The sequence below is a fragment of the Quercus robur genome, chromosome 4, assembly GCF_932294415.1.
Source record: "Quercus robur chromosome 4, dhQueRobu3.1, whole genome shotgun sequence".
In the NCBI taxonomy this organism is placed as follows: domain Eukaryota; kingdom Viridiplantae; phylum Streptophyta; class Magnoliopsida; order Fagales; family Fagaceae; genus Quercus; species Quercus robur.
The window spans coordinates 50,737,008-50,807,782 of record NC_065537.1 but is presented as its reverse complement, the minus strand read 5'-3'; the positions used below and the strand labels follow the sequence as shown (position 1 = coordinate 50,807,782).

Genomic DNA, 70,775 nt, shown 5'->3' with positions numbered 1-70,775 from the left:
TGAGAGATGAGTAATTTGTATTTCTCATGAGTTAGGGATTTTAGTATATGAAGATATGTTTTTGCCAAGAAATAGTCTTGGGCTTTTGAGCATAATGTAATTGTTTTTGCCAAAGTAATATTTGGGCTTTTGAGCATAATGTATTTGTTTTTGCCAAAATAAGATTTTGACTTTTGTAAATAGGTGCCAAGTTATTATTGGGCTTTATGAGTAGTTGCCAAAAATAATACTTGGGCTTTGTAAATATGTGCCAAGATAGTATTTGGGTTTTGTAAAATTAGTGCCAAAATAATATTTGGGCTTTGTAAAATAGGTGCCAAAATAGCATTTGGGCTTTGTAAAATAAGTGCCAAAATAATATTTGGGTTTTGTAAAATATGTGCCAAAATAGCATTTGGGCTTTGTGAAATAAGTCTCAAAATAGCATTTAGGCTTTGTAAAATAGGTGCCAAAATAGCATTTGAGCTTTGTAAAATAAGTGTCAAAATAACATTTTGACTTTGCAAAATAAGTGCCAAAATAATATTTGGATTTTGTAAGATTTTGTAAAAATATTGCCGTGTAGCAACGGGCTTTTAAGAGGTGCCGTGTAACAACGTGCTTTTAGAGGTGTTGTGTAGCAACGGGCTTTAAAGGTACCATGTAGCAACGGGCTTTATAAGAGAGTTTTGTTGATCTTTTTGGATTTTCCCACAAGGTAAATGATTTTGAGTTCTTTTGCGGAGATAGTATAATTTTGTGGCCCAATTTGGTAGTAATAGGTATTATTGTGGAAGACCTAAGTTGGATAGTATGTAGGATATAATGGGTAGTATTTGTGAGATGGCCCAAGGTAATTTATAGGGCTTGTATAGAGAGTATTTGTGGGGGCCCAATAAGATGGAGGATATTTGAGTAATATGTGGGAAATATTTATGTGGGTTCGAAATAGTTTATGGGCTTGTGTGGGTATTTTTTGGTGAGTGGGCTGATAAAATTAGGGCTCGAAAATTTGTACCTCAACATTTAGCCTCCCGAGTCACGTGTGAGCAGTTTCTGTTTGGTCACACGTGTGAGTTTAAAATTTTGGTGGCAGTTTTGAGTAGTGGGCTTTTGCAACTTTTCCCACGTTCAACACTTTCAATTATTCCCTAGGTTTCTTGCATTAAATGATGGTCTCTTACCCATGTCTTGTTACTTGCAACTTTCACGTTTACCAGTAAAAGGCTTGCCTTGGTTACTCCTTTTATTTTTGCTTGGACCGAAAAATAGAGAGATTAAGGCAGATAGAAAAAGCTTTTTCTTCTTCTTCTTATTTTTGGCCAAAGGTGAGAGAGTAACACCAACTTCAACCAAGGCAGAGAGAGTGACTGAGATTTTTGGCAAAGTAGAGATAGAAACAGAGTCTCTTCTTCCTCCTTTTCTTTGTCTTCAACTAAGGGTAAGAGAGGCAGAGAGCTGCGGCTAGGGTTTAAAGGTAAACAAAGTTTTTTTTTTTCTTTCCTTTCTTCCCTTGTTGATTTCAGCCAAGTGAGAGAACAACCCATAACTTCTTTTGCTTCCCGCGGTGGTAGTGAGTGTTTTTTTTTTTTTTTTTTTTTTTTTTTTTGCAAAAATAATATCTTTGGTTCTATGAGTTATGGATGAAAGAGAAGAATTGCTAGGTTATGGTGATGCTGGTACTACTGGGGTGGCCGTGCTAGGGAGTGAGGCTACAGTTGGGGGCGTGGCTGAGGTAGTTGTTGGGGGTGTTGATGTGGAGGTTAGGCTAGGAGAGCCCTTGTTACCACTACAAGACCCATGATATTGTTCCACTTCTCTATTTCCAGTAGTTGAGGCTCTTGAGGTCAGCTTACTTGGTGTACCAAAGAAGTGGATTTTGAGGGGCAAAGCCCCCAGTCATGAGACAACATAAGTCCTAGCTGCTTCTAGTATGATAGACTTGCAGTTCCAGTAGAAAGAGCTTCTGCTAGCCCCTATTCAATTTTTGTGTCCTTGTGGCACAACTATTGGTTGGTCTGATTGGGTGGAGCAGGAGGATGTCAATGAAGGATTCTGTAAAATCTTAAGGGATGTGAAGATTTTTGAAGCTGTGGTTGTGTCCTGTGGGTGGAACATGTATAGAGATGTGAGAGCACTTTGATTTTTGGTATGCCGCTGGAATCCTGATACCCACGCTTTCTTTTTTCCTTGGGGTGAGACTACAGTCACCCTTGAAGATGTGGAAAGGATTTGCTTGCTGCCTAGCATGGGAGATGTGAATCCGCTAGAGCTAGGGCTGCCTGATGAGGAGTCTGTGATTGCCGAAAAGCTGTTGGAGACTTTTAGAGGTACTTCTATGTCTTGGGGAGGTAATAGGGCTAGGTTCTCCTTTTGGATTTCTGAGTTTAGAGAGTCTGAGGATGTTGATATGAGAAGGGCTGCATTCTTAGCTTTGTGGATGAGCAAGTGTGTGTTTAATTTTGACCCAATATAGTTCATAAAGCCTTTTACATTTCCTTTAGCCGTAGTATTATGCAGAGGTGGATCCTTGCCTTTAGGTGCTTTGTGTTTAGGCACTCTTTACTCTAAGCTTGATAGATTACGTAGTGATGAGCTTGAAGGATCACCATACCACATTATTGAGTCTAGTATTAATGTAGTATTGTTGCAAACTTTCATATAAGAGCATTCGAAAGATTATGTTGATGTTGGTAAAGATGTTGGTGATGTACAGGCGACCAATTGGGTGGTTAGAGCTATTGGTCCTAATGGTGTGCTTCAATTTCTTGGCTTTGAAGATGGTCTTCCTTTGCTTATGAAGTGGATGGGGTTAAAGGTTTGGAATCTCCCTTCAATCACACTGCTAGATGATGGGGCTCACTTTGCTTGGAAGCCCTATTCTTATGTTGCTGCTAGGTTTTGCTGCCCAAACCCTTTTCCAAATGCCAGACCCAAATCTCAAGAGTTTGGACTGAATGATCATGAGAAGATTCCTAATTTCTTGCTTATTACATCCCCTTCATATATGCCATACTAGAGTGGTGCCGGGTTTAATTTGACACAATATAATCCCCATAAAGTTTTAAGGCAATTCAGGTTTGATTAAGATGTCCTGGACATCAATGCCATAGGATGTCCTTTGAGTGATTCAATGAAGCCATTGGTTTATAGTACAACATTGGAGTATTGGGCTAGCAAGTTGGAGAGGGTCTTGGTTCCAAGTAGGCACCGTGAGGGGTATGCTACCTCAAACATGAAGTTGTATTGGAGGAAGGTGATAAGCACCTTTGTTGATTATGTAAGTAGCCGAGAGGTTGAGCAAGTAGTGATAAGTCCTCCTTTAAGGGAGCTTTCTACCAATGCTTGGCTTATTCCAAATACAAGAGTAGCTTCGGTTTCTTCTTGTGTTTCCTCTCTTGACGTCCTTTGTTCTCTAGGTTCAACTGATGAAGATATAGAGATGGTTGGCGAGAGTCCTACTGTTGCTGTCACTGTTGGAGAGACTGCTGCTGAGATGCTTCAAGAACATGCTAGCAAGGATCTTGATGTCACTGTTACTGCTGGAGAGGTTGTTGTTGGTGTGCCCAGCCAAAGACATGTTGTTTCTTCGACTGTTCATGACGTTCACCAAAGCAAAGAACCTCTAGGTAAGATTTTGTAAAAATATTGCTGTGTAGCAACGGGCTTTTAAGAGGTGCCGTGTAGCAACGGGCTTTTAAGAGGTGCCGTGTAGCAACGGGTTTTAGAGGTGCCATGTAGTAACGAGCTTTTACACTGCCATGTAGCAACGGGTTTTGGAGGTGCCGTGTAGCAACAAGCTTTATAAGAGAGTTTTGTTGGGTTTTTTGGATTTTCCCACAAGATAAATGATTTTGAGTTCTTTTGTAGAGATAGTATAATTTTGTGGCCCAATTTGGTAGTAATAGGTATTTTTATGGAAGGCCTAAGTTGGATAATATGTAGGATATAATGGGTAGTATTTGTGAGAGGGCCCAAGGTAATTTATGGGGCTTGTATAGAGAGTATTTGTGAGAGCCCAATAAGATGGAGGATATTTGAGTAATATGTGGGAAATATTTATGTGGGTTCAAAATAGTTTATGGGCTTGTGTGGGTATTTTTTGGTGAGTGAGCTAATAAAATTAGATCTCGAAAATTTGTACCTCAACAAAGATTTACATTGTAAATTAAACAAATATGGATAACATTGTACACATTTGTAAAAGTGTATAATGTTGTACATATATTTTTAGTTTACAATATAAAATTATAAATCTTATATTAATAGTAAAATATAAACAAATAATTTTCCTTTTCTTTTTCTTTGTCACATAAATTTATGTCTTTTACAAAGTGGTCCAATTCATCACCGATGTTATTCCTAGAAAGTTTTTTTTTTTTTTTTGGTTTAATCAATTTGATATTTTGTTATTCTTACAAGTTAGAATGCCCCAATCAGGTGAAAAAAAAAAAAATAAATAAAAACTACAGAAGTCAAGAGTCAAAATGAAAAAGTGGGGGAGGATAGAAAATGGAAAGTGGATGGAAAAGTGAGAAGATGGAAAAAATTTTAATTTCCATTATTTGTGTTTATTTGGAAAGGTGGAAAAGTAGAGAGATGAAAAACTTTTTTATTTGGTTAAGAAAAAATAAGATGGTAGAAAATGTGGTTGGTATAAATTTAATCTCACATCCTTATTTCATTATATATGAAATAATTTTTTAAAATAAATTATTACTTATTCTATCAATTAAATATTTAATAAAAATTAAAATATTATAAAATTTTTCTCATTATTATTATAAATTTTTTATAAACCAATAAACAAAAAAGGAGCGCACAAAGATTGATACTGAACAAACCCGAAAGATAGAAAAAAAAATTAAAAAAAAAAAAAAAAAAAGAAGAAGAAGAAAGAGAGAAAATTGGAAAAGAACAAACCACAAAGAAAGAAAAAAATTAAAAGGAAAAAAAAAAAAGAAGAGAAAAGAAAAAAAAAAAAAAAGATGTTGAAACATAACTCTTTTAACATTTCAAGACTGGGGGAAAAAAAAGTAACTAAGGGCTATATCAAATCAATTATGTTTTCCATAGAGAATATTTTGGTGGGCCTAAAGAGAAAATGCTTGGACCTCACCAATAATTTTCCATCCTTCCTCTCCTTACCAAACAATGTTAATTCCTATTTTCTATCATTTATTTTCCATCTTTCATATTCCACCTTCACCAAACACAGCAACTCTAGCAAACTACCCGATATAACTTCACATCACAAAGAATAGCATCAGTGGCTCAAAAAGTAGAGTGAGGAATTTCACACAAACTACAAAACACTTTGTTTTAATCAGAGTTACAAAAATCTTCTCGAAAGTCAATTTTATCCTTTATATGTGCCATCTAATTTGTCTTACAAAATTAGATGAGACATATAAAGGGTAGAATTGAATTTCGAGTAGATTTTTGTAACTTTGTTTAAAATAGTGTTTTGTAGTTTGTGTGGAACTTCTTGCTGGGCTTTGTGGAGCCTAGTTATGTTTGATCTGGTTGACGACCCGACCTGATCTGAATAATGTTGCATGGTTTTTAATGGGAGATTTTCTAAGGCTTAATCCATGGAGCGAAGGCAGGATATAGAAAACGCAGCTTTGGTGATTAGGGTTTTGTTGTTGTAGTTTTTGAGAGATTGAAAAACTGTATTGCCGCACTTTTGTATTTTTCCCTGATAATACTGAAATTTCTACAATTCCATGGATGTAGGCAAATTGCCGAACCACGTAAATACTATATTGTGCATGTGATTATTTTTCTTTGGCATGTGTTTTCTCTAATGTAAGGTTGAATTTAATCAACTATCTTATTGGCTTTATTCCGTGCCAAATTTGCTTGTATTTCAGCATTTAGTAACCCTGTATTTAGATGGGTTTTGTTGTAAGGGTAGTGAGTGAGATAGAGTATTGATTTATCAAGAGTGTGCAAGAAAACAGAGACTCGCGGCTTGTTCTCGTGGGTGGCTCACGGCTGTAAGCCGCCAGATGCAGCACACGTGCCAAGCATGCCAGAAGGTGAACAGTCATGTTAGCTGGAGCACTGCAGGACAAAACAAGACAACTGGCCATACGGTTATCTCGCGACTGGGTCTCGCGACTCAGTCAAGCAGCGAGGCCAAGCTACGAGCCACCCCTGTTTTGAAAAAAAAACCTGACGTTTCACATTCTCCTTTCACCCCAGTATAAATACCCCTTATACCCACAAATGAAAGAGAGCTTCTAGAGAGAATGTTGAGAGAGAAACCCTAAAGAAAAACAAGATTGATTTACCTACAATCTATACATTAGAATCTCTTCAAATTCCTCAACTCTTTTCCTCTCCATTGTCAAATCCTTGAGAGGCATTTTACCAAAACTTTGTTCTCACCAAATTCATCACTATGAGAGGGCTGTTTGGTGTTCTGGGAAGCAGTTAGGAAGGAACCAATCTATATTGGTTGATGCTATGGTCTAGTAGCGGAATCCGGGAAGCTAGAAAAGAAAAAGGTTCGGCGCAACCTCGTTGGAGCAAGAAGCTTGGAGGGCTTAGGTGCACTGGGTAGATTAGGCTTGGAGGGTCTATTGCTGTCCATGTATCCCAACTACATTTTCTAGTGGATTGTTTACCGCTTGGAGGGCGGCGGAGAGGTTTTACGCCGAGGGCTTCGGTTTCCTCTTCGATAACACATCGTGTGTTGTCTTTGTGTTTGCATCTTCCTTCCCTTTATCTTTGCCTTTTATTGTCTGCTGTGGGTTGTGATTTTAATTTGGTTTAGATAGTTTTTCCAATTCTATATTATAGCTTATGTTCATTTTCCATACACTAGTTATTTGACATAAAGCTTGAATTGGTGAATTTGTAAATTGAGAGTCTAAACGTTCAAGGGTGTTTATATACTTATTTGAACTTTCATCTAATTTTTGTTTCTCACAGGTTTGGGAATTTCAGGTTAATTCCTTACACTTCTCACTCTACTCTTTGAGCATTTGATGGTGTCCTTTGTGATATGACTTGGCTTACCTGTATCTTCTATGTTGTATCTGATAGTTTGCTAGAGTTGTTGTATTTGGTTGGAGGTGGAATATGAAAGATGGAAAATAAATGATAGAAAATAGGAATTAGCATTGTTTGGTAAGGAAGGGAAGGATGAAAAATATTTGGTGGGGCTAGACATTTTCTCTTCAAGCCCACCAAAATATTTTCTCTGGAAGACACAATTGATTTGATGCAGCCCTTAGTTACTTTTTTCCCCGGTCTTGTAATGTTGAAAAAGTTATGTTTCAACATTTGATATTTTTTTATTCTTTTCTCTTTTTTGTGACTTTTTTTTTCTTTGTAGTTTGTTCTTTTCCAGTTTTCTCTCTTTCTTTTGTTTATTTTTTTTTATTTTTTTTTCCATCTTTTGTGTTTGTTTAGTATCAATCTTTGTGCTCTCCTTTTTTGTTTATTGGTTTATAAAATAATAATAATAATAATAGAGAAAAAAATTATAAAATTTTAATTTTTATAAAATATTTAATTGATAGAATAAATAATATTTTATTAAAAAAATCATTTCATATATAATGATGTGAGAGTAAATTTATTCCAACTATATTTTATATCATTCCATTGCAGAGCATTTTTTTTTTTTTTTTCCTTTTCTTAGGTTCACTTCTTAAATTTCAGCTACATGTCCAATTAAAAAAATTAAGTAAATGGCGTTAAGCTTTTGGAAGGACATGGTGGAATGGCAGCACTAAGTAGGTTTTGTGAGTCGTTCATCTGATCCAAGATTGGTAGTGTCAAAACTTTTATCTAATGAGCTTAATTTCCCAGTCAATGACACAATAGGGGCTATTAAACAACAACGAATAGTAACATAAATAAATAGCAATGAAATGAAATGAACACAGTCGAAGGATTATGGACAGTACTGAAATGAAACGAACACAGTGGAAGGATGAACAGGTACCTCTTAACAGCAGAAATTTATTAGATAGTCTAAGAGTATACTCATGGGCGGAGCCAGGAATTTTTGTTTGGGAGGGACCAAGTTGCAACTCTAATATATTTATCAAGACAACCTTCACATAAGCATATACACACACCAAACAACAACAAAAAGAGTCTAGTAATTTCAATCAAAATTATATTTGGTGGTGATCTTTCATAGAATAAAATTCATTTTTACTATTTTTATAATGAAATTCTTAAAAAATTTCATATTCGATACAAATTATCAAATTTTATACTAAAGTAAGTAAAAAATCTTTCAATTGAACTAATGAAATTTTCAAAAACATGAATGATCTAAAACTTGGAGGAATAAGTTAAGCTTCAAATATATTTGAATCTATGTTGCTCTAACTTATTATATAGTAACTAAAGAGACATTTCATGTGCAGTTTTAGTGACATAATTTTTTTAATGAGTCAATGACTTATTAATTGCCACATAACTGGTTGAAAAAGATATAGATTCAAATATGTTTGGTGTCAAACTTTATCAAATATTTAACAGATATAAGAGTATATTTTACAATAAAAAATAAAATTGTGAAAAATAATGTTATGTCTCTATAATTATTAGACCATTTTTTTTAAGAGCATCATCGAACTAAATCAAATATTTGGGAGGACCAACTCTTATTTTTGTAGACTAAATTTTGAAAACATTAAAATAATTATATATATATATATATATTTTTTTTTTTAAATTTCAAAATTTTGGACATAGCTATGTCCCTGAGTATACTCCCTCTTTCTCACACGAAGGTGTCCTGTGGTGGGTGGGACTCACTCTTATGTGAGAGAAAGGGAGTATACTCCCGGATTATCCAATAATAACCCCATTATATTTGAAGCTATATTGCTCTAACTCATTATGTAGTAACTAAAGAGACATTTCATGTGCAGTTTTAGTGACATTATTTTTTTAATGAGTCAATGACTTATTAATTGCCACATAACTGGTTGAAAAAGATATAGATTCAAATATGTTTGGTGTCAAACTTTATCAAATATTTAACAAATATAAGAGCATATTTTACAATAAAAAATAAAATTGTAAAAAATAATGTTATGTCTCTATAATTATTAGACCATTTTTTTTAAGAGCATCATCGAACTAAATCAAATATTTGGGAGGACCAACTCTTATTTTTGTAGACTAACTTTTGAAAACATTAAAATAATTATATATATATATATATATATATTTAAAAAAATTTCAAAATTTTGGGGGGGCCATGGCCCCTCACCCTTACACATAGCTACGCTCCTGAGTATACTCCCTCTTTCTCACACAAAGGTGTCCCGTTGTGGGTGGGACTCACCCTTATGTGAGAGAGAGGGAGTATACTCCCGGATTATCCAATAATAACTCCATTACCAAGTAATAACCCCTTTGCACTGAGCAATGAACAGTAAAAAGTGGAAAAAGGCTTGAATAGTGAAACGAAACGAATGAGGAATGATTTTGGGAGAATGAATTACTAAAATGCATCCTCCATATTCCCAAAAAAAAAAAAAAAAAAAAAACCCTTAGCCAAATACAGTGCCGTATTACAAAGTCAGATTCCAATTAAAAAGACCACGTTACCACCTGAATTTTTTTCAAAACCCTGCCATTGATTCTCTTTCTCCTGTTCTCTCTCTTTCTCTAACCCAAACTCTCTCTCTCTCTCTCTCTCTCTCCAGGTGTTCTCTTTGTGGTAATTTTCTTTTTGAAAATATCCACAAGCACTGATGGCCCTTATGATCTCGCCTCCAAAATTTACTCAACGTATTGAGAAAGAAAATAGCAATTTGTGGGTAGGTTCAGATGAAGCCGAAATTTGAAGTTACTATGCTTATTTGTTATTCAACTGAACTTAGTGTTGATGTTCTAAACATGTTATTTCATGACTGTTTTCATTTCTTTTTAGTGAATTTATTCATTTCATTTACTAAAAGTTTGGGCTTTAATTATTCCCAAATGACTGGATGAAAAACTGTTCTCTTTCATTGTATTTGTTTTCGATACGATCAGATTTTTTTGGAAATTTGTAATGGCAAAGCTATTTAATATTTGTGTTTTTGAAACTGTTTCTCCAGACTTGCATACGTTGTTCAATTTCAGCCTTGCATAGCCTTGTATTGCTACTATTTTGTTGTGGTTTATTACCGTTAGTTGTTTAATTTCAGACTTGCATTTTAATGATTACATGTACGTGTGACTCTTCTTGTTGGATTTTGAATCTAAAGATTGAATTTTAATACTATGTTCTGCAAAATCTATATTCGCTATGTAATTTTAAAGGACTAAGATTGTATTTTTGCATTGTTGCTTTAATTGAATATGTGAGTTATGCAAAGACAGAGATACAGCTACCCCCAAGGGGCTAGGAGTCTAGCCATGAAGTGCCATGTAATGGCAAGAAAATCTTAAATCTTGCAAATTATTACGAAATATTGTCTTACTCTTTTTCTACTCACCATGAACTCTGCCAAATCACATAAACATGCTCATGAATTCACAATGTTCAAAACCAGAATATGGGGACATCCAATCCTATGCACAAGCACTTGTCTGATCTGACAGCTCCAAAGAAAACCAATAAATAGTGTTTTTTCTAAATGCTTCAGTAAATATTGCACCATCTATATATTCAAAAGATTTATTCCAAGTGACATCTAAATATCCATGTACGTGGCATTATTCATAATACAAAAATGACAGATAAACTGATTTGATGTTCTCGATAGTGAAAAATATTAAAGAACAATAAATAATATGTACAACTATAGTATACGTAGTCTGGTGGTTGGTAGAAACTGCCAAGTCTAGCTAGGTCTTCTCAAATAATGCGAGTATTATCCAAGAAAGCACAATATAAGGTGTAGGGAAATTAAGCACCATTGACCCAAAGTCCTTGGCGTCTTTGTTAAGTTTAGCTGTTTAGGTCTTCCTAAATAATGCAAAATTTGTATATTACTAGTGGTGGATGCAAAATTCTCTCTCTATCTTGCCAGTGGTAATTTGATATGTGGTAATTTGATATGGTCATTCGTGTAATTTGATATACACTGGTGAGCCCTGTGGAAACCGATTGAATAACATTTACCTTTGTAAAAGCTTCACTACATATTTGTCCATATGGCCAATTTGAGCTGCTTCCTGCACTATTTATTATGAACTTGATCTGAACTTCATGGACTCAATACATACTAAATTTGCCAGTTACAAAGTCATGGAATTTGCCAACACTAACACATTGATCGTAACAAAATTTAATGTTATTTTGTTTTTTGATTTTTTTTCTACTCTAAAGGTTCTTTAATATCATCATGTACCTGTGCTATTTGAGCTTGAGCTCATTGGCTTTTTCCTGATCTCTTTGCAACTTCAAAATATATCCTCATCTAATGGCATTTACCCATCAAATAATGTAAAGCTAGTAGAATCAATGGTATAGGCTAGTCATTACTATGAAACATTTTCAAATAGCGTGTTAGATATGAAATAAGAAAGCACAATTGACACTCCAAGAATCTTGTAGTTCAACTAGTTGCCACATTTTAGTGTTTTCAATATAGACATCCAAGGTTAAAATCTCTCATACCCTTAACTATCAAAAATAAAAATAAAAATTTGACTCCAAAGTCTTTGGCCTCTTCTTCGGTTCAGGTTTTTCTTAAACAATGCAAAGCTCATAAACCAATGGTATGGGTCAGTCATCACTAAATATTTTCCAAGAAAGTACTAGATACAAAATTGGGAAAACACCATTGATGCTGAAGTTGTTAGCCTCTCTTGAGTTTGGGCAAAACTAAAGGCGAAAGAATACATATAATAGGGTTAAGTCAATTAAACTATTTATTGACCAAGAGAAAATGGATCATCTTCTTCCACCTTTTTATTTTATATTAGCAAAATAAAAAGAAGATACCATGATTGTGGGTTGAAAGACACCATTGATGCAAAGTCTTAGCCCGGGCCCGGGTCTCCTCAAATAATGTAAACTTTGGAAAAAAAAGCATGAGATACGATCTAGGAAAGGGCCATTATATCAGGAGACACTAGTGGATGTAACTTTTAACAAGTCCTTGGCTTCTTTGTTAAGTTTAGCTGTTTAGGTCTTCCTAAATAATGCAAAACTCGTATATTACTAGTGGTGGATGCAACTTTTTTGCCTGTTGAATGAAGACTATCTTTCCAAAAAAACAAACAAGTGTGTAATTAATTAAGAGATAGAGAGGAAAATGATAGAATGTTTAGAGTCCTTGAAATACTAACACATCATCTCATCAAGGACTTACTCTTGGAAACGCGCTTTGCATTATTATTACAATATACTAGTCGCTAACCCGTGCGATGCACGGGAAAACTATTAGAAAATAATAAAGTATGTATATATTAAAAGACAATTTAAATTCATGTGTGCTTGCAAGGGATATATTAAAAGCCTTATCTTTGAGACAAAGCACTGATGTAAACAAACTAACCTTACATAAATCAAATTTAAAAAAAAAAAAAAAAAAAAAAAAAAAAAAAACATAAAACTGATGTCACGGGAAATTCAACCACATAGTAGTAATATATAAATCTCTTAAAACCTAAACCTAAACCTAAACTTAAACTTAAGGACTAAATATTTATGCGCCTTCTCTTGCTTTCCTGATGTATTTGGTTACAAACATAAAATTGATATCACGGGAAATTCAGCCACATAGTAGTAATATATAAATCTCTTAAAACCTAAACCTAAACTAAACCTAAACGTAAGGACTAAATATATAAACAAACTAACCTTACAAAAGCTGAACTTTATAAGCTAAAATCTATACCGTGCATTGTAGATCTTGAATGCTTTAGGGCTTCCTACGTCTGGAGAGAGAGAGTTTGCAGAAACCGTGGCTTTATATTTCTTAACTTGAGGGGGGTAAGGTTGCTAGGGTTTTGTAGATCTTGAATGCTTTAGGGCTTCCTACGTCTGGAGAGAGAGAGTTTGCAGAAACCGTGACTTTATATTTCTTAACTTGAGGGGGGTAAGGTCCTAGGGTTTTGTAGATCTTGAATGCTTTAGGGCTTCCTACGTCTGGAGAGAGAGAGAGAGTTTACAGAAACCGTGACTTTATATTTCTTAACTTGAGAGAGGGATAAGGTTGCTAGGGTTTTAAGAAGTTATAATTTTTATTTATTTTTTATTTTTTAAATATTGTGCTGACGTGGAAAATTGTGGTGCCAGCAAAGGCTTCAGTTTTATATATATATATATATATATATATAGATTAGCACTATTTATGCTTAAGAGCCCGTTTGGATTGAAGATGAGAAAGGGGGAGTAGAAGGGAGTAGAATAGGGTTAGCAAGAAATTAGCCTAATTTTTTGTTAACTCTACTCTACTCTCCTCCATTCCCTCTCCCTCACCATCACCCTCAATCCAAACACACCATCAATCTCTAGCATCTTCTTGATTTCAAGTATTCTCATATAATGCAATGCTCATAATACCAAGGGCATAGGTTAGTCATCACTAAACATTATCTATGAAGAAAGTATTGAATACATTGACAAAGTCTTTAGCTTCTTATTGAGGAGAAATTATTAGGTCTATTAGGAGGGCTACTGACATAGTCCTCTCTGATCTCTCAACTGATAAAATGTTATTATTTATGCAAATATGACATCATCTGGTAATGTCTCTATATGTTATATTAAATGCTCAATTAATGGCTTTTCATGATATTATCTTCCCAACAGAAACAAATAACGGAAGTAAGTGAATAATGATCACTACAAAGAACATGCTTTGCATTAATTCTTAGACTAACTGCAATACTATAACGTGGACCGTTTAATACAAGTATATATGTAACATGCTTGTGGCTATTTTAACTAAAGACCACTTTGTTTGGAGAAAACTTTGTCTTATTTTTGTCACGGAAATTCAAGAAAAGAAAAATTAGATGAGTTGAGATGTTTTGGCTTTTTAGTGGTGTTAATTTTTGTTCAATTAAATTTTAATGGGTGTTTTGGTTGATGGGAGCAGATAGAATAGCTCTTTTACAACTCAAAGCTTTCATGATCAAATACATAGATGATAATAATTTTACATCTTGAAACACAAGCAAAAACACTATGAAATGATATTGAAATCAACCTAAAGTCAAATCTCTTTCATAAAAGTGTATCCACAAGGCCATTGGTTGTTTTTTATTCCCTCAATGAAAGTATTCATTCATTAAAAGAAAAGAAAATATCTTCTTGCATCTTCTCTATTTAGTAGAAAAGTTTGCCATTGTAGTGGGTGGAAAGATACCACGGTGTGGATTTTTAGAGTTTGTTTGACATCAACTTTTTGTATTAGTTTTTAATTTTTAGATTTTATGTACAACTTTTTAAAATCTCATTTTTTTTCTCATATTTTCTCACTTTTTCAAAAAATTTTAAGGTACAAGTATATTTTAACACACTTTCAACAAAAAATTTTCAACAAAAAATTGGATAAATCGTTCCCAAACGGACACTTAGTCTTGGTCATCATGTTTCTCACATAAAAAAGAAAGAAAAAAGGAAAAAGAAAGTCTTGGTCATCACAAATATGATATGAGAAAGCTCCTTTGTATAGGGATGAAGCTAGGTGGGGTCCAAAGGGGCCAGACAGAAAGAGAAAAAGTATATTCTCCACAATTTTATATTTGGCCCCCTTTTACAAAAATATTGGCCTCTTTTTCTTATAATTTTACATTTATTTCATTATAATAATGTAGTAAGAAACAACGGCATTTTGTGCCTTGTAGTGTATTACATACATAACAATATTGTTGTGTCTTTGTCTTTGTTATTAGTTTGTTAAAAGGAAATGGATATTTGATTAATTGGAATTTTATAATTTTCTTTTCTTACACTTTGCCTTCCTAACTCAAAATTCTAGCTCTATCCCTGCCTACCTTTGTATTAGTAGTGGATGCAGCTTTTATGCTTGTTGAATGGATTAGACAAAAGCAAGATAGAGAGGAAAATGTGAATGAAATAGATGAAAACAAAAATAAATAAATAAATAAGTGTCTTATTTTTCTTCTATTTTTTTTTCTCTCACGAATCTAGGAATTTGGTAAATTTTTGTAAAAGAGTGCAACAATATTACGAGATGAAACAAAAGTCAAATTTCATCGTGTGAAACTATATTAGTAAGGTTTACTTACCTCAATCAAAGTATTTACTCATCAAAAGAAAATAAATTATCTTCTTGCACCTTTTTCATTTAGAAAACATCGTCATCATAGCGAAGCCTTAGTCCAGGTCATCTCAAATAATGGATGAATATTATTTTACACCTTGGGACTCAACAGACAAAGAGAGTGATTGCTGTGAGTGGGAAGGTGTCAAGTGCAACATCACTACTGGCTGTGTAATCGATTGACGCCAATCACTACGAAGCATTTTGCAAAGAACGTATTACATTCATATTACGAAAACACCATTGACACCAAAGTTTTTGGCATCCTCTTGAGTTTAGGACTTTAGGTATTCTCAAATAATGCAAAGCTCATAATACCAATATTATGAGCTAGTCATCATTACAAAATATTTTCTACGTAAGCACTATTGATGCCAAAGTCTCTAGCCTCTTCTTTGAGTATGTTGTCTTCTTGAATCAAATCTCATAATATCAGTGTTATTAACTAGTTTTCATTTTAAAATACTTTTTAAGAAGGCACTAAATACGAGTTGACTTGGTGAAGCACAATTGATGCCAAATCTTAGGCCTTTTGTTGAGTCTAAATCATCTCTGATAATGCAAATGCAGCAAAACTCATAAAATGGTATGGGCTAGGCATCCCTACCAAACATTTTCCAAGAATCTGCCAAAGATGAATTGGGAAAGTACCATTAAGGCCTAAATCTTTGGCCTCTTCTTGATTTTAGGTCTATTCAAATAATGTAAACAGAATAATACAAGAGGTATGGGTTAGTCATCAAAATAATATTTTCTAAGAAAGTACTAGATTAAAAATTTAGAATGCACCATTGACGGCAAAGTCTTTGGCTTTGTGTTAAGTTTAGGTCTTTTTGTGTAGGTCCAAATTCCCAAATTATAATAGAAAGAAAAGTGCTGTGAAAATAAATCGTTTACACAAGATTAAAGAAAGGAGAAAAAAATTAGACAAAGAATTATGTGGTTTGACAATTTGCCTACATGAATAGACCACAATAGAGAAAATTCCCACTATAAAATAAGGAGATTACAATAGTAGTATGCATGCACTCTCACAATTCCAAAACCCCAAATACACCCTTAGTTCTCTCTCACAAAGAATAAAGAACACCATATTTTATTTGCACTAGAGCTTGCAGCACCACTCTTTCTCACACACATAAACATAGTCACATAACCATATATTCATATTAGGCTAGGCTGGTTTGCTAGCCATTTTAAATGTTGAAAATCTATGTTTTATTTACTTTTGAGGGAGATGCACAATGTGAGTGACCCATGCATGGAAAAAATTATGTTATGAGAAATTGAGAATGTGTTATGGTGCGTTGCTCTTATAGAATATGGGTCTTTTAGGTGGGACCATCAAATATGAGAGGAGTGTTCCTTGAGACTGTCATATAAAATAATTTTTTCATATTTTATTCTCTCAAATTGAATTATAATTATTTAACAACATTTTGGACAAAAAAAAAAAAAAAACTTCTCATGGTGGTGGGTGGAAAGATACGGTAGTGCGAAGTGTTCAACTGTCATGGTCTAGGCTATCTCTCAAATATTGCAAAGTTTATAATATTAGTGATATAGATTAGTATTTACAATGAAACACTTTTTTAAGAAGGTATTGGATATGAGTTAAGAAAGGGCAATTGACACCAAGTCTTCAACTATCACAATCTATCTTATCTCAAATAATGCACAATTTGTTCTTCAAAATAAATAAAAAATAAAAAATAATGCAAAATTTATAATACTAGTGATATGATAAGTGCTACATCTGCAACATTTTCACAACAAATTATAACAAATTCTAGATAGTACGTTGTGACAGTTGATTCTAATTTGAACTCACTACTAAAATTACATTCTTAAACTATCCAATATTTAAGATTTATTGTGAAAATATTTTAAACATAGATTAGTATTTAGTGTGAAACATTTTTCAAAAGGCACATGATTCAAGTTAAGAAAGGACAATTGACGCCAAGTCTTTGGCCTTATATTTTATTTTATTTTTTTGATAGGGAGTCTTTGGCCTTTTGTTGGCTCTAGGTCTCCTCAAATAATGCAAAGCATATAATATTATGGCCCTAATATTTATGGTATGAAGTATGAACTAGTCATCACTATGAAATAAAGAAATATTTCATAGGAACGTACTAGATACGAAATAGGAAAACCATCATTAATAGCTAGCAAAGTCAATTTGATGCTCTTTGGTAACACTATATATGTAAGGTGCTGGTGGCTTATTTAAACTCAAGATCATTTGGAATCATAATAACTGAGAGTTGGACAAAAACTTTGTCAGACTTATTGTGATTGAAAATCAGAAAAAGAAAAAGTAATGGAGTTGCTGGGACATTTTTGTTGGTGGCTTGTGGTGTTAGTTTTGGTTCATTTTGGTATGAATGGGTGCTTTGGTTGCTGGGAGGAAGAGAGAATTGCTCTCTTGCAATACAAAGCTTCCACGATCAACTACACTTTTGAATATCATTTTACACCTTGGGACTTAGCCGACAAAGAGAGTGATTGTTGTGAGTGGGAAAAAGTCAAGTGTGACATCACTACTGGCCGTGTAATCAAACTTTCTCTTAATAATACGATTTATTGGAATGGAGAAAGTGGGAGAGGTTGGTACTTCAATGCCTCTCTATTTCTTCCCTTTGAAGAGCTCCACCACCTCGATTTGAGTTATAATTACATTTCTGGATGGGTCCCAAATGAAGGTACCAAGTTTATAATTTGTTGATATGCTAATTTTTTTTCTTTCTATTACATCATTTGAGTTAGGAATCATTTTATATTTTTTTGTGGGAATATATAGTTGTGGACACACAAATTGAAGCATATAAATCTAAATCACAGGTTTTGAAAGATTCTCTTCGTTGAGCAAGTTGAAGGTGCTTTACTTGGATGGTAATTATTTCAATAACAGTATTCTTTCATCCTTGAGTGGAATTGCTTCCCTCAAGGAACTACATTTGGGGGACAACAATTTGAATGGTGAAGGTAAGCCTTTCGGGTAAAATTCTCATTAATTTGCAAAGGAAGAGTGCTTAATTCTTGAGTGTGTAAACATTTTGGACCAATCCCCATCCAAGGTAAGCCTTTCGGGTAAAATTCTCATCCAATGTAAGATGAATGAGTGCTTAATTCTTGAGTGTGTAAACATTTTGGTTTCCCTCCTCCAATTAATCTATTTGACCAAAGTAAATTGTTTGGAATTATTTTTTTCTTTTTTACCTTTTCTTTAAAAATAAATGTAGACCACAAATTAGTTGCATGTTAAGATTCATTTTGTACTGTTTTGTGGGAATATAAAGTCACAGACATGCAAATTGAATAATCTAAATTGCAGGTTTTGATAGATTCTCTTTGTTGAGCAAGTTGGAGGTGCTTCACTTGGATGTTAATAATTTCAATCACAGCATTCTGCAATCCTTAAGTGGTATTATGTCGCTCAAGGAACTAGATTTGAGTAACAACAATTTGAATGGAACAATTCATATCAAAGGTAAAACTCTCATTAATTTGCAAAGGAAGATTATTGAGCATGTAACATTTCTTATTTCCCACCTATCAATCATTGATATTTATGCAACTAAATTTCACCCTTTTTCTATTTTAAATGAAAATTATTTATGCTACTGAAGTTCCTTTTTTCCTCATAATTTTTTATGTAATTTTTATTATTATAGAATTTAAAGCATTTAGCAACTTGGAGGAGCTCTACTTGTCTAATAACAAGATCACTGACTTCGTGACAACAAGAGGTATAATAGTTTGTACAAATATATGTTCATGGATTAAAATTAAATACTTCTTTTGTATGGTATGTCAAATGAAATTATCATGTCGATGTTTTTGAGATATTTTATTTTGCCCTATAGATTCAAACATCTTAACTAAGCTGCAACACCTAGACTTGAGTCTGAATGATTTCAGTGCCCGAGTTCTTGAGTCATTAACTGCCTTCCCATCATTGAAGATATTAGATCTCTCATATAACAATATGGTGGGATCATTTACTACTAAAGGTAAGTTATGCCATTGACATCAATGTGATGTTGTTTTGCGTTTTTATTTTCATCACTGGCATAATAGTAAAAAAGCTCTATAAAAACCTTATTCTAAATATTGATAATCAAATTTCTTGAAATTCAATGAGACTAAACTTATTGTCTTTCACAAGTATCATAATTTATTTTCATCTTGTTAAATTTTGTATTCAAAATGTTAAAAACAAAGACTACGCAGTGGAGATTTTAATATCAGTTTTTTTAGAATACTTTTCTTGGCCTAAACCAATAATCACATAGGAGCTTCAAGGTTGTTCTACATTGTCCAAAGCTAGCAATTCAAACTTGTTCTATATTTCAACTTTAGTAACCACGAATAAAGTTTTTCTCCAGCGGTGTTGCACAGGACTAGAGTAATGCAAACAAAATCCAAACTCTAAGAGCCTCACAACAATATTACAATAGATTCATATTCTAAACTATATTAATCTAAAAAAATACATTTTCTATTATTCTAATGGCTTGTAAATAATTGAAGTTCATTCGTAAAAAATTATAATACTTAATTAGTATTATAAATTGATCATAAAAATAATTTCTTATCAAATAAAAAAAAATGGTTTTGATATGATTTGTGTAAAAAGGAATTTACCTAAATCGGAAATAATTGTAGCAACAACAAAAAAGAAATGATTTAGACAAAAAGGGGAAAAAAGGTTTAATGACACTAATCTTAAAATAAGACTGAGATCTTCAAGAAAAAACATTATCTCTAGTTGAAATAAATTAATTTCATAATTTGAATTAAATTCTAAAATATGAAAGTATATAGACTGCCACTTTACATGGTAGTCTATAAAATTATTATTAGATAAAATAAAATTACTTTCTTTCAAAGAATCTTAGTTGTGGAAGTGGTCTTCGCTACTTTAACACTTTTGTGTGGTATCCTAATAATTTTGAGCAATTAGTACTAATTTAAGATTTTTGCTTTTGTTTTAGAGTTAAGCAAACTAAACAACCTTGAGCAGTTGAAGTTGGATAATTCATCGATTGATAAAAGTCTTCTTCAAAAAATTGGAGTTTTGACTTCTCTTAAGGTATTGGCAGTGAAAGACTGTGGATTGAATGGCAACCTACCTGACCTAGGTAGGTTTTTTTTTTTTTTTTTTCACAATGATATTGCTTTGAATAATTACAATGGTAGAACATAATAACTAATTATCACATTATACAGGTTGGTGTGAACTTAAGAAAATCCAAGAGATATACCTCAGCGGCAATAATTTTGAAGGGAGACTACCTTCATGTATGGCAAACTTGACATCACTCCAAGTATTGGATCTCTCTTATAATCACTTCAATGAGAACATTGCCCAGTCTCCACTATCAAGTTTGTCGTCACTTGTGTATCTTTCTTTCTCAGATAACAAGTTCTTGATCCCGTCCACATTTTCCTTCCTTTTCAACCTCTCAAATCTTAAGATCCTAGTCGGTGATAACAATATATTAGCTTTGGAAACTGATTCTCTTACTTGGATTCCAACCTTTCAATTAAAGGTTTTCAGTTTGTCTAAATGTTCATTTAACATTCACAATAGCACAACTCCCAGATTTCTTCAATACCAATATGATTTGCGAGTAATTAATCTCTCTCACAACAAGTTGGTTGGGCAGTTCTCTAACTGGTTATTAGAGAACAATACAAGATTGGAGGCTTTTGATCTAAAAAATAACTCTTTCAGAGGGCCTTTCATAGTACCATATGATATTCATCCCAACATTTTTATCATAGATATTTCAGATAATTACTTACATGGTCCAATTCCCACAAACCTTGGTTTAATTTTTCCAAATTTGAAATTTTTAAATATGTCTAGAAATGAATTTGAAGGCAATATTCCTACTTCTTTTGGGAATTTGGTTTTCTTAACCGGTCTAGACTTGTCTGAGAATCATTTTCCAGGAACAATACCAATGCATTTCATAATGGGTTGCTACCGACTAGAATTTCTCATATTATCAAACAATAGCTTCAATGGCCAAATATTTCCTACCAATTTTAATTTGACTAATCTACATTATTTATATTTGGACAACAATCATTTCTCAGGCATACTTCCAACATGGATTGGGAACATTTCATCTTTAGAGGACATTTTCATGGCAAAAAATCATCTTGAAGGTCCTATTCCAATCGAGTTATGCAAACTCGTTCATCTCACATTTCTTGACCTTTCTGACAACAATCTGTTTGGCTATATTCCATCTTGCTTCAATTCCTCAAGTATCAACTTTTTTCAATTAAATAAAAATTTCTTGAGTGGTCCAATTCCAAGTGCTTTCCAGAACAACTCCAATCTATTTGCACTGAATCTTCGAGATAACCTTCTAACTGGCAACATTCCCAATTGGATTGGCAGCCTCTCATCATTGAGAATTCTCCTCTTGAAAGGAAATCATTTAGGAGATCAAATTCCAGTTCAATTATGCCTTTTGCAACACTTAAACATTTTGGATCTTTCCTACAATAAATTTTCAGGTCCTATACCTCATTGCTTGAGTAACATTACTTTTGATGCATCCACCCAGGATAATTCCTTCGGAGGTTTGTATTCAAGGGAAACTTATTCAAGTAGTTTGTCACTATATTCAACAATTATTGAAGCTCTATACTATGGCATATTTATGTTTGATCCATCTGTGAATGTTGAAGAAGAAGTACAGTTTGCAACAAAAAGTAGAACTTACACCTACAAGGGTTACATCCTCGAGTACATGTTTGGAATTGACCTCTCGTGCAACAATCTAGAAGGTAATATCCCACCGGAACTCGGTAGGATAAACAGCAGCATTCGTGCATTGAACTTGTCACACAACAATCTATCCGGATCAATCCCTGTAACATTCTCAAATCTAAAGCAAATAGAAAGTCTGGATCTTTCCTACAACAATTTGAAGGGTAAAATTCAACCTCAATTGACTGAAATGACCTCTCTAGCAGTCTTTAGTGTGGCACACAACAACTTATCAGGTGCAACACCCGACAGAAAAAATCAATTCATTACTTTTGATGAAAACAGTTATAAGGGGAACCCTCTCTTGTGTGGACCTCCATTACAGAATGGTTGCACTAGAATCAGACCACCGTTTACAACTCCAGTGGATAATGAGGGGGAAGAAGGTGATAGTTTGATGGACATGGGTGTCTTCTACATAAGCTTTTCGGTGATTTACATAACAGTCTTGTTGGGAATTGTTGCAGTACTCTACATAAATCCATATTGGCGTAGGGCGTGGTTTAACCTCATTGACGTGTGTATTGACACTTGCTATTGTTTTGTTGTGATTCATTACCGTAAGTTGTTCAATTTCAAGAGTGCATAGCCTTGCATTGCTACTGTTTTGTGGTGTTTCATCACCATAAGTTGTTCAATTTTAGGTTTGCATAGCCTTGCATTTTAATGATTATATGTATGTGTGCCTCTTCTTGCTGGATTTTGATTCCAAAGATTGAATCTTAATTAATATTATGTTGTGCAAAATTTGTATTTGATGTGTAATTTTAATGGATTAAGATTGTGTTTTTTTATTGTTTGCTTTAGTTGAATAAGCGAGTTGTGCAAAAATAGAGAAATGAACCTTCCCCGAGGGGCTAGGAGACTAGCCATGAAGTGGTAGGTAATGGCAAGGAAATCGTAAATCTTGCAAATTCTTTCAAAAAAATTTGTTAACTCTCTTTTTCTTGGAAAAATTTTGGCTCCAAACAAATGGAAACAATTCCACTCAATGTCTTTTTATTAAACTAGCTTGTAACTCCATGCATATGCATGGATATACTTAAAAGATACACATTAAGGTGCATAGTATAATTTTTACATATATAATTTAAATATTATTGATAGTCATTCTCATATATATATATATATATATATTTTTTTTTTTTAACTCTTAAAAAAGTCTTTTAAGAATATTATTAGGTAGAAAATGTAAATTGTTCATTTTTTAAAAATATTTTTATGTTTATTAATTCTAGACTTTTTGGTTTTTGTACACAATAACTCACTTGAATGGATATTTATGATATGGTCCCACATTTAATTCCAAAATTAAGAAATAAAACTCTCTCGAAAAATAAATAATTTAGAAAACATGATGCAAAATTGGACTTCAATTGAAGAATCTAATTGGATTTTCTCTAAACTTTACCTTTATATATATATATATATATATATATAGATGACTTATAAATTTGAATTGTTTTTAGTTATAAAAAAAAACAAAAGTCTCACAAATATAAAATCATTCAAACTCTTTCTTCCTCTAATTTTATATATAGTGTTAGATATATGATTATGTTTTTTATGATTTATTTATATTAGACTCCTCATTTTCTACTCTAAATTAACTCATTTGGCACAAAAATAAAAAAAAATAAAAAAATAAAAAAAATAATAAAAAATTTCAATTAGATGGGACATGTGCCATAAAATTAAACTCTAATTAAAACCCAATTTTTACACTAAACTAACTAACTTGGTTCAAAAAAAATTTAAAATTTTAATTAGATGGTACACGTGGTGCAAAATTAGACTCTAATTGAATTCCAATTTGAAATCTAATTGAATTTTTTCTCAGTTTTACCTATATGTTTTTATGATTTACTTATATTGGACTCCTCGTTTTTTATACTAAATTAACTCATTTGTTACAAAAATTTAAAAACTTAAATTAGATGGAACACATGTCACAAAATTAAACTCTAATTGAAATCTAATTTTTACATTGAATTAACTCACTTGGCACAAAAATTTAAAAACTTAGATTAGATGAGATACGTGGCGCAAAATTAGACTTTGATTGAATTTCAATTTGAAATCTAATTGGATTTTCTCTCACCTTTACCTATTATTATTATTATTATTATTATAAATATATATATATATATATAACTCTAATTGAAATCCAATTTTTACACTAAACTAACTCACTTGGTTCAAAAAAAATTTTAAATTTTGATTAGATGAGACATGTGATGCAAAATTAAACTCTAATTGAATTCCAATTTGAAATCTAATTGGATTTTTTTTTTTCAGTTTTACTTATATATATATATATATATATATAGATGACTTATAAACTTGAATTGTTTTTAGTTCTACAAAAAAAGGGGGGGGGGGGGTCATAAATATAAAATCATTAAAAAATTATGTTTTTATAGTTTACTTATATTGGACTCCTCATTTTTTACACTAAATTAACTTATTTGGTACAAAAATTAAAAAACTTAGATTATATGGAACACATGTTGCAAAATTAAACTCTAATTGAAACCCAATTTTTACATTTAATTAACTCACTTGGTACAAAAATTTAAAAACTTAGATTAGATGAGACACATAGTGCAAAATTAGACTCTAATTGAATTTCAATTTTAAATCTAATTGGATTTTCTCTCAATTTTACTTATTATTATTATATATAGATGTGAATATTGAGTCTTTGACAAATCCTACGATAGATTACATTTTCTTCCTATATCCTTCATTCTTGCAAAATTTTCAGAAAATTAAAAATCAATAGCTATATTATTAACGAATAATTAAATTTCAAGTTTTTGTAATATAAAATTATGTATAAAATATAAGTTTATGGATCAAATAATAAATAACATTCAATTGGCATAAAATTGGACTTGTTTTAAGAATATAAAAAACATACTATTCAACGATTATATTTTTAAAATATGTAATCATGTTAATTTTTTTAGTAGGTGTTGTAGCCGTTACATCCAAACATGTTTGGATTCAAACCTTGTTGCCATGAACTCTACCGAATTGCATTTAACATGCTCATGAATTCACAATATTCAAAACCAGAATAAGGGCACATCCAATCCTATTGCATAAACAAGCACTTGTCAAACCTGATAGCGTGAGAAAAAACCAATTGAATAATGTTTAACTTTCTAAAAGCTTATATAACCATCTATATAGCCAACTCTAAAATTTATTCCATGTGACGTTAGTCATAACATAATACAAAAATGACAGATAAACTGACTTGATGTTCTTGGCAATGGAAAATATTAAAGAAAAATAAATAATATGTACAATAACAACTTTGATATGTTGGATGCAAGTGATCAAATTTGGTCACCCCAAATAATACCTACCATTGTGATTTATAAGGAAAAAATTACATACCCTAGCTTAACAAACCACCCCACGCTCTCCAAAAAAAGAAAAAGACTCGGACAAAAACTACCCAGAGTCACTCCTACAAAACATATAGAGTGGGTGGGTCTTTAAACAATTGATGCTTTTCCTTCAGTTGCCTTTATCCTTTTTTGCTAAGCTTGACTTTCTATGAATTAGCAAAGAAATAAAGTGTTTTTTCGTATACATTTACCTAGATGCTCCAGCAGTAGCACGCTTTTCATATTCCCCTTGCTCTTCTTTGGCAACCTCTTCAATCAATTCACATCACCTAGGGGTCAAATTCCTACACTAATCAAGCATTTTAATCTACTATGAAAATGAGAGGTTGCAAACACATTTTGTAGTCCACACACTCGATTGAACCGAACCATAAAAATACGTCTGGAGGGTGAAAAACCCTGCAATAACAATGCTAAGAACAAGGAAACCTACGATGGAATGCTGACATTGAGGTGCACATCTTGATCACCAAATGAATAAGAGTTCCTCGTCTTGATCCTTGGAAAAAAACAATGAAGTCTTAGGGAAAACACACAATTTTGAGCAAAAAAGTTTTTACTCAAGATTTTTAGAATCTTTACAGAAAATAAAATAATTTTTTTTATAAGTAATAAAAATTAATGATATTACACCTAATTACTTGCTTAACTAGGGTAAAATCATCAAGTCCTACATTGAAATGATGATCAACAACAAATTGCATATCTGACACGAACCTTGACCACATTGGGCCTAACAGATCCAAGCCCATGGGCTGGCAATAGGTGAGCCCAGGGCCTAGAATGATTCCAGATACTTGTTACCCACGTAGAGTCTCAAAGGAAATCAGAAACCTAGTGCAAAGAGCATTCCAGAAGATACACGCGTTAATGGAAAATCCTCTCTACAAGGAAATGTCTTGTCCATCACGTTTGGGATTACTCAAGAGGATTCCTATAAGGAAAAGACTTCTACATCAAGGAGGAGAGGCCAACCTACTACTATAAAAGCCCCAATACCCTCACAAATCAAGGTACGCATAATTTCCCCTTCTCTAACACTCTAGATTTGAGAATAATTCTAACTTGACCTTCGGAGGGTATGGCCGACACCACACCGGTGCCCTCTGCGAGATTACTTCTTTCTTCTTGCAGGTTGTTAGTTTAAGCAAGCGTGAATCGTGTAGCTCACTGGTGATTTTACGGCATCATTAGTTGGCGCCATTTGTGGGAACGCGAAGAGTTTAGCCAGACTATCACCTCCTGGACATAAGAGTCACATGGTACTCACTCGCTCGATGGCTACCACCAACAACGTTTAAGAAGACGAGCCGCCAAGATCTACTGCATTAGAGAGACAGGTCCAGACTCTCATAGCAGCAGTAGAACAACTCACAAAGCAGAACCATGATCTGGAGGAGCAGCTACACCAAAAGGATGCAGGACCTAACGTTCTGGAGGAAAACCAAGAAGGTAATAGTGCCGAACGAAGGGACCAGGAGAAGCCAGAGGGCAGTAACGCCCCAAGCAGACCAGAGCGGCAAAACATAAGCCTTCCATCTCTCATGAATTTTGCCCCTCCGTCTATTATCGCAGAGATGCAGGCGATGAAGGAGCAGATGGAGGTCATGATGAATGCCCTCAAGGGACGAGTATCCACTGATCTTGATGACCTAGTAAACAGAACTGACTCACCATTCACTACGTCCGTCAACTCATTCCCCCTACCATCGAAATTCCGCATGCCTCAGATTGAAAGCTACGACGGGGTCAAGGACCCCCTCGATCATCTAGAGACTTTCAAGACCCTAATGCACCTTCAAGGGGTACCAAACGAGATCATGTGTAGGGCATTCCCGACGACACTGAAGGGCCCTGCGAGGGTTTGGTTTAATAGATTGACACCAAGCTCCATCAATACTTTCAAGGAGTTGAGCGCCCAGTTCACCTCGCACTTCATAGGCGGACATCGGTACAAAAGGTCCACCGCGTGCTTAATGAGCATCAAGCAGCGAGAAGACGAGACACTGCGGGCCTACATAACTCATTTCAACAAGGAAGCCCTTTCAATTAACGAAGCTGACAATAAGATACTCGTAGCTGCATTTACTAGCGGGCTACGGAAGGGTAAGTTTTTGTTTTCTTTATACAAGAATGACCCGAAGACCATGACAGACGTGCTCTACAGAGCTACCAAATACATGAATGCAGAAGATGCATTGCTAGCCCGCGAAGAGAAGCCTAAGAAGAGGGAGAGACAGGAGGACACGCGACAAGACAGAGGGCGAAAGGTTGCTAGAATCGGAGATCAACGAGATGAAAAGCGCCCTAGACCCCCCACTGGAAGGTTCACCAATTTCACTCTATTAACCGCCTTGATCGATAAAGGAGCACTGACGTTCCCTGGTAAATTAAAGGGAGATCCCAACAAAAGGCCAAGGGACAAGTATTGTCACTTTCACCGAGACCACGGGCATGACACAGCCAACTGCTACGGCCTAAAACAGCAGATTGAGGCCCTTATCAGACAAGGGAAGCTACATAGGTTCGTCAGTAGGGAAAGAACCGATCCGCCGCAGGAACAGGCCCCACGACGGGAGAACGAGCACCCTAGACCACCTATAGGGGACATAAGAATGATCGTAGGGGGTACAACCGTAGCCGAATCTTCCAAAAAAGCCCACAAAACCTACCTCAAGATGGTCCATAGCGTCCAACTTACAAGATCCATACCCAAGATGCCGCGAATAGATAACCCTGTTATCGGATTTTCAGAGGATGACGCTCAGAAACTTCATCATCCTCATGACGACGCACAGAGACTTCATCATCCTCATGACCACGCACTTGTGGTCAGCTTGCAAATAGGGGATTATAACATGCATCGGGTCCTCGTCGACAACGGCAGCTCAGTAGACATCCTGTACTATCCAGCATTCCAGCAAATGAGAATTGACAAGGAACGGTTGACGCCAACGAATGCCCCACTCATGGGATTTTGGGGAAAGAAGGTGTTCCCTTTGGGCGCAATAACACTAGTTGTGACGGCAGGTGACTATCCTCAGCAGATCACTAAAGAGGTAACTTTTCTCGTGGTCGGCTGCTCGTCCGCCTACAATGCCATCCTCGGGTGACCCACTCTCAATTCCTGGAAGGTGGTAACTTCAACATACCACCTAATGATTAAATTCCCGACGGAGTATAGGGTGGGAGAACTGTGGGGAAATCAAATAGCAACGCGGGAATGCTATATTGCCATGTTAGAAATGAAGGATCAACAGCAAACAATGTGTATCGGAAAGTAGCGAGCATTAGCAGAGCCAGTTGAAGAGCTAGAAGAGGTGAGACTTAATGACACGAGGCCTGAACAGACGATTAATATTTGCACACTAGCCAGTTGGCCAGTACGCCAAACGATCACGACTTTCCTCAGAGATAACCAAGACATGTTCACCTGGAGTCATGAAGACATGCCAGGAATCGACCCCTCAGTCATGGTCCACAAGTTAAATGTGTCGCCCTCATTCCCTCCAATTCGGCAAAAGAAACGAGTTTTCGCCCAGGAGCGGGACAAGGCCATAGCCGAGGAGACTCGAAAATTACTAGAGGCAGGTTTCGTCCGGGAAGTATACTACCCCGACTGGTTGGCAAACGTTGTTATGGTTAAAAGGGCCAACGGAAATTGAAGGATGTGTGTAGATTTCATGGACCTCAACAAGGCTTGCCCTAAAGACAGCTACCCGCTCCCACAAATAGATACCTTGGTGGATTCAACTGCAAGACACCAGCTCCCAAGCTTTATGGACGCTTTCTCCGGCTACAACCAGATCAGGATGGACTAATCTGATCAAGAGAAGACCTCCTTCGTCACAAGCCAGGAATTATTCTGCTACAAGGTGATGCCTTTCGGACTCAAAAATGCTAGGGCAACATACCAAAGGCTAATGAACAAGATGTTTGCACATCAGATCGGCAGGAACGTACAGGTTTATGTTGACGACATGTTGGTAAAAAACCTGCATGAAATTGATCACCTAGACGACCTCAAGGAGACATTCGATACGCTCCGATCATTCAACATGAAGCTAAATCCAAACAAGTGCGCATTCGGAGTGACAGCTGGGAAGTTCTTGGGTTTCATGGTGTCCCAAAGAGGAATAGAGGTCAATCCAGAGAAGGTGCGAGCCATAATGGAGTTGGAACCACCAAGGACGGTTAAGAAGGTCCAAAGTTTAAACGGAAAGATCGCAACCCTAAACAGGTTCGTCTCAAGGGCGACGGATAGGTGTTTACCATTCTTCCGCATTCTAAGGAAATCATTTGAGTGGATGGATGAATGCCAGACGACATTCAACGACTTGAAGGCATATCTCTCATCTCCACCGTTGCTCTGTCCATCCATGCCGGGCAAAGAACTCTACTTATATTTAGCCGTTTCACAAGCTGCAGCAAGCGCAGCTTTGGTGAGAGAGGAGGATGGATCCTAGAAACCAGTCTACTTTACCAGCCGAGCACTCTGAGGAGCAGAAGAAAGGTACCTTCAGATGGAGAAGTTGGCTTTCGCGTTGGTAATCGCCGCGCGAAGACTTAAGCTATACTTCCAAGCGCATACAATCGTTATCTTAACGGATAAGCCATTGAGAAAAGCCATAAGTAGCCCAGAAGTAGCAGGAAGAATGGCTTTGTGGGTAGTACAGCTGAGTGAGTTTGACATCCAATACCGCCCGCGGACAGCCATAAAAGGGCAGGTGGTAGTTGACTTCGTCGCCGAGTTCACTCTCGGGGAAGGCCAGGTGGAGGAAGAGAAAGAACAATGGAATATCTATACAGACGGATCTTCAAATAGATGAGCCGGGGGAGCCGGCGTAATGATCCAAACTCCACAGGGGGACAAGATCCAATGTATGATCCGACTGGATTTCCCCACAACCAACAACGAGGTAGAGTATGAAGCCTTGGTGGTAGGGCTAGACCTTGCAAAGTCCGCGGGAGCAGAAAACATAGTCGTACACTGCGATTCACAGGTGGTAACGAGTCAGATCAATGGTGACTACGCGTGCAAGAACGATAGAATGAAGAGATGTTTAGAAGAAGTAAAATACCGAATCAGCGACCTCGAAGTCGAATTCATTCAGATCCCAAGGGAAGAAAACGAATGCGCCGACCATCTAGCAAAAGCTGCGTCAGCCGAATTTATGCTGGTTCCCGAACAGGTGTTATCATTCGTTCAAATCTCCTCACTTATCGATGATGGAACAAATATGCAGGTGGTAAACTTTGAATGCAACTGGACTATGCCATTGATATCCTACCTAAAAACTGGGGTGTTACCGGACGAGAAGGGCGCCGCAAGAAAGTTGAAGGTCCAGGCATCACGGTTCATACTGATAAAGGACGTCTTATATAAAAGAGGTTTCTCTCGATCGTACCTGAGGTGTTTAGACCAAGAGGAAGCAGATTATGTGATGAGAGAAGTACACGAGGGTATCTGCGGAAACCACTCGGGTGCGCGATTACTAGTACACAAGTTGATCCATGCAGGATACTATTGTTCTACAATGATGAAGGATGCGCAAGCCTATGTCCAGTCCTGCGACAAATTCCAGAGATTCAGCAATTTCATCAAGCAGCCGTCTGAAGAACTGACACCTATGACGGCACCCTAGCTGTTCGCACAATGGGGACTTGATATCATGGGCCCATTCCCGACAGCGATTCGACAGCTAAAATTCATAGTAGTTGGCATAGACTACTTCAATAAGTGGGTAGAGGTGGAAGCCTTAGCCATCATCACGGAGAAGAACATCCGAAGTTTTTTCTAGAGGAATATCATATGCAAGTACGGGATACCCAGAGTACTGGTCTCTGACAACGGTAAGCAATTCGACAACAGCGCGTTCAGAGACTTCTGCTCAGAGCTAGGGATCAAGAATCACTACTCGCCACCCGCACACCCACAAGCAAACGGGCAAGTCGAAGTCACTAACCGGTCTTTGCTCAAGATAATCAAGACCCAGCTCGAGGGGGTAAGGGGTATCTGGCCGGACGAACTATCAAGCGTCCTATGGGCATACCAGACTACGACAAGAACACCCACTGGAGAAACACCATTTCGACTTGCATATGGAACCGAAGCTGTCATTCCCGCAGAAGTGGGGCTCACAAGCTACCGGGTGGAGAGCTACGACGAAGATAAGAACAAAAAAGCCATACGCCTCCAGCTCAACCTAGTAGACGAAGTTAGAGCGGCAGCAGAGCAAAGGTTGGCGCGTTATCAGAATCTCATGGCAAAATACTACAACACCAAAGTGAGGCATAGGGACTTCTAGGTCGGTGATCTTGTACTACGGAAAGTAATGGGTGCCGCTAGAGATCCTTCCCAAGGAAAACTCGGCCCCAACTGGGAAGGACCCTACAGGATCGCATCATGGCAAAGGAAGGAGACCTACCACCTCGAGACAATGGACGAACAAAAGCTGCAGCACCCTTGGAACACGGAGCATCTACGGAAATACTACCAATAAAGAGAATATGAACAAATCCCCAATTTCCAAGTTTATTTAATCTTTAGCTACAATTTACTAGTTTTTCTTTAACTATTCTTGCTACAATCTTTTTGTGCCTTTTTAAGCCCAAGGGGGCAGGTACTTTTTTCTACAAACGCATTTTCTTTAAAGAAGAATATTCAGATACAGCTTTGATTTTCCACATGGATTTTTATTATGAATAGATAGGCTACACAATGTCCACAAAGTAGACAGATATATAACAAGTCCACAGAGTGGACGAATCGTCCAAATAGAACGAGAATTTTGAAGTCCGACATGGACAAACCCACAAAGTGGACGGATCACCCAAAGGGCGAAAATAATTTACAATGTCCACAAAGTGGACGGATCACCCAAAGGGTGACTAATTTAAAAAGACCACAAAGTGGATGGATCACCCATAGGGTGAATTATTTAAAAAGTCCACAAAGTGGACGGATCACCCATATGGTGAAAATGTTTAGTCCACAAAGTGGACGGATCATCAATATGGTGAAAATATTTATAGAAGTCCACAAAGTGGACGGATCACCCATAGGGTGAAAACATCTACAAAGTCCATAAAGTGGACGGATCACCCATATGGTGAAAATACTTATAGTAGTCCACAAAGTGGACGGATCACCCATGTGGTGAAAATATTTACAAAGACCACAAAGTGGATGGATCACTGATAATATGAAAATAGTTAATCCACAAAGTGGACGGATCACACAGTAGGTAGAAATACCTGCCAAGACCACAAAAGTGGACGAATCACACGTGGGTTGGAAATATTTACAAGTTTGAAAAAATGGACGGTAAAAACAAAATCCACCAAACAGACGAGTAGTCCCAGACAAATGGCATTTAAAATGCAATAAATTCGAATTGGACGGACACCAGCTCGTCAACTGCCCGGATTGCCCCGTTAGGTGAAAATTTCCAAGTCCACAATAAAGGACGGGATAAGATTACCTAAACCATTCAAGTAGGACGGATCGTCCTGAAACAAGAACTACACAAATCCATAAAAATGGCCAGTTCTATAATGAACAACTTGGAGAGGACGGATATTTATGCATCATTCAAAAAATAATAAAGATAGATATATAGCAAGCATAAAATTTTAAGATAATGCAATAATGATGGATAAAACCCTCAAAGGGTAATTGTTTAATACACAAAATAAAGGACGGATCGTTCTCAAATAAAATAATAATAATAATAATAATAATAATAATAATAATAATAATAATCTACATTTTTGGGTCGACATCTTGGACATTTTTGGTTGGAACTGATTCTTCATCACCCTGAACTACATCCTCACCAAAGAGGTCGTCCGTGTTCTCTGAAGCGACGGGCAAAGCAGACGTCTGATCTTGGTCGTTGACATTTATCATTGACACGTCCAGTTCAAGGTAGGCTCTTTGAACTTGACGGAGTGCGTCATCAAAACCTTGAAGGAACGAGCCCCCTAACTCGCCTAATAAGGTGTCGGAATCACGGTATTCTCGGACCGCTACCTCCTTAGCCTAACGGAGCGTTTCCTTCAAGTCTTGGATTTCCTTTTCTTTGAACTTCAGGGCCTTCCCCGCCTCATCCGTCTTCTGCTCAAGTTCTTTCCTTGCCTGCTCTAAAAGGTCAAACTTCTTCTCCATAGTGGACTTCCACTTGTGAAGTTGACCAAGCTCATCCTTCGTTTGCTCTGCCTTTGCTCGCACACGTTCTAGAGCCACCTCCTGGTTAAGACACCAATCCATTAAGCCCTTCATCATGACCAAGGACTGGAACAAGCAAGTTAAAAAGTGTTAGACAAAAAACTAAGTAGACAGACTTAAGTCGACGGAAAAAGATTACCTGAGCAACAACAAAGAGACCCGTCTCCCCCATTGCCTCCGTTGAGTGATTGCCCAGATCCTTGTAGTCCTCCGACGAGATAATAGATGAAAGCTTCTCCAAGGCAAATTTGGAGTCGTCACGGAGGAGAGGAGGAGGTTTCTCTTGGTTTGTGGACGGAGCCTTCATTAGGCCCTTGCCGGACCCGTGCTTTACTGGGGTGACGATCTTCACACCCTCAGCCATCAACCCTACGACGGGTTCCAGAGAGACCTTTGGCTGCTTATGTGGACGGTCAAATTTGGACGATGGTTTCCTCTTTGTCGACGGAGCCGTCCCCTTAGGAACCACCTTGCCAGACTCCTTTTTCTTGATGGCCTGAGATTTTATCAGCGCCCTCCTCTTAGCATCGTCCATCTCTGTAAAACAGAACGGATGAAGTTATTTACATATAGTTGGAGTCATTTATTCGAAGTAAAGGTTGACGGACTTACGTCTGTGAATTCTTTCGTCGTATCTGATGGCTTCAGGGGTAGGTTTAGGACCGTCATAATACCAATGGATGGTGTTCGGATTTACCAACTTCGCCCAAGTCCTTTCTTCCGGCTTGGTCTTTTGAAAAATCCTCTCGAGAAAGCTAAACTCCTCAATACTAACTTGTGGGTGCCGTCTACCTGCAGAGAAAATGGACGATTAAAAGAACAATTATAACTGACGGATATGAAAAGAATTACAAATTAGGACGGGTGCATACGAGATGAATGTTACACTCCCCAAGTTGTGTCAACGGGCATATACTTTGTCTCCCCTGGACGGCTCATCCATTCGTTACCCTCTAGGAAGAAGTAACGACTCTTCCAGTCTCTATTTGAGTCAGGAGTTTCAAAAATGACCTTCAACAAGGGGCTCCTACTGGCAAAACTATACATTCCTCTTGATCTATCTATTTCATCTGGACGGTAGCAATGAAGGAATTCACGCACTGTCAGCCTCCTAGCGCCGTCTGTCATAGCACCATAGAGAATCTCCATTGCTATGAAGACCCTTCAGGTGTTTGGGGATATCTGGGTGACGGACAAACCCAAATATTTTAAAAGTTCTCTATGTAGGGTACTTAGCAGAAACCGAATTCCTGCCTTTAGCGTCCGCTCACTCTAACACCTTCTACCCCGTCGTAATAACATTTCTCTGATACATAGGGTAGACGGATTGGAATGTAGTTCGGAATTTGGAAGTTAGCCCTAAATGTGCTGAAGTGTTTCTCCTTAATGACGGAAGTGAATTTATGCACTGTCCACTCTGGTAGCATGATGAACTCTCTAAGTCCATCAGCATCGATGACGGATCCCAATGCTTGATCCTCGCCGTCATCAGAAGCATCTTCTGGCTCAACCATCTCCGTATCCTCATTTGTTGAGGATGAGGAAGAGGCGGACAGACTCCTCTCTTCGCTGGGACTGTCTGGGTCTCTATGACCGGACGGGTATACTTCCTCGTATTCCGTCCCGTCACGAACCACTAACTGATTACTTGACGCACTAGACATTGCCTACAATTGATGATAAAACCTAAGACTGACGGATCTAAGAGTATTGACGGGTGTGTAGGTCTAGCTAAATATAATTACAAATGCAAGACTTGTAAGTAAAAATAGCAATACTCACCGTTCTCTGAAGTAACTGAAGGTCGACGGTTATGTAGTCGACGGGTATGGACGTATGACAGGAGTGCTCTGACAAGGTTGATGGTGGCGCTCTGACAATATGTTTTAGCTGTAAAGTTTAGAAATGAGGATGGAGAAGAGTGTTATATACATACCTAAAGTGCACGGAAGACAAAGCGACGCTTCGATCCGATACAAAATCCAATCGAAAAGCGACACGTGGCATGCTCATAAATACTTGACAACTTGTCATCAAATAGTCGCAATTCGTGTCCTCCTGGAGAACCGTCAACTTCAGGGATCTTAAGCCGGCGTCCTAAATATTCTTGGACTGTCAACCCCAAATAACATCAAACCGTTGCCCTAAGGGTTCGTCCATCTAAGTCATGACGGACCCATAAGGTGAAGGGGGCAACTGAAGGGGTAAAAATTAGTATGACGAACCTTGACCACATTGGGCCTGACAAATCCAAGCCCATGGGCCGGCAATAGGTGAGCCTAGGGCCTAGAATGATTCTAGATACTTGTTACCCACGTAGAGTCTCAAAGGAAATCAGAAACCTAGTGCAAAGAGCATTCCGGAAGATACGTGCGTTAATGGAAAATCCTCTCTACAAGGAAATGTCTTGTCCATCACGTTTGTGATTACTCAAGAGGATTCTTATAAGGAAAAGACTTCTACATCAAGGAGGAGAGGCCAACCTACTATTATAAAAACCCCAATACCCTCACAAATCAAGGTACGCATAATTTCCCCTTCTCTAGCACTCTAGAGTTGAGAATAATTCTAACTTGACCTTCGGAGGGTATTTGGCCGACACCACACCAATGCCCTCTGCGAGATCACTTCTTTCTTCTTGCAGGTTGTTAGTTTATGCAAGTGTGGATCATGTAGCTCATTGGTGATTTTACAGCATCATCATAAATAAAAAATTAAGGACATAATAATTCTACTTTTTTTGTCATTTCAACCCAATACACATTGTAAAAAACACAAATACTACATTTTTTGTCCTTTTAATTTTTCATCCTTTAATTATGGGTAATAATAATTTCACTTTCACTTTTATTTTTAAATATAGAGATTTCATTTTCGCCTTTTAAAGAGTGTATATCAAGCCATCAATTGATGTATGATATAGCCGCGGTAAAATAAGTATAATGGAATATTTTCCTAAGAGAATCTATATATATTCTGTACTATTTAATCCGGCAACGATTCCTAGGAAACGACGACTCAAATCGGAAATATTCGAATTCTTGTCTTCTTTTTTTTTAATATATATATATATATATAGCAAAACCGACACAGAACTGGACTTCTACCTAGACTTGTGGGATAACATGTCTTCATAGAACCTGGTTTAGTACACATCTGTAACAAATTGTGGGGAAAGAAACAAAGACAAGAAGAAGAAGATATCTGGGAAGCAAAGGATTAGCTTAAACAAATAGTCACAGGATAAGGAACAGTTTGAATGAACGGGAGGCTCAGCCTACCACCAAAAGAAAGAACAGTATGAACAAACTGATATGAAGTAGTAGATGAAAAATGCAACATATGGGAGTGGAAGTGCTATCAGAAAATAGATGTAAAACAAAATAATGTTTGTTAGAGATAACATACTTCAAAGTAATGAATAGCCACAAAATAATGGATAACTATGGCGGTATCACCGGCCAACTTGATTGAAAATTAAAACAATACAATGTAACTTACAAACACTTACGATCGAGCTCAAATGGCTCTGATACCAAATGGGGGTAAGCTACTTAATTACAGAGGTATATATATATATATATATTTATTTTTTACAAAATAAAAATTTTACTCTATTTTAATTTAAGCGCGTATATGTGTGTGAACAAAAGCTCCTTCTTGGTGGGAATTGCGCCATCATGCCTTCTCAAACCACATAATTACAACATTTGAGAGGTATATTATGAAAAAGGTGATGTATATTTTGATATTAAATAACTCCTTTTATATATATATATATATATATATATTAAAAGGTTTTTTTTTTTTTTTTTTTTTGAGAAAGTATATATTAAAAGTTGTTTGGTCACTGGTGACCAATTTTAGATATTCTCAAAATTACATTTGGGATGCGCGGTAGTATTTGGACTCTTGTCTTACTTCTCTTTGGTCTTGGAAAAGTTAAATACTCAGCCTCGGACCAAAACCTAGACAAAACTTAGGATAATGTCATGCAAACTCTTTTGATAGGCCACAAACTAAATGACCCATTGTGATAGAAATTAATTAATTAATTAGTCAAGTTATTAATTAATCAATTTATCATGCAAACACATGGTAGTACAAACAAATCACCAATAAACTAAAATTGCAGCGGAAATTAAAAGACACGGTGATTTGTTTATGAATGGGGAAAAACCTGACGGCAAAAACCCCACTGGGTGATTTTTAGGTCACCACTCCCGAAACTTCACTATTATCACAACAAGCGATTACAAGCAAGGAATCCCAAGTACCTTACCAACCTACAGTTGAACCCTTACCCCAATACCCAATCGGACTTGTTCTATAGTGACAGTTCCCCTTTCTAATGCACGGCTCCCAAGTACGTGACTAACCAATTGCGTGGATCCCAGTACGCGACTTCAATCACCAATCTGAAAAGATTGTTGGCTGCAAAGTTCTTCAGTTCATCCACACGATGAAGATCAAGAACATGCTTGGTCACAAAACCCTATGGTGCAAATACACAGCAACTTCTCTAAGAAAGAGATGAACTAGGTCAAGAACTTTGTCTCCGGTCACAATTTGTTTGAACAGAGTTTGCTCAATGCTTGTGCAACTTGTGTACCGTTTGACAGCTCTTAAAACAATCATTTTATATGTTTAGGGTTAGAAGAAAAGAAGGCCCATAGACAGATTCACGGATCCCAAGAAAATCAGAGTTGAAATCTGAAATTCGTAAACCTTGACAGATAGGAGGTGTCGAGAAGGTATCGACCAGCTGTCGAGCTTTAATGATTTTGCACTCCTTGCTTGATTTCTTGAATAGACTTGAAGGCTTCAACACTAGATCTTGAAACGTGGTTTCTTGAAGTAGTTTAACACATCCTAAGTCTACCCAAATATAAGTAAAGTGCGTTTTGTTAAAGGATAAGCCAATTATATAAAATCATGACATATGTTCTATAACATGAGAAACACATATGTCCTAACATCTTTAATACCCATTTCTGTCAGTACCATGCTCTTCCAACTCACCATCTTCTCCTACATAAACTGATGATGCTAGAAAATCAATAGTGAGCTACACGGTCAACACATGCTCGCAATGACACCAGCACAACACAAAAAGAGAGGACCTAACAGAGAGCACCGGTGTGGTGTAGGCCTAATACCCTTCAAAGGTCAAGTTAGAACTTCTCATAACTCTAGAGTGTTAGAGAGGGGTAAATTATGCGTACTTTGGTTGGTGATGGTATTGGGGTTTTTATAGTAGTAAAGTGTTGACTTCTCCTTATTGGATTAGAAGTCTTTTCCTTTTAGGAGTCTCTTTGGGCGTATTTTAAGGGATTCTTTCCTTATAGGAATCCCTTTGGGTATTACTAAGCATGGAGAGCAAGTTATTTCCTTATATACACGATACGTGGGTGGCAAGCAACCCTTTATCAGGGTCGTCAGCTTACATTGCCCCTTCAGCCTTAACGCCGTCAGCTTCATGGAGGCGTCAGCCTTTGAGTGCCTTGTAAAGTGTTTCTTAACTTCCTCTTCGTCGATGAGTATTAATGAAAGTTGACGGGTGCAAAAGAGGTCGTCTGCGCACGTCGTTGCCATAAACCGTCGACTTGTTCTTACTGTGAGTACCTTCTATTTTCTTCCACATCAGTTGCCCCCTACTCCATAATCTCATCGTTTTAGACTAATGGGTTGTGGAGTTTGGTTAATTACTTTTTTGGGTCCAGAGAAGCTGGAAGATTATTTGGAGAATTCCTCGAGCCGCGATACATTTAATGCCCTAGACATGTGTCGCGCTTCCGTTGGCCCCGTTTTTTACGAAGGCGTCGCTTCGTCTCCCGCGCATTTTTCTCTCTATATATATAGTGCATCCTCCTCATTCTCTCCATTTCATCTTTGCTGATTTTCGAGAGAGAAAGCCCGTCGCCTTTGATTCCGTCAATTCATCCTTTACTTCCGTCACTTTATCCGTCGTCAGTCTTAAGGCCTTTCTTTAGAAAGTTAACTTACCAGTAAATTTCTATTTCCTTCTTTTTCATGTTATTTACTTATAGCTGAATAATTCCCTAGTGAGGACGTCAACTTAGGTACTTAGATTGGATCTGTCACTTATAGGTAGTCAGATGTCAAGTAACACGTCGAGTGAGGAGTCGTTAGTCCGCGAAGGAATAGGCTACGACGAGACCTTTGGTTCGGGTGATGAGTCTGGGGACTCCTTACCTTCGTCAGAGAGAGAGACGTTGGCCCAATCTCCCGACGGCGAGGATGAGAGTTATGCTGAGGGGAGTGAGGAGATAGAAAGAGTTGACAAAGTAGGAAAAGTGGGAAGTGGGAGTGACGGTGATGATGGTGGTGACAAGGAGGATGGTGACGGTGACGGTGACGAGGAAGATGGTGACGGTGATGAGGAGTCTTGTGAAGGGACCTCAGTAGATCCTGGAGATAACCGTCCCTTCATTCTCCCCAAGGAATGGGCCGTCAATAAGTTTTTACCTTTGATGAGTGACAAAGTTTTTAAGGAGTTGCGTACCCAGTACCAAATCCCAGAACATATCCTGATCCGTCTCCCTAGGGAGAATGAAAGATGCTACTCGAGGAGGACAGCTGACCTCAGCATGTATGACGCCATGTTTGTCGTGGGGCTTAGATTGCCGCTGACGGCATTGCACCGTTAGCTGGCCAATTTTTTGGGTCTGTCCATCAGCCAGATTGCTCCTAATGCTTGGAAGACTTTTATAGGTGCTGAAATATTATGGGGACGTCTGAGTGGGGGAAACCATCAGCTTACATTGGACGAGTTCTTTTACTGCTACACACCCCACCATATTGCTTCTTCCAAAGGGACGTATCACTTTACTGTCAGGGAAAAGGACTTAAAATTAGTGTTTGATATGCCAGATTCCAATAGAAACTGGAAAAGTAGGTATTTTTTTGTTGAAGGGACAGATTGGGTGTACCGTCAGGAAGAATGGGTGACGATGCCTCGTGGTTACTTCGACAACACGTGGGCTTTTGTCAGAGATTCAGGTTGAACCCGTCAGCTGCTCTTTTCTTTGTTTTATTGTAGCGCTTCTAATACCGTCCATTTTTCTTGATTTCAACTAGTGCGCGTCCCCATATATCTGACGAGCAAGAGGAGTTCATCCAACAGGTCCTCGAAATTCCCCTAGAACAGAGAAAGTGCAGGGACTTAATCACCCTTGACACTCTACATTTGTATTGCGAGGGTCCTGAGCCGGCGCCAGAAGCTCGGAAATTAGGCGAATACTCCCGTCGCTGTAAGTAAACCTTTCACGTAACTCGTCAGTCTAATTTTACTGTCTGCTTTTCCTGACGCACGTCTATCATTTTTGTAGAAATGGATGTTGCTAAGCAAAGAATAAGGGCGGCTGTAGCCCGTAAGAAAAAGGAGGTGAAATTGGCAAAGGGGACAGGGGAGGGAACCTCGTCAGCCCCCAAGGCCGTTAGTAAGGTTTCAAAAAGGAAACCTGACGGAGATGATGACCGTCCATCAAAAAGGACTATCGTCATTCCCGGTGACGCCTCTCCGAAGAGGAAGTCACCCCTTAAGCCAAGCCATGGCGCGGGCAAAGGGGTAATGACTTCCTCTGGTCCCGTCATCGAGGGCCCATGTTGCCTCATGACCCACAAGGACTATGTCGTCGAGGAAGTGGGGTCCTTTGTAAAGCCGACAGATATAGGGCCCTGTGATTTGTTAGGGACGGAGGACTTAGGGGCGTCAGCTCTTTTTAAGCTTACTAGGGTATGTTCGCTCTCTCAGGTTAAGTTGGTTTTATTTCTTTTTGATTCATTTGATTGACGCTTGTGCTTTTTTCAGGCCTTGGTTTGAGTTAAGACCCTTCAGGATCGTTGTGTTGCAAAGGAGGGGGTCGTCGACCGTGTTAGGAAGCACAATGCCACTTTGATGAATGAATAAGGGCAATACAAGAAGGCCATCCGCACGTTCAATCAGGAGGTGAAGGAGTTGAAAGGGAAATTGGAGGAGGCAGACCGTCAGAAGCAGAAGCTTCAAGAGGAGGTGATAGCCTTGCGCGAAAAGGTGGAAATGGCTGGGACTGACGTTGTCTAGAAGTTTAAGACGTCGTAATTGTTCATTGACTCCTGTGCTGACTACTACGGCACTAGGTTTGACAATTGCCTTAAACAGGTTGGGTCAGCTTTCCCAGAGCTGGACTTGTCGGAGATTACAATGGATGCGCCTGAGCCAATGACGCTTGTTGGGAATGTTGTCACTGACGATGATGACAGTACCCCTAAGTTGCAGCTTCCCCCCAAGGATGACGACGACATCGTTCTAGCCCAGCCTGCTGTCAATCCTACTCCTGCTCCCGTTTCCAAGATTCCAGTGGTAGCCGTAGACGCTGACGACCTTCAACCCCAGAAAGACGGTGGAAACCTTGCTAACGTCCCTAATGCATGATTTTGTTTTATGTATATTCCATTTATTTTGAGAACAATGTTTAAGTGCCCCTTTGCTTTTGGGCTTTTGTTTGTAAACAAATTATTTTGTGTATGGTATGTTATTTCTGTTTCTTCCTGCTTTTGACTTGTTGGTATGTTGTATGTTGGGGGCCGAGAATAATTACGTCGGCCAGTAGTATCTGTCAGCTTTACGGGTTTATTTGCTTAGTCGTTGTATCTTATTTATGAAAAACTCGTCGGTTTCCTGACTTTTATAGGCCTGATGAACACACCACCTAACGCATGATTTTGTTTTATGTATATTCCATTTATTTTGAGAACAATGTTTAAGTGCCCCTTTGCTTTTGGGCCTTTGTTTGTAAACAACTTATTTTGTGTATAGTATGTTAGTTATGTTTCTTCCTGCTTTTGACTTGTTGGTATGTTATATGTTAGGGGCCGAGAATAATTACGTCGACCTGTAGTATCCATCAGCTTTACGGGTTTATCTGCTTACTCGTTGTATCTTATTTATGAAAAACTCGTCGGTTTCCTGACTTTTATAGGCCTGATGAACACGCCACCTACAAGTCTGTCGGCAATGGATAATGACCCCTTTTTATTTCTGTTTATTTGTGGAGCCGTCAGCTTTATTGCTTTGGCCGTGTTACGGACTTAACGGGTTTGTTCCCTCCGTTGGCTTTATAGCCTCGTCCATTTATGGAGTTATCCTGTCATTTTTTGTAAGGCCATCGGCTTTATAGCCCTGTCCATTTATGGACTTCACGAACCCGTCACTTTTTGGTAGGGCCGTCAGCTTTATAGCCTTGCCCATTTATGGACTTCACAAACCCGTCACTTTTTTGTAGGACCGTCGGCTTCATAGCCTCGTCCATGTTATAGACTTAATGAACTTGTCACTTTTTTGTAGGACCGTCGGCTTTATAGCCTCGTCCCTGTTATAGACTTAGTGAACTTGTCACTTTTCTGTAGGACCGTCGACTTTATAGCCTTGTCCCTATTATAGACTTAGTGAACTTGTCACTTTTTGTAGGACCGTCGGCTTTATAGCCTCGTCCCTGTTATAGACTTAGTGAACTTGTCACTTTTTTGTAGGATCGTCGGTTTTATAGCCTTGTCCCTGTTATAAACTTAGTGAACTTTGTCACTTTTTATGATCTCATTCATTTGATGAGGTTGTCAGCTTTATAGCCTTGTTTATACTATGGACTTTAAGTCGTCCACTTTTTGTGTACTATGAATTTGTGAATAAAAACTTCAGCTATTTTTGAATAAACTCCTCTTATTGCCATGCATTCGTAGAAAAAAGTAGTTCTTTAAAAAGAAAACAAAAACCTGCCCTTTGGGCTTTGAAAAAGTTATTGTAGCAAAAACTAAAGTAAATAAAGAAACTGAGGAGTATAGCTAAAATTAAACTAGAAATAAAGGGGTGTTGCTCTTCATGTCATCCTTTTTACTAGTAGTACTTCTACAAGTGCTCGATGTTCCATGAGTGTGGTAGCTTCTGTCCGTCTATCGTCTCCAGGTGGTAAGTGTCCTTCCTCTGCCATGACGTGATTCAGAAAGGTCCTTCTCAGTTAGGGCCGAGTTTCCCTTGGGTGGGGTCTCTAGCAACACCCATGACTTTCCTTAGGACGAGATCTCCAACCTTGAAGTCTCTATGTCGGACCTGGAAATTGTAGTGCTTCGCCATGCGATCCTGGTACCGTACGAGCCTTTATTCTGCTGTCGCCCTGACTTCGTCTACCAAATCGAGTTGTAGACGTATGGCCTCGTTGTTCCTGCTTGCATCATGGTTGTGTACCCTGTAGCTTGTAAGTCCAACCTTGGCTGGGATGACTGCCTCATTTCCGTACGTTAGTCGGAATGGTGTCTCTCCTGTGGGTGTTCTCGCCGTCGTTCTGTATACCCATAGTATGCTCGGAAATTCTTCAAGCCATATGCCCTTTGCCCCCTCGAGCCGAGTCTTGATAATCTTAAGTAAGGATCGGTTCGTAACTTCGACCTGTCCATTAGCTTGGGGGTGGGCAGGGGAGGAGTAGTGGTTCCTTATCCCTGACTGCGAGCAAAAGTCCCGGAAGGAGTCGTTGTCGAATTGCTTCCCATTATCCAAGACTAAGACCCTAGGAATGCCAAATATGCATATGATGCATCTCCAGACGAAACCCCGTACGTTCTTCTCTGTAATGGTGGCCAAAGCTTCAGCTTCCACCCACTTTGTAAAGTAGTCAATGCCTACTACTAGGAACTTCAGCTGTCGTACTACTGTAGGGAATGGATCCATAATGTCTAACCCTCACTGAGCAAACGGCCATGGGGCTGTCATTGGAGTCAGTTCTTCGGTTGGTTGTCTAATAATATTGCTGAACCTCTAGCATTTGTCGCATGTCTTGACATAAGCCTCGACGTCCTTCTGCATGGTAGGCCAATAGTATCCTGCTTGCACAAGCTTGTGTACTAGTGATCTTGACCCCGAATGGTTTCCGCAAATCCCTTCGTGTATCTTTCTTATGACGTAGTCTGCCTCTTCATTACCTAAGCACCTTAGATATGGATGGGAGAAGCCTCTTTTATACAGGACATCTTTTATCAAGACGAACCTTGCTGCCTGGACCTTTAACTTTCTTGCGGCCTCCTTCTTGTCTGGCAAAACGCCATTCTTCAAGTATGAAGCTATTGGTGTTGTCCAGTTGCTTTCACAACCTATCTCTTGTACGTCGTCGGAATCTATCAGTGGAGAAAGTTGAACGAAAGAGAGTACATTACCATGGGTGATCATGTGTTCTGCTGAAGCGGCCTTGGCAAGGCGATCGGCTTGCTCATTTTCTCCTCTAGGGATTTGGATGATTTTTGCCTTTAGGTCGTCTACTCTTCTTTTTACTTGATCCAGGTATCTTTTCATCCTTTCGCCCTTGCACTCGTAGTACCCATTTACTTGGTTAGTAACGACCTGAGAGTCACAGTAAACGACTACGCTCGTGGCTCTTGCTGCTTTGGCGAGGTCGAGGCCCGCTACTAGTACTTCGTATTCCACTTCATTATTAGTAGTGGGGAAGTCGAGACGGACCATGCATTCAACTGTATCTCCTTCAGGTGACAGTAGTACGACGCCGGCCCCCCTAGCCTACCTATTAGATGATCCATCTGTATGTACGCTCCATTGAGGAGATTCTTTTGCCCCCTTGTCCTTGTCATGAGTGAATTCTGCTATGAAGTCTGCGACGACCTGCCCTTTGATGGCGGTTCGCGGGCGGTATTAGATATCTAACTCACTTAATTCTATAGCCCAAAGTGCTAACCGTCCAGTAGCGTCAGGGTTGCTCATTGCTTGCTGTAGGGGCTTGTCGATCAGGATGACTACCGTATGGGCTTGAAAGTACGGCTTGAGTTTGCGAGCTGTTTTAACTAACATAAAGGTGAGTTTCTCCATGGGCTGGTATCTTTCTTCGGCTCTGCGAAGCACACGGTTGGCGTAATATACGGGCTTCTGCACTCTTTCTTCCTCCCTGATCAAGGCTGTGCTGACAACGGCAGGGGAGACGGCTAGATAGAGGAGAAGCTCTTCACCCGGTTGTGATGGGCTTAGTAGTGGCGGGGCAGAAAGGTAGGCTTTCAACTCCTCGAATGCCTACTGACACTCGGCAGTCCACTCGAAAGACTTCTTAAGCGTGCGGAAGAAGGCTAAACACTTGTCCGTTGCCCTCGACACAAACCTATTCAGCGCTGCTATTTTTCCATTGAGGCTTTGCACTTCCTTCACATTTCTTAGGGGTGCCATCTCCATTATGGCCCGAATCTTATCCGGGTTAGCTTTTATGCCCCTTTGAGACACCATGAACCCTAAGAATTTTCCCGCCGTCACTCCGAAGGCACATTTTCCTGGGTTGAGCTTCATATTGTAAGCACGAAGGGTGTTGAATGTCTCTCTGAGGTCTTCCAAGTGATCTTCTTCCCTTCGGCTTTTCACCAACATGTCGTCCACGTACACTTGGTCATTTCTCCCAATTTGTTGCGCGAACATTTTGTTCATGAGCCTCTGGTATGTCGCGCCCGCATTCTTCAGGCCAAAGGGCATCACTTTATAGCGAAAGAGGCCTTGACTAGTTACAAATGAAGTTTTCTCCTGATCGGCTTCGTGCATTTGGATTTGGTTGTAACCCGAGAAAGCGTCCATAAAACTTAACAACTGATGCCTGGCTGTAGAGTCTACTAGTACGTCGACCCGTGGGAGGGGGTAGTTGTCCTTGGGGTAGGCTTTGTTAAGGTCGGTGAAGTCCACACACATCCTCCACTCCCCGCTAGCTTTCTTGACCATTACTACGTTCGCCAGCCAGTCGGGGTAGTAAACCTCCCTGATGAAGCTCGCTTCTTGTAGTTTGCGGACCTTTTTTGCTATGGCTCGGTCTCGCTCCGGGGCGAACACTTGCTTCTTCTGTTGGATGGGCGGAAAGGAAGGTGACACATTTAGCCTATGTACCATGACTAAAGGATCTATCCCGGGCATGTCCTCGTGGCTCCAGGCAAATACGTCTCGATTGCTTCTGAGAAAAGCCGTGAGTGCTTGGCGGACTACGGGACTAGCAAGGGTTCCAATCTTGGTTGTTCGTTCAAGGTTCGAGTCGTCAAGAAACACCTCTTTAAGTTTTTCTACGGGCTCCATTGTCATTCGGTGTTCTTCTATGCTCATGGCTTGGAGGTGGTCATCCATTTCCATCATGGCCACGTAGCATTCGCGTGCGGCCACTTGATTCCCCCATAGCTCTCCCATTCCGTAATCGATAGGAAACTTAATCATTAGGTGGTAGGTTGAGGTTACAGCCTTCCACAAATTGATGGTGGGTCGTCCGAGGATAGCATTGTAGGTGGATGAGCAGTCGACCACTAGGAATGTCACATCCTTGGTAATCTGCTCTGGGTAGTCACCTACCACTACGGATAATGTGACTGCGCTTAAGGGGAGCACCCTTGTACCTTCAAAACCAACAAGTGGAGCGTTCGTCGGGATCAATTGTTCTCTGCCGATCCCCATTTGCTGGAACACTGGATAATATAGGATATTTGCCAAGCTACCATTGTCGACCAACACCCTGTGCATGTTGTAATCCCCTACTTGTATGTTGATGACCAGCGCGTCGTCGTGTGGGTGGTGAAGACGTCATGCATCTTCCTCCGAGAATCCGATTATGGGGCTTTCTCTCCGTGCTATCTTCGATACAGAGCCTATCAACTGAACATTCTGGACCATCCTAAGGTAAGTTTTACAGGCCTTTTTGGACGACCTAGTGGTTGACGTTCCCCCTACGATCATTCTTATGTCCCCTATGGGGGGTCTTGGTCGTTCATTATCCTGGGTTCTGCTCTTGAGGGGGTAGATTCACTCTCTCCTTCCTGACGAATTTTTGCAACTTCCCTTGTTTAATAAGGGCTTTAATCTGCTGTTTCAAGTCGTAACAATCGGCCGTGTCATGACTGTGGTCTTGGTGAAATCGGTAATACTTGTCCCTCGAGCGCCTTTCAGCTTTCCGGGGTAAGTTAAGGCCTTTTCGTCTTTGATCTGCATCAGAACTTGATCTATCAGGGCAGTTAACGGGGTGAAGCTCGTGAACCTTCCCCCTTGGGGCTTGGGGCGCCTTTCATTACTTCGGTCTCCTGTTCTTGCCTTCTTGCGCCCTTGGTCTTGTCGTGTGTCTTCCTGCCTTTCCCTTTCCATGGGGTTTTCCTCCCGGGCCAACTATGCGTCTCCAACATTCATGTACTTGGTGGCCCTGTAAAGTACTTCTGACATGGTCTTCGGGTCATTCTTGTATAGGGAGAATAAAAACTTACCCTTCCGCAGCCCGTTTGTGAAGGCTGCTACAAGTATCTTATAGTCGGCTTCATCGATCGAGAGCGCTTCCTTATTGAAGCGAGATATATAGGATCTTAGCATCTCGTCTTCTCGCTGTTTGATACTCATCAAGCAAGCCGTAGACTTCTTATACCTATGTCCCCCAATGAAGTACATAAATTGAGCGCTTAACTCCTTAAAAGTGTTGATGGAGTTGGGCGTTAATCGGCTGAACCAGATTCTTGCTGCACCCTTCAGCATCGTAGGAAAGACCTTACACATAATTTCATCTACTACTCCTTGAAGGTGCATCAAGGTCTTGAAGGTCTCTAGGTGATCTAAAGGGTCCTTGACCCCGTCGTAGCTATCTATCTGCGGCATGTGAAACTTGTGCGGTAGGGGGAAAGAGTTGATGGAGGCAGTGAACGGGGAATCAGTACGGTTAACAAGATCATCAAGATCGTTGGACACTCGTCCCTTGAGAGCGTTCATCATTACCTCCATTTGTTCCTTTATCGCCTGTATCTCTGCGACAAAAAGGGGTGGAGTTGCATCCGTGAGGGATGGGAGGCTTATATTTTGCCGCTCCAGTCTGCTCGGGGTGTTACTGCCCTCCGGTCCTTCTCGGTCTCGTCGCTCAGCACTGGTATCTTCCAGGTCTTCTTCTGGAATATCATGTCCTATCTTCCAACGTAGTTGCTCTTCCAAAACCTGGTTTTGCTTAGTGGTGCGTTCAACGGCCGCTGTTAGAATCTGCACTTGTTTCTCTAGAGCAGTCGGTCGCAGCTCGTCTTCCTGAACATTGTTAGTGGTCGCCATTGATCGAGTAAGTACCATGCAACTCTTTGTCAGGGAAGCGTTAGCTGTGACTTACAACACTACTTACAGATTTCCCACAAACAACGCCAACTGATGATGCTAGAAAATCAACAGTGAGCTACACAGTCAACACGTGCTCGCAATGACACCTGCACAACACAAAAAGAGAGGACCTAACAGAGAGCACCGGTGTGGTGTCGGCCTAATACCCTCCGAAGGTCAAGTTAGAACTTCTCACAACTTTAGAGTGCTAGAGAGGGGTAAATTATGCGTACCTTGGTTGGTGAGGGTATTGGGGTTTTTATAGTAGTAGAGTGTTGACTTCTCCATATTCGATTAGAAGTCTTTTCCTTTAAGGAGTCTCTTTGGGCGTATTTTATGGGATCTTTTCCTTATATGAATCCCTTTGGGTATTAGTAAGCGTGGAGAGCAAGTTATTTCCTTATATACACGATACACGGGTGGCAAGCAACCCTTTATCAGGGTCGTCAGCTTACACTGCCCCTTCAGCCTTAACGCCGTCAGCTTCATGGAAGCGTCAGCCTTTGAGTGCCTTGTAAAGTGTTTCTTAACTTCCTCTTCATCGATGAGTATTAATGAAAGCTGACAGGTGCAAAAGAGGCCGTTAGCACACGTTGTCGCCATAAACTGTCGGCTTGTTCTTACTGTGAGTACCTTCTATTTTCTTCCACATCATAAACCAAAGTCCAAACCACCTCCAAATTCACCAAGCCTCACATTCTTTCACACCTGTCTCTCCAAATTTAGCTCAAACTTTCCACGTTGTTATTCAAGATTTACATGTCCATAAGCTCATTCAAACTTCTTTGAACTTTTCATACACTATTTTTTAGTTCTATTTTGAATTTTTATGGCAACATAAGTTTTGTAGTGCATTAAATAAGTACTAAGTATAGTATTACACATATATACTCAAGGAATAGTCAGTTGCTTAAAGAGCTAAAAATAAATATAGTATTCCATTATGGCGGCTGCCATGGCTAGAGATGAACTTGTAAGGTCCATGAGCAGCAAGAGGATGAGTTTCCGGTCATCTAGCAGCAAGAGAAGCTGGGCCTCGTCAAGCATGCGTGAGGCTTGGACAGTGCAAGGTGATGTGTTTCAGAAGAGTGGGAGGGAAGATGATGAAGAGGAGCTAATGTGGGCGGCATTAGAGCGGCTTCCAACGTATGATAGGTTGAGGAAGGGAATGTTGAAGCAAGTTTTGGATCATGGGAGGGTTGCTTACAGTGGCGGAGCCACTTGATGACCAAGGGGGGCCTGGGCCCCCCAAAATTTTTGAAAAAATTGATTAATTTATTTGAAAATATCTTAAATAATTTGATAATTTTCAAATAACCTTATTATTTTGGCTCCTTATACCTAATAATATACATACGTATTTAAGAAAGTCTAAAAGTAAATATAATTTTCATTTAAATAAAATACAATCTATAAATACATGTGTAAACAAATTACAATAATTAAACATTCATTATCTTTAAAATGAACATATAAGTATTTTAACAATTATCTCAATAAATAAAAGGGAAAAAAATTTAGTTACGAAGTATTGTATATTACTATTTTACATTTCATACACACAAAAAAAAAAAAAAAAATATATATATATATATATATGGCCCTCCAAAGATAAATTGCTGGCTCCGCCACTAGTTGGTTATGAAGAGATTGATGTTACCAATCTTGGAGTGCAGGATAAGAAACATCTCACTGAGAGTGTACTTAAGGTTGCTGAAGAAGATAACGAGAAGCTCCTTCGTAGGCTAAGGGACAGGACTGACAGGTAAGATTCATTTTAGTGTATGGTATTGTTTTAGTATGTACCTTTCTTAATTGGTTTTATCCAAGTTCTATTATTAATTTTGATTTTATATCATTGTTTACTTTCAGGGTGGGAATTGACATTAGATTGAAGTCCGGTTTGAGCATTTATCAATTGAAGGAGATGCATATGTTGGAACGAGGGCTCTCCCAACTCTGCTGAATTCAACTTTGAATTCAATCGAGGTATTTGTCTCTACATATATATATATATATATATATATATTTCCAATTATATGTATGCTTTTTATTTTTATTTTTTATTATATGTATGCTTTCTACCACAACAGGAATTTCATAACAGAGTTTTATATTTTTTCATAGTCCAATTTTACTGCTTCTGTCATCTCTTTATAACTTAGCTTGGAAATCTAGTGTAAATCCACAGGGGATTTTGGTATGTGGTAGGGTAGTCAAAGTTTCAAAGGCTTATAATAGTTTCTTGAATTTTAAGAAAAAATAGTACCTCTCTCTCTCTCTCTCTCATGTTAATTGGTTTCTAAGACTGATTTCATAGCCTGGTTTGCAAAATGACAAAAGATAATCCCGCTCTTTTTTTTCTTTTTCTTTTTCAAGTATGTCAGAATGAAAATTCCAAGTAGATTTTAATTTTAGATTTTTTATGTACATATTGACAGTGATAGTCTGAGACTGAGATATAAATTCAGTCAAGTTGTCAATGCATCACTGAGAAAGTAAAAAAATTTTGTCATCGAAGCATCATAGTAGAAATGTTACTTCTATTTGTTTTACAGATTGGTATATGTACTGATAAATGTTTTGTTGTGATCATTTAGGCGGTTCTTGGGTTAATCAAGCTTTTGCCATTGAAGAAAAGGGCTGTCAAGATTCTATGTGACGTGAGTGGAATAGTGAAGCCATCAAGGTATTGGATTGTTGTAAAACTTATGATGTAGTTTGTCTCCCTGACCTATTTGATGAAACAATATGTAACAGAAAGACCTTTTTTTTTTTTTTTTGAGAATTAGAATTAACTATTTAGTTTTCCTTCTCATGTGCAGTGCCAAGGCTATTTTATATACATTATTTACCTTTTGAATTTCTTGTATATGTTTTGTTGATTAATTTGGTGGTTTTTCTCCAGAATGACACTGCTTCTGGGACCTCCGGGATCAGGGAAAACATCATTGCTGCAGACACTTGCTAGGAATAGGGACAAGGATCTCAAGGTGTGTGTCATTTCCTGCTCTCTCTCACTAGGACAATGTCTATGGCTTTGTTGTATGAAAGAAAAAATAATAAAATAAAAATTCTATGGTTTTGCTAAATTCTGTTTGAATAGTGCAATGAGCAGGTAATGCTGGAAATTTTAGTTTATAAAATGTTCATGAAGTCTTGTTTGATTGTTCTTTATGTCTGCTTTCTTTGACGTATTCCTTAAAATGTTTCTTAATATGAAATATGATAGATTTGCCAGCTATTTCACAATGACTTCCAAAAATAATTGCTGAATTCTTGGTACTTCTAGTAATGATGACCACTCTTATGTTGTGCTATTCTAACTTTTTCATTAACAACTTCTACGAAACAGGAATCAGGGAGAGTCAGTTACTGTGGTCATGAATTATCAGAATTTGTTCCTCAGAGAACTTGTGCATACATTAGCCAACATGATCTTCATCATGGGGAAATGACAGTCAGAGAGACGTTGGACTTTTCAGGACGTTGTTTGGGAGTTGGAGCAGCTTATGAACTGTTGGCAGAATTGTCAAGATGAGAAAAAGAAGCAGGAATAAAACCAGATTCTGAAATGGATGCATTCATGAAAGCCACAGCAATGGCAGGCCAAGAAACAAGTCTTGTTACGGACTATGTTCTCAAGGTATGTTGACATTATGTCTTGATGGTAATTGACCTTGTATTTATTAGGCAAATTTTTTTGTCTAACTTTTCAAAGTATGCATAACAGACTCTTGGATTGGATATTTGTGCTGACATTATGGTGGGTGATGAGATGACAAGAGGCATATCCGGCGGACAAAAGAAGCGTGTAACTACAGGTATGTAAAAATAGGAAAAAAGGACTACATATTCAGTGGCGGTGTTTTTTTTAGTACAATTTTTGGACTTTACTGAAGTCTAATAGGAATGATTATACCGAATCCAGGAGAGATGCTGGTTGGACCAGCAAAAGCTCTTTTCATGGATGAAATATCAACTGGTCTGGACAGTTCAACTACTTTCCAGATAGTCAAGTTCATGAGGCAGATGGTTCATATAATGGATGTGACAATGATAATTTCTCTTCTGCAACCTGCGCCTGAAACCTTTGATCTTTTTGATGACATTATTTTACTTTCAGAGGGTCAGATTGTCTACCAAGGTCCACATGAGAATGTACTTGAATTTTTTGAAAATGTGGGCTTCAAGTGCCCTGAAAGGAAATGAGTTGCAGACTTTTTGCAAGAGGTTACTTCCAAAAAGGATCAGGAGCAGTATTGGTGCAAAAAGAATGAACCTTACCGATATACCAGTGTTCCTGAATTTGTAGGTCACTTTCATAATTTTCACATTAGCCACAAACTTTCTGAAGAGCTTGGAATTCCATATGATAGATCTAAAGCCCATCCTGCAGCATTAGTAAAAGAGAAGTATGGAATTTCCAATTGGGAACTCTTCATGGCATGCTTTGCAAGAGAGTGGCTATTGATGAAGTGCAACTCTTTTATATATATATTCAAGACAACCCAGATTACCATAATGTCAATTATTGCCATGACAGTGTTCTTAAGAACTAAAATGACAGTGAAAACACCTAATTCCCTCTCCTTGTTTAGATGACATTGCACCATGGATATTATGGGGCTACTACATTTCTCCCATGATGTATGGACAGAATGCCATAGCCATCAATGAATTTCTTGACAAAAGATGGAGTGCAGTAAGATCTTCAAGCAAACTTGCAAACAGTCATTTTGTTCCTTTAAAATACTTTCATTTAATTGTCTTCACTTTTGCCTTTTTACAGCCCAATCCTGACCCAAGTATTCCTGAACCCATCGTTGGAAAGGCTCTTCTCAGGAACAGGGGCATGTTTAAGGAAGACCATTGGTACTGGATTTGTGTTGGGGCACTCCTTGGGTTTTCTGTGCTTTTTAACGTCTGTTTTATCATAGCACTCACTTTTCTAAATCGTAAGCAATCATTTACCATACTAATCTCCAGTTCAGTTACAAAAAAAGATTTTTGAGGTGACATTGCTTTGAAAATCAAACGCAGCTTTAGGTGATTCTAAATCCGTTATTGTTGAGGAGGATGACGATAAAAAGAGTGGAAAGCAGTCCTCTGATGGACAGCTTCAGATGAGGGGCATAGAAATGAGTAAATCTTCAACCGCTCCATTATTTCAAGGTTCCATAATTTGCAGTTCTATCTCTTTATGAAATCATCTATATAGTTGCTCTAAGGAAATAAATGGTGCCTGCTGTTAATAGTGATAACATGTGAATGAGTACAGGCGTTGATGCAATGAAGAACACTCCAGACAACTCAATTCGTACTGCGGCAGAGAATGCACCTACTAGAAGAGGAATGGTGTTGTCATTCCAGCCCCTGTCACTTGTATTTAATCATGTAAATTACTATGTTGATATGCCAGCTGTAAGTCCTATTTCTCATTTATCTCTTTCCATTTTGCAGAATCGCTTTACAGTTGGAAGAAAATGAAAAAAAAAGAGAAACTGATTCCATAAATAGTCAATATAAAAGGTTAATTTACCCAATAGACTGATCATTTATACCTTTTAATCATTCTTCGTAGAGTGCATCATAAGTGGACTGCTAGACTATTAATTGAATGATAGTGATATCTTGAATGTCTAGAAGGTGCTCATCAACTTAAGTTGTCAAGATATTTCAAATGCTACATAAGATCAAACGACTCTATAGTGAGGTTGTCCTAATAATTTGGCTCATAATATTTTGTGTCACATGAAGCTAACATCTTGAAATACTTTCCAATTCAAAAGTTTAAACCTTTGAGTTTTTGAAATCTATATGCTGAACACTAGTTTCTTCATCAGGAAATGAAGAGCGAAGGAATTGAAGAAAGTCGTCTCCAACTGTTACGAGATGTTAGTGGTGCTTTCAGGCCTGGTATTTTAACAGCATTGGTTGATGTAAGTGGTGCTGGAAAGACCACATTGATGGATGTTCTAGCAGGAAGAAAAACTGGCGTGTACATTGAAGGAAGTATCAGCATATCTGGTTACCTGAAGAACCAAGCAACTTTTGCTCGGGTTAGCGGTTATTGTGAGCAGAATGATATCCATTCACTCAATGTTACTATCTATGAATCTCTTGTGTACTCTGCCTGGCTGCGTCTTGCTAAGGAAGTTAAGCAAGAAACTTGAAAGGCATGTTTTTTTGTCCAAAATCTAATTTAATTTTCCAAGCAAGTCATTTCTATATGAGCTTATTCAATTTTATCTTTCAATTTAATAGGTTATTTATCCTTCCTAAGAAAAAAGACAAACTTGTGCCTCAGGCCATATATTTATGGGTCATGTAGGTAGAAAAAAACTTCACAAAATCATTAATTGTACAACTTGGAGCCATTTTCATGATTCATTTTTGCCATTTAGATTTATTTCAACTTTCTTTTTCTAAATTCAGCTTACAATATTTTGGTGTCAGGACAAGAACAAAATTGGAGTTTCTTAACCCATCCAAACTTTGTTTCTTGACATGAATAACTGTCTATTAATAGTATATATGTAACTCATAATATGTAGCTCCCAATTTTCCATTTATCATATATGTCTAGGAACTAAAAGTTTTTCCAATGGTATTACTGAACATAGTTTCATTTTTTGTGCTATAGATGTTTGTTGAGGAAGTCATGGACTTAGTTGAGCTAAATCCATTGAGGAATTCTATAGTTGGTCTTCCAGGAGTAGATGGCCTGTCAACTGAGCAGAGAAAGAGACTCACAATAGCTGTAGAATTGGTTGCTAATCCCTCCATCATATTCATGGATGAGCCGACATCAGGCCTTGATGCTAGAGCTGCAGCAATTGTAATGCGTACAGTGAGAAACACAGTGGACACAGGGAGAACTGTTGTCTGCACAATTCACCAGCCAAGCATAGACATTTTTGAAGCTTTCGATGAGGTATATGGGATGGATCAATATCGTCATTTTTGCATTTGAGACCTGTGTGTCTGACTGTCCTATAGCCACATAACACTTCTAAATATATCAAATTGTCCACAGCTGCTGCTGATGAAGAGAGGTGGACAAGTCATTTTTGCTGGACCCCTCGGTTGCCATTCTCACAAGCTCGTAGAATACTTTGAGGTGAATAGCACATTTTTTTCTCAATGCTTGGAGAATCAATAGCAATTTATAGCAGTAACTCTGAAGTTTTTATCACAAACTAATGTGTATGGCCACTGCAGGATATCAATGCGGTAACTCTTAGGTATTTTAGTCACAAACTAATATATGACAATTGCAGGCTATCCCAAATGTTTTTAAGATCAAAGATGGATATAATCCTACAACATGGATGCTAGAAATCAGTTCTCCAGCAGTTGAGGGTCAACTTGATGTGGATTTTGCAGAAATTTATGCCAATTCTGAACTGTTCAAGTAAGGAGAACATAAGATATTCTCAAAAAATTCCAGCCCATTATTCCTCTTACAATTTTCAAATTCTTTTTCAACTATACTAAGATTTTCTACATTGATGTCTTCTACAGGAGGAATCAAGAACTCATCAAAGAGCTAAGCACACCGGCACCAGGATCAAACAAACTTTACTTCCCAACCAAATATTCCCAATCATTTGTGATTCAATGTAAAGCTTGCTTTTGGAAGCAATATTGGTCTTACTGGAGAAACCCACGATATAATGCCATTCAGTTCCTCATGACAATAGTCATTGGTGTTATATTTGGACTAATTTTCTGGAAAAAAGGAGATAAGACGTAAGTCTTATGAGTCTGATTTTCCTATCTTTATCCAGATAATTTTATTCAACTACCAGGGTATGGTTATGACTCTTACAGTAAATTGTAGTCCACTTGCACAGGATCATTAACCCATAGGGTATGATCAGTTAAACAACGCATTTATATTATCTAATTTTAAGCATGCACTTAGGAAAGATTATGGTCAAAGAAAGTTATTAACTTGAGCTTAGCTAGTCATGTTGTAGAATTCTGCATAGTTACACAAGCAATAAAAAATATATATATACTTCTTTTTAGTTGGAAAATCATACCATTGACCTGTTAGAGTCTTAAAACAAATGTAACTATAATTAAGTATACTATTTCTGTGCTTGTTTAATGGTGAAATTATCATGTCAACAGGCAGAGGGAACAAGACCTGCTGAATTTGATGGGGGTTATGCATGTTGCTATTCTTTTCCTTGGAAGCACCAACACTGCTGCAGTGCAGTCTGTTGTGGCAATCGAAAGGACAGTTTTCTACTGCGAAAGAGCAGCGGGAATGTATTCAGCCTTGCCTTATGCACTTTCTCAGGTAAAGAAAATAATTGAGAGAAAAAAAAAATAATAAAAGAATAATACTGTGACTTGCAACAAAAATAATTCGCATTTATATCTTATGCCCTGCAGGTGGCTGTAGAGATAATTTATGTTGCTATCCAAACTTTTGCCTACACTCTTATCCTTTACTCAATGATTGGATTCCATTGGCGACTTGAAAAGTTCTTGTGGTTTTACATATTTATCTTGATGTGCTTTATGTACTTCACATTGTATGGGATGATGGTTATAGCTCTGACTCCTGGCCCCCAAATTGCTGCCATTGTTATGTCCTTCTTCCTAAGCTTCTGGAACCTCTTCTCTGGTTTTCTCATCCCAAGGCCGGTAAGTAATATCTAAACAATAACACAGAATATAGTATGATATATCCTCCTAAGGAGTATAGTACACAGAAGCATTTTCTAAAGTGATTTAAACGTGCATGTGAGTGTCGGTCAGATAAATTTTGCCCCCTCGGGGGTCAAATCCTGGCTTCACTTATGTCACAATTAATAGAGTGTAGAAAACCTTAATGAACTGAAGTTTCCATCAGGGGCTGAATGATGATTTGCATATCTTGATAGGGAGTTGGGAAACCTTGTCGGAGTCAAATGAATACATTTTTTTTTTATTATTCCAATAGCTTCAACAATACATTATTGATCAAGATAAAGCATGCATTGAAATTGCCTAAAGCATTTTCAAATGGAGAGGATCTTAATACTTCTATGAATCGTTTTTAGCATTGAACATTTATATAAACAAAAGCAGCTTATTCAAAAGCAATGGGAAATCATGTCTTATGCATACATTCCACGTGGTAGGAAAAAGTATGGTTTGGTAATATTTATGTGATTGTGCTACCAATATAGGAAAGGATCCCATCCCATGTAAATCCCCAAATTCAATTTTTTAGCTAGTTGAGAGATATGTGACTAAAAAATCTCCAAGAAAACCATACAAATCAAATAAATAATGTGTCACAAATCTGACTACAAAATTAGAGGGAATGAGAGGATTTAAATGAAAGAGATGTTCTCCCAATGCAAAATTCACCATTCAAGATTATAATACAAATTTGCATAAAAGAAAGTAGATTATGATACAATTTTCAAGTCCATTACATTAAAATAAAATTGAATTTCTAAATTCTAATGATTGACATGTGCAGATAATTCCAATATGGTGGAGGTGGTATTACTGGTGTTCTCTAGTGTCTTGGACACTCAATGGGCTTGTGATCAAGTGGGTGAACAGACTACTCCAATTGAGGTACCTGGATAAGGTTATCTGACAGTGAAATATTACCTAAAGTCCCGTTTTGGCTTTGAATATGACTTCCTTGGAGCTGTTGTTGTGGCCCATATTGGCTTTGTCCTCCTTTTCTTCTTTGTCTTTGTCTATGGCATCAAGTTCCTCAACTTCCAAAGGAGATAATAAAGGACTCAAGCTTTGACAATGATAAGATTTTGCCTGACCAACTGATCTAGCTAAAAGATATGATTGGCATTGTATTTTATTTTTACCAACTTTGTAGATCAACACCCAACAAACGACTCGTTATTTTAATCTTCATTTTCAATAATTTTTTTCACAAATTCAAGTCCTTGTATATAGAAGTTTGTGTGTGTTAAATTGAGTTGTGGTCATAAGAAGTAAGAATTCACTGCTTATTGCACAGTTATTTAAAATTAACATTCAAAAGTTTGGTTTTGTTATCAAAATCTAATCCGTCAAATTTTTTTTTTTTTTTTTCGATGATGAATTTTCTGTAAAGTCTAATAATCTGTACAAAGTCAATGCAAAACACATTTTTATCCAGGCAAGAAATATCACTTTAAGAATATATTGATAAAATAAAAAGTCAACACCTTAACAGTAACCACTATAGATTTTGTCCAAAACTCCAAATAAGAGAAATCATTTTGGTAACTAAAAGAACTTGGGTTAAAACAACAGGGAAGGAAAAAAGAAAAGCAACACTAGTACATCTCAATCTATTAATTCTCTATAATCAATTATAAATCTCTAGCGCGAGAGAGAGAGGAATTCTCTTAATCACCATTCAAAGTCTTTGTTTAAAGTCAGTGTTGGCCTGCCCTGAATCCAACAGCAATTCATCGGTTCCTGTACATTATGAATGTTTTTGGTAGAATAATCATCAACTATGGAATGATACTTGCCAGTAATGAGAGAGTAGTATATGTTTTTCTTGTCTTGGACAATTGGCAAGTAAATCTGGTTACCCAGTCCTCTTGGCACAACAGGTTCTAAGAATGACCCTCCAAGACTGATATATAGGATTCTATTTCCCAAACTTCTCACAATACGAGAGACAATCTTGCGAGGTTTCATCATGTTTTTATTTACTTGTAACTTAGGTAGTTCAAAAACATGAATTGGTGTCTTAGTGTCACCCTCCTCAACCATGAATATTGCTAAAAGCTTCCCTTCATCACTTTCCACCAAGTAACTTCGATGAACTGAATCAAGCTTTTCTTGAATAGGGGGAATTTTATCATTATGATAAATAATCCAATTACTTGGGTTGTCGTTTGGATCAAATACTCCTAATCCTCCATTCTCACCCAAACAATAGCACAATCCTTTGTGTAAGATTGGATTGCAATATGTTGATGGCGTAAATTCTGGCCTTTTAATAATTTTATGGGAAGTCCAACGTTTTTCTCCACGTTTAATGAAGCCAAAATCATCCCACCCACAAATTCCAATAACAAAACAGTCAGAAGAAGTAGGCGGAGAAGAAAAACTCATGGTAACGAATGATTCTCTATTTGTGTATTTAGGGAGTTCTACTTTTTCCTTTGTGAAAGGATTGAAGAAAAAGACACTAAAATTGTCATATCCATATCCAGTCAAGAGCAACCAACCATACTTTGAGAAGCGAATACGTGCATCCAATAATTCTGGAATGTCGATCTCACATGCATCGTGCTTTTGGTACGCAGGGTGAAAGAATGAGCATTTATGCGAGCCAACGGACATTAAACATGGAGACAGAGACCATGGAGAATCAGTTAAGGTTGAGACCGCTGGTCGAGGAAGAGAAGTGCTTGATCGCCATGATTTGCATATAACACGAAAGGTTCTAAAGTCCCCAGCTAAAAGATATGAGGAAACTAAACATAGAAGCTCAGGTGGAAGATGAGACCAGGATCTATATAATCCCTTTTTATTTTCTTGATTTTCTTGATCTTCGGTAGAATATCTAACAATTTGTTTGGCCATGTGTAGTTCCACTCCCGCCGATTTCGTCCTTCTTTACGTAAAGGCTATATTCTGAAAGAGAAACAGTATCACTCTTTATTGCTTTTCCTTATTGAAGGAATTGTTTCTGTCGTCAACCTGAGACTTCTAATGCACTATTCGGCTTTTATAAGCTATTTATTTAGACTCCTAATGCACTTGGAACTTAGTTCTATTCAGGCGGTGGCTTTCCTTGTCCTTGTGGAACAAGGAATAATAATAAGACTCCTAATAATGCACTTAAACAGTTAAACTTATTAGTTCTCTGTTTAGACTCCTAATAATGCACTTAGAAGTTAGAACAGGCGGTGGCTTTCCTTTGAATAATAGTAATACGAATTGCACTTGGACTAGGAATACGAAGTTTATTATATATACAAAGTTTCTTCAATTTAAAACTATTCCACCACCAAATAAGAGAAAAACCTCAAAAGGCAAACGCCAAACAAATATTCTGTCTCTCAAGTAGTAGTGCATCTGCCTGAGTTTGCTCTTCCTCGTTCGAGGACTTCCCTCGGATCCAGGTTTTGATCTATTTTTGTATTTGCTTTGAACTCTAATGAATTTATGTTCTTTTAACACTTATCATCTCTTTTTGCTTATATTGAATTTGATTTATGATACCTGATTCTTATCATGCCTAAGATTGATAACTAGTGCACTGATTTTGTGTTCTTGCTAGAACAAATCTTACTTTCCAATACTTTCTGCCTCCATAATCGGTGCTTTTAATAAACCTTTGTTCCATTTAAACACCCTTAGGTTTTTATGTGTTTTTTGTACTTCATTATATAAACAATATAACCATTTAGGGTTTTACACTGTCCAGGTTGTTGGGCCTCATGTATTTTTTTTGTTATCTTTTTCTCTTTTTCTTGCTCCTGCTCTCTTTACTATATTTTTTTCTCCTTTAACTTTAACATATTCCTTTTTCATATTTGCAACTATTTGGGATCCTTACTCTCCTGATTTTTGGGTTTGATCGACATTGGTGGCCAAAGTTCTATTTGTTTTTTTTTTTTTTTTTTTTTTTGGTCTCATTTTAAATTTTATCTATTTGTCTCACATTTAACAAATAAGTTATTAGAAACTACGAGATACCAAACTTTAGTATTGTGCTTTGTAATGTGACCGTAGTAGCTTAGTTGGTTTTTATTTTGTATCCCATGTACTCAATTAATGTGGTTTATTTTATTTTGTATCCCATATACTAATTGTGATTTTAATTGGTGACAGCGCAAACAAAATGGAAGTAGCAAAAGTAGAGAATCAAAATACGCATTCCTATCCTTTCATTGCCTCTCGATTGTATCCTTGGCTTGTAATCCTTGATGTTAAGCAAGGACAGAGGCAAACTTTCTTCGACGTATCAAAAAATCATTATCAGACAAAAAATATTCCTGAGATGTGCAACAAACTAATATACGCTTGTTCTCATGGATGGTTGGTTTTGGTTGATCCTGATTCAATGGATTGTTATCTTTGGAATCCCATCTCTTTAGAAAAGGCTCTGCTCCCATCATTGAAATCCATTAATTACAGCTGCTGCATTCTATCATCGTCTCCAAGTGATCCTGAATGTCATATCTTGTTCTTCAATAGATTGGAAAACTCTCTTTTGGTTTGTCAGAAGGGTGACTTTGAATTTAACGAACAAGTTGATATATTTGCTGAAGATGTTAATTTAAAGAACGTTGCAATGGTTGGAAAAACAATCTATTGTTTGGCGTCAAGATATACTTTGTATACAGCTGAAGTTGTGGGTCGAACAGTCCAGTTTACACGAATTATAATGGAGGAACTTCCTTGGCCATCACCTTTGGACCTTCCAAGATTTGATGCTTTTATCGTTGAATCTTGTGGTGAACTCTTTCTAGTTCACATGATGTTTTTTGGATTTCGCATGGAAGAGGTCTATGGATTCTTTGTCTTCCGAATGGATTTTGAAGAGAAGAGGTGGGTTAAAGTGAAAAGTATAGGAGATCGAACTATTTTCTTATGCCAGCATAATAACACTGGTTGCATGTATTCTTTGGCAACAGAGTTGGGAATTAAAACAAACTCAATCTACTTTACGATGAACTGCCAGAGACTTCTTTACGTGTTTGACTTGGAAAGTCTATGTATTTCAAAGTCTTTACCTTGTTCTACTGTAAGCCGTGATTTAGTACAATATTGGGTAATGATTTAGTCTTTTGGACCTACTGTAAGGCAGTATGTTGAACCTAAAGTATACATGTCTTGTTGTGGTTAATAGTTTTAATTATGAGTTGTAATATATGAATTTTTGTTATGCATGAAAAGTTATTTACATTGTCAGCAATAATTTTAGGACAATGACCTATTTGACCTGCCTTTCTTGGACTCCTCATTGTCATTGTTCATATTGGATCATAAGAATGAATTAGTGTTTTCAAAGACTACTGCTAGGGATACCATCTCCTTCTATTACAAGTTTTTAACAAAATGATGTGCTAGTTTATGTGTTAATAACCTCTGGCAATTAAATTAAAATAAATAATAATAATAAAAACTCATATCACATTACAATTACTTAAAAAGCAATAAACCATCAACACAATAACATCTGAAACAAATCAAAAAAAGAACACAAATTTGGACGGAAGGTTTAGGTAATTAAGTCTTGTTAGTGTTAAATCGATCTTGATTAGTTGATTGGCTTTATTTTTGTTTTTTAAACACAATAATGAAAATTTTCAATATCACCATATGACAATTAAATTATTAAATAGCTATGTTACCCTCTATGTAGCAGCTTGTCACATTAAATAGGGTTTTTTAAATGTCTTGGACACTCTATAAGCTTGTGACCTTCCAAGTGGGCGACAAGACCATTCTTATTGAGATACCTAAAGGCCCATTTGGGCTTTGATTTGCTTGTAGCTGTTGTTGTGGACTAAAAACTCAAGTACATTTTAGCATTAAAAATTTGGTTTTTTTTATTTACAAAAAAATTCATGTATATTTTAGCATAAATTTTTTTTTCCTATTTTACATACTTGCTTTCCAAAATACACAACATTAGCCCTGTGTGTGCAATATAAGATAAATACCTTAGGGAGACTCCTTAAGTAGTTAATATAAAATATTGAAATACACTTAACCTAAAAGGCCTAAGCCCAATGTAAATGAGCTCAGCTATGTTATATTAGTATTATTCACTCATTCTCCTCATCATTAATCAATGTGGAACTTTACAAACACTTGTACACACAACATTAGAAAGGACATACGTGCATCCATTAGCCTCTCTATAGAAATGATTAAGCCTGCTTTATTCACATTCCTATTAGACACACACACTCATCTATAAAAAGTCTCAAAAAAATATTAATGATCTTGCTTGGTCAAATAATATCAATAGTGGTCAAAGAGTCAAGTTCAATTTCTAGGTAAGTAGTACCCATCTTTGAGAGCCCTCAACTCAAGCTTGAAGGTTGTTAGAATTATTGGTTAAATAATTAAATTTACCATATCCCAAAAGTTTTGGAACAATCGGTAATTTAACATAGTATCTGAGCATAAGATCCTGAGTTCGATCTCTGTCTCCTCCACTCTACGCCTCATTTAAATTCTCACAATCTCTATCTCCTCCACTCTACATCTCATTTAAATTTTCACGTGTTAGTCCTCACCTGTTAAAATGTAGTTTTGGCTCACACATAAGTGGGAGTGTTAGAAATATTGGTTAAATAATTAAATTTACCATATACCAAAAGTTTAATCGGTAATTTAACTAAGGCTTTGTCACACCATTGCTCATGAAGACACTTTTAATCACATATCTCTATCACCTCTTTAGGTATCCCCTCCTCCCGCAACATTGTGAGTCCTAATAGAGAAGTTGATTTTATTTGGAGGGGAGAAGGGGGTCTGTTGAACCTAACCAAAATTTCTTAATTTTATTTATTTTTTATTTTTTATAATTCAATAATTAAAAAGGAAGGGGGGATTTGAACAATAAGCATCTCTATTGAAAACACCACAATGTATTAGTTAAGTTACAATATTTTTAGCTTATTTTCAATATATATACAATAAACATTCCAGGTTTTAGAGAGAGGAAAAAAAATAAAAAAAGAAAACGCCCAAGTTTTAGTGGTTCACAATAGAAGGGAAAATGTTGAATAACTTCTCCTCACAACAATCATGTATATTAAGGTCTAGACCGTGCGATTTGAATTTATGTTACAGAGTCATATCTATGTAAAAACGATTTGAATTTATGGTATCATATGAAGCTCTTCTTGTCCAATGTAGCCTAATCATTAAAAGCAAAACATATTTATGTAAAGGAAACAATGTTTCAAGTCAATATCTGTTCACAGAATCACATTCATAAAAAAAGAAAAAGAGAGACAATATCTGTTTACATAAGGAGTACTAAACCACTAAGATAAACTTCTGGGTAAATTTCACTAACCTATCCTGAGGTTTGGGCTAATGCCAAGGAACAAAGTTTCTCTCCAAACTAGTTTGGAGAGAAACCCTACAAACTCATTATATATCTTTATATTGAGTGTGAATTTTGAAAATCTAACCGTTAGATTACATGTTCTTATTACATTTTTAATGCTTACAAATTTCAAGAAGATCAAAAATCAATTATTATGTCATTTAATAAATGTTATAATTTTAAGTTTTTGTAATCTAAAGTTATATATAAAAAATAAGTTAAATGATCAAATAGTAAATAACATCCAATTTAAACGAAATTTGATACGTATGTTAAGAACATAAAGAACATGAAATTCAGATCAAATCCCTCAAAATATCATGGTAATTTCTAGCAGGCCATAGCTGCCACGAACTATCACTGCGATGGTTATCTCTCTCTCAAACTTAGCCATAGCTCCATGAAGCCCACACCACCACAGATGGTAGCTAAGCTCAATGATGCCACCATAACCACTAATTGTTGCCTTCTCCTCTCCATCTTTCTTATACTCTTCTTTATTTCCTCCGGTCATTTATGGCCAAAATCTCCTTTTGTCTTTGGTTTTGTGATTGGTTAATTTAGGGATTGGGTTTTCTATTGGCTTTAGGGATTTAGTGATTTTGATTTTGGTTTGTAAACTGGAGAACTAGGTGTTTTAGGGTTTGGAAAAAGAGATTTTGGGGTAGATTTTGAAATGGCTTTGGATGTACAGCTCATATAACGCATGCTCCATGTATATGAATGTGTCTAAGTAAGTGTGTGTAAGATTTGTTTGCGGTAGTGGGCTTTGTAACAATTTTGTGGTGAGGTAGTGATTTTGTAAAAAATAAGCTTCTATTTCTACTAGAAGACGATGGGAAATCTACACCTCCACCACCATTGAACACATTCCAGCCCCACATTCTAGCCTGTTCATATCAGTCGGCTACTTGAGAAATATAGGTACGACATAATTTTAGATCTTAATTTTTTTGTAAAATTGACAATTTCCCTCACTCAAGCTTTTTATTTTTGGCATAGGATTTTCATGAATTCAAAACTAAATCTCAGGATTTTTGCGTTGGTTTCATGTGGTTTTGTACAAGAGAATAATTTTTTGTTTTGGCTGTCTTGAATCTCTGTATATGAATAATTGAGATGAGAGAAAGAGAAGAGAGGGATGACTGACAAAGGAGCGAATTAGAGAGAGGAGAGGGAGAATATGGCACAAACTAACGGGTCTAACGGTGGTTAGGGGCTAACTCAAGTTTAGGGACTAATTTGGTCTGTTTTGAAATATCTTGGACCTAGTTGACATTAGCCCAAATCTCATGGTAGGTTAGTGAAATTTGCCACAAACTTTTTTTTACCAAAAAAAAAAAAAAAAAAAGCATGCTATGATTCGCAAAATTGTAGCACCATCCGTAATAAAGTGTTTCATGGACAGCTACCTCTCATCAGGCCTAAGAGGAGCATTTGCCAGATCCTGTATCTCCATCTTACTCTTGATCACACATGACTTTCTAGTGTTATAATCTACTTTGTCCAAGTCCTCTACGATACCCATGTACCCATACAGAATATGTTCCTCCACCTTTTCTCCTTGGTTTCCTGCATCCCAGCTTTTGCTGCTTTTACCATTGTTGGATGTTATTCTCTCAAAATCTACTCTATCGCACTTATTTTCATCAAAATACTTATGAAGCTTCTTTGCATCTCCTAGGCCAGTGAAAGTGCCCAAGAACTTTATGACCATAACACATTTATCTGAGGGCCTCCCAAAGCACACTTTGATTCTTCCCCTTATAAAACCTTTCTCTGCCATAACAAGGCAAACCATTATAATGCAGTATATGGCATTGTAATTAATTGTTTAATTTTTTGCTCAATTTTCACTATTCACAGGCAAGCTGATTATTGTGACTGATTCAAATATTGCATATCATGAACATAAGCAATTAATACAAAATAAACTTTGTCCTTATTATGTTGTGGTTATCAAGATTAGAAGAAACTTCTAACAAGTATAGCTTTATGCCTACTCAAATTTAATTTTCAACCAATTGTGTTATATAGAACAAGTCATTCAAAGTGACTTACCTCTTAGAAAAGCCTCAACCTCTTCGACTTTAACAAACTTCCATTTTCGTGGATTACTGTCTGACATAGAAATGTTGTGGAAGACAATGAGAGGAGGCCAGAGTATCAAATCCTCTTTCTGAGCAAGGCTTCTGCATTGGGCAAGAACTCAGGAGACCATGTTATTGGATCATGTGGGACAACAGTATTCCATCCAACAAAACACATATTGCTTTGTGAAGACCTAAGTGTTGTGATCTCAACCCAATCTTGTGAGACATGAAGGCATGTGTTACCAAGCGTTGAGTATCCATGAGCTCCTTTAAATGGTTGAAAAATGTGCATTGTTAATTAATACAGTTTCTAGAGAAACATGATTGACCAAACATGTGTACATCAGAACGAAGGTGGTTCCTAGATCCCCATTCCAATTGGTCGCTGAGTCCTTCTACTGAGGGTGGATATAAGATGAGGTGGTGTTTGGGGTTTAAGGGGGATTTTGATATAAAATCCTTTTATGGTGCATTGAGCAGATCTAGCTCTATTAATTTTCCTTGGAAGAGTATTTGGGGTGTGAAGGCTCCACGTCGTGTGTCTTTTTTTGTTTGGACAGCTGCGTGGGGGAAGGTTCTCACAATGGACCACTTGAGGAAAAGATGCTTTACTATTATGGATTGGTGTTGCCTTTGTAGATGTAATGGGGAGAAAGTGGATCATCTACTCCTACATTGTGGTGAGGTATCTCAGTTATGGAGCTTTGCCCATAGATCTTTTGGTGTTTCTTGGTTTCTACCTGTGAGGGTTATCAACTTACTAGCCAGTTGGACAAATTGTTTGGAGAAGCATTCTTCAAATGTTTGGAATTTGGTACCACATTTTGTGATGTGGATTATTTGGAGGGAGAGAAATAATCGCATATTTGAAGATTCAGTGATTTTTAAGGATAAGCTCTTAGCTTTGTTTGCAACCATGTTTTTTGGTTTGATTGTGTGTGGAGATTTACTTCTTCAAAATCCATTCCGCTTTTTTTAGATTCACTTTCTTTTTGTACTTTTTTTTTTGGTAAGGAAGAATGATATATATATATATACACACACACACACGAAAGGCTACTCTATGCAAGAAAAGCACAGAGCAAACCAAAATATTACAAGAAGGAAAAAATAAAACATAGAAAATACATAAAAGAAAACCAAACGACAGATTAATTACAAAAGAGAAAGAGAGCTAAGAAAAAAAGGGAGAGAATCACTAGTCGTGAGTCCCCAAGCCCGAGACCAATTAAAAAGAGTTCCACTAAAAGAAGCAAGCATCTGATTATCGGAACTATCCAAATCCTTAAAAGTCCGTCGATTTCGTTTCTTCCAAAATCACCATAGTATGCACAACGGAACTAAATTCCAAATCTGAGATGAATGCTTCCCCAACCAATTCCACCAGCCAAAAAGTAAATCTAGAATCAATCTAGGTATGACCCATGACACTCCAAAAGTTATAAAAACAAAGCTCCATAACCGATAAGTCATCTCGCAATGAAAAAGTAACTGGTCCACCGTCTCCCCATAGTGTCAACACTTAATGCACCAGTCCACAAAATCCAAGCCTCTCAATCTTAGGTTATCACCAGTTAGGATCTTATTCCAAACTACACACCAAACAAAGAAAGAAACACATCTAGGGACCTTAACTCTCCATATACCTTTCCAAGGAAAGACAACTGAGGGAGAATCCCCTAACTTGTTATAATATGACCGGATGTCAAAATCCCCATTAGGTTTCAACTTCCATCTCAACCAGTCTCCAACATCCATTGAAGGAATATTGGCTCCGAAGATACGAAGAAAATGTAGCCCTTCATCCAGCAGCCTTTCATCCATCTCCCAATCATTAAATTCCTGAATAAAACAAACATCCCAAATTCTTCTATCCTCCGCCCCTTGCCTTGACAAAGAAGCTTCTATAGAGACCTCCCTGTCAATAGTAATACCATACAGCCTAAGGAAAGCCACTTGGAAAGGTGGATCTCCATACCACCTATCTTGCCAAAATCTCACTCTATTCCCCAACCCAACCCAACAACAAACTGAGCATTTTTGCTAAAATTCTCTCAACCCATACGAATACCTCTCCACAAACCACACCCATAAACTCCCCTACCTAACTTAGAAGTCCATCCCCCCCACTCTTCCCTAAACTTTGAAGCTATCACCTTCCTCCACAGCGAATTCTTCTTCTTCCCAAACTACCACAACCATTTCCCCAATAATTCCTTATTGAAAGTAGTAAGTTTCCTTATACCTAAACCACTGTTGGCTATGGGTGCACAAACTTTATCCCATCCTACCAGAGGAGTCTTGCTATCACTCCATAGAAAATCCCTTTACAATTTTTCAATTCTATTAGCCACATAAATAGGAATGGTGAATAGCGATAGAAAATAGGTAGGAAGACTAGATAACTTACTCTTAAGTAACATCAATCTACCCCCCTTAAACAAATACAACTTCTTCCACTCGGCCAACTTCCGCTTAATTTTTTCCAAGATAGGATTCCAAATTGAAGGAGAGTTATGTGAAGCCCTCAATGGCATGCAAAGATAAGACATGGGTAAAGTTCCAACTCTGCAGCCCAAAATTTCAGCCAAAGCATGCACATCATCTACCTCCCCTATTGGAACCATTTCACTCTTCTGTACATTAACCTTCAAACTTGTCACAGCCTGAAAACAAAGTAACAACAACCAAATGTGAAGAATTTGCTCCACATCTGCATTACAAAAAAGAATAGTATCATCTGCAAACAATAGATGTGAAACACATTCCCCATCACCCCTCCTACCCTTAGCTTTAAAACCACGGATTAACCCAACTCCCTCCACTCTTCTCAACATCCTACTGAAAACCTCCATCATAATCAAAAACATAATAGGAGATAGCGGATCCCCTTGTCTTAAGCCCTTTGAGCTACCAAAAAAATCAGCTGGAGATACATTAATCAAGACAAAGAACTGAACTGTGGATATACAAATACGAATCCACTTACACCACTTCACCCCAAAACCCATCCTATTCAACAAATCCAGAAGAGCCTCCCAATTCACATAATCGTAGGCTTTCTCAACATCAAGTTTACATATGACCCCAGGAACCCGACTCTTCACTCGGCTATTAACATATTCATTAGCAATAAGAACCGAATTAAGGATTTTTCTCCCACCCACAAAGCTATTCTGAGTTTCAGAGATCAACTAATCTAAAACCATTCTTATACGATTTGCCAAAACCTTAGCAAAAATTTTATACACACTTCCCACCAAGCCAATAGGCCAGAAATCTCTAATATTAGAGGTATCATTCTTTCTTGGAATTAAAGGAATGAAAATAGCATTAAGAGATTTTTCAAACTTACAATATTAAAAAAAACTCATCAAAGACCGCTAAGACGTCTTTTTCCACTACTCTCCAACAATGATGATAAAAAGTCATAGTAAACCCATTCAGACTTGGAGCTTTGTCTCTTTCCAAGTCTCTAACAACTTGAAAAATCTCCTCTCTCTCAAACTTTTTTTCAAGCCAAACCCTCTCCATATCCCTAATACAATCAAACTCCAAGCCTTCCACAAAAGGCCTCCACCCCTCAAACTCCTTATACAGGTTTTTATAAAAATGTACTACCTGAGTAGTTTCCTCAGATTTCTCCTCAAAAACCACCCTACCCACCTCCAAAATCCTCAGGTTCTTATGCCTTCTTTGGGAGTTTGCCATCTTGTATAAGAATTTGGCATTGTTATCCCTTTCCTTAATACATAACATCCTAGATTTTTGTCTCCAAGAAATTTCTTCCAAAGAAAGAAGATGCTCCATCTTGGACCTCAAATCTGCCCTATAACATTTCTCCCAT

At 37.4% G+C, this 70,775-nt stretch overlaps 4 protein-coding genes and 1 pseudogene across 4 annotated transcripts; 4 read left to right on the top strand and 1 right to left on the bottom strand.

The window, feature by feature from the left end:
• The first annotated feature begins 17,453 nt into the window (after positions 1 to 17,453).
• Positions 17,454 to 22,748, top strand: LOC126722872 (receptor-like protein 15). Its single transcript, XM_050426014.1, has 7 exons — positions 17,454 to 17,902; positions 18,042 to 18,185; positions 18,535 to 18,690; positions 18,875 to 18,949; positions 19,067 to 19,213; positions 20,198 to 20,344; positions 20,433 to 22,748. The coding sequence occupies exons 1-7, from the start codon at positions 17,521 to 17,523 to the stop codon at positions 22,580 to 22,582; spliced, it is 3,201 nt and encodes a 1,066-aa protein (XP_050281971.1). The 5' UTR covers positions 17,454 to 17,520; the 3' UTR covers positions 22,583 to 22,748.
• Positions 22,749 to 27,025: 4,277 nt separating this feature from the next.
• LOC126722125 (uncharacterized) lies at positions 27,026 to 29,080 on the top strand. The gene is made up of 2 exons (XM_050425280.1): positions 27,026 to 28,474; positions 28,700 to 29,080. Exons 1-2 carry the CDS (start codon positions 27,026 to 27,028, stop codon positions 29,078 to 29,080), a joined length of 1,830 nt encoding a protein of 609 aa, XP_050281237.1.
• A 21,284-nt stretch (positions 29,081 to 50,364) lies between these two features.
• LOC126722871 (pleiotropic drug resistance protein 2-like) lies at positions 50,365 to 58,694 on the top strand (annotated as a pseudogene).
• A 455-nt stretch (positions 58,695 to 59,149) lies between these two features.
• On the bottom strand, positions 59,150 to 60,097 carry LOC126722124 (F-box/kelch-repeat protein At1g57790-like). Its single transcript, XM_050425278.1, has one exon. The coding sequence runs from the start codon at positions 60,095 to 60,097 to the stop codon at positions 59,150 to 59,152; it is 948 nt and encodes a 315-aa protein (XP_050281235.1).
• A 1,507-nt stretch (positions 60,098 to 61,604) lies between these two features.
• On the top strand, positions 61,605 to 62,549 carry LOC126722123 (F-box/kelch-repeat protein At1g57790-like). The gene has a single exon (XM_050425277.1). It carries the CDS (start codon positions 61,605 to 61,607, stop codon positions 62,547 to 62,549), a length of 945 nt encoding a protein of 314 aa, XP_050281234.1.
• The last annotated feature ends 8,226 nt before the right edge of the window (positions 62,550 to 70,775 follow it).

Excerpts from the sequence above, each read along its gene's own strand:
- LOC126722872 (XM_050426014.1), top strand. The coding sequence starts at position 17,521 with ATGGAGTTGCTGGGACATTTTTGTTGGTGGCTTGTGGTGTTAGTTTTG. Across the intron at positions 18,186-18,534 it reads CAACAATTTGAATGGTGAAG|GTTTTGATAGATTCTCTTTG; the intron begins GTAAGCCTTTCG and ends TCTAAATTGCAG. Across the intron at positions 18,691-18,874 it reads TGGAACAATTCATATCAAAG|AATTTAAAGCATTTAGCAAC; the intron begins GTAAAACTCTCA and ends TTATTATTATAG.
- LOC126722123 (XM_050425277.1), top strand. The coding sequence starts at position 61,605 with ATGGAAGTAGCAAAAGTAGAGAATCAAAATACGCATTCCTATCCTTTC.
- LOC126722124 (XM_050425278.1), bottom strand. The coding sequence starts at position 60,097 with ATGTCCGTTGGCTCGCATAAATGCTCATTCTTTCACCCTGCGTACCAA.
- LOC126722125 (XM_050425280.1), top strand. The coding sequence starts at position 27,026 with ATGAATGCCCTCAAGGGACGAGTATCCACTGATCTTGATGACCTAGTA. Across the intron at positions 28,475-28,699 it reads CTCAGCAGATCACTAAAGAG|CGAGCATTAGCAGAGCCAGT; the intron begins GTAACTTTTCTC and ends ATCGGAAAGTAG.